We start from the raw sequence: 72,089 nt of genomic DNA, 5'->3' as shown, positions 1-72,089 counted from the left end.
AAGATAGAAAATGTGTGATTTGTACACCCTGGGTACATTTTTGGATGGACAATTCGCCCTCCTGCTCCCTCTTTATGTTTCAGTGAATACTCTTACTTGGCCTTATGCCCTGGACTACTAGCAGACTTCTTTCTGTGAGACCAGCCATATCTTCTCCTGTTTTCTCCAGCTTTCAGCACCAACTAAACTATTCCTAAGAAGCAGGGTTGCACATGTATCTGTGAAAAATAACTTTTGGTTCAGTGATTATAAGTTCTGCTTGGATTTAGCTATGATGAAAACTGTAAAATAGGTGAAGTTTATTTATTTTATCTTTTCTCTGGAGCAATAGTTCCCAAGCAAGCTGATTTTACCCCCTCCTCACAAGGGATATTTGGTAACGTCTGGAGACATTTTCTGTTGTTCCAACTGAGGGTGTGTTACTGACATCTAATTGGTAAAGGCAAAGAATGCTGCTAAATACCCTACAGTACACAGGACAGGCAACAAAAAAGTCAAAATATCGATGTATTAAGGCTGAAGAATCTGCCTTCGAGAATTATTCTCTCCCCCTCCCAGACCCCTGACATTACAAAGTTACTGGCCTACCATTCTTTGGGGACTTGGCTCTCAGCTATCAAAATAAGAAGTTATATCTTCCTCTCTAGACCTTTTTTATTAGAAGACTTAATAAGCCAACAGAGCAAAGAGCTCTGTACTAGGAGTGAGGTTTCCTGGCTTCATAAATTTCCAATTATACAATCATTTACAAAATTGGGATAATAATGTCTTCTTACTTCACTGGGTTGGTATAAAAATAACAAAATAAGAGAGTGCTTGCTAAAGTGCTTTGTTAACTCTAAAGTGCAACACAAATGTAAGCCATTGTCATGGTTAGTAGTAATTAACAATATAGGGATGGGTTTCTGATATTTTTTTAGATACCATGACAGCAGGTACTTATTTCTGGCTCAAAAGCTTGTCTATCATCTCTCTAACTTCGCAATAGAGGGGGCAAATTCTTTCCAATGTTCAACACCAGTTCTATCTATATTGTTTTTAAACCCTCTGTGGTACATGAAAAAGTGCTCCCAGTGTTAATCAGATGGTAGATACTTAATTAGCAATTGACATAAATTATACTACATAGCCGTAATTCCATACATAGCTACAAGGACAGAGTTTTTCACCTCTTCTAATTCATAAAAACTCTCCGTGATTTTATAGAGCTTCCTTTTCCTGTCATCACAACAGAAATTGGTTAATGAGCCCAGCAGAGTCCATTTACTGAAGTTAATTTGATTTAGCACTTACCATATATCAGACATTGTGTTAGGGACTGAAAGTGAGAATAACAACAAAGGTTCACAGGTATTACAGTCCAGCCCTGTGTCAGTCATTGTGGTAGGCAATTTGTCACCTCATCCCTAACATTCCAGAAGCCTGTGAAGTAGGCATTTGTTCCCATTTGATAAATGAGGCAACCAAGATTTAGACAGCATATATGATTTATCTAAACTGCTCAACTAATAAGTACTAGAACTGAGATTCAAACTCATGTCTATCTGCTGGAAGATACCATGTTCTGTCCCACTGATTCCAACAACCTCTTGTAGTTTTTTTTTTTTTTTTTTAAGATTTTATTTTTAAGTAATCTTCTCATGCAACTTGGGACTTGAACTCACAACCCAGAGATCAAGAGTCACATGCTCCACCCACTGAGCCAGCCAGGCACCCCCTGTAGTGCTGAGTGTGTGCTGGAAATACACTTCATAACACCTGCAACCCAGGTACTGTGATAATAGAAAACATCTATGCTACAGAATGGGGTGATAATGGCCACAATACTCAATAACAATGGAGGTGTTTGCATCTCTTAGGTCAATTCCAACCATTACATACTGTTAGTGTGAATGAATAACAAAAATGCCTGAAACTTTCTTTTTTATCAATCACTTAAATTTATTCACAAAATAAGAGTTCAGGGATACCTGGGTGGTTCAGTCAGTTAAGGGCCTACCTCTGGCTTGGGTCATGATCCCAGGGTCCTGGGATTGAGCCCTGGGTTAGGCTCCCTGCTCAGTAGGGAGCCGGCTTTTCCTTCTCCCTTTGCACTTGCTTGTGTACTCTCTCTCTCACTCACTCTGTCTCTCGAATAAATAAACAAATAAATAAAATCTTAAAAAGAAAAGAAGAGTTTGGTGGCTCATCTGTGGATTTTGGTAGTACAAATTGCCCCAAACACTAAGGTGATGTCTAAATTAGTGACTCTGAGGATTTGTGTTTCAATTCCAATGGAGTGAAGCCTGACTCAAACAAGTCTTTGTTACTTCCTACCTATTCAGTTCAATCCAATTACATTCAGTGAACACTTGCTGAACCACAACTATGTGCCTAGTGCTAAAGGAAAAAACAACAGAGTGACATGATGACTTTCCTCAAGTTTACTATGAGAGGGATAAGAGTCAATGAGAGTATAATAGAAGCCAGCTGATACCTCACATACTAAATTCCACACAATCTACTTTATTCATCAATGTATACATTCCTTCTCTGACAGATTCATGTATTCAATGAACATGGAGGTGCTGGGTGGTGCATTCACCACTCTCAAAACATCAATTCACTGTGACCAGTGTTCAATATGGAACAAGTAGCATAGAGGAAAAACTGGTGCTGGCAGGTGTTATCAGGGAGGCTTCAAGAAAGAGGCTGAGCTGATTTAGAACAGAAGCTGAAATATGGGGAATATTTATATTGTCTTCTAGGAATGCTTTTGGGATAGAACCTGGTAAGGTTCAATCAATAATCAGCTACTGTATTGCTATGGGCAACAGGTGTTTATAAAGACATTGTATGCCTTCTTTCAGATAATAATCTAAAAAATAGTAACTACAGTTTTAAAAACTGTAACTCATGTCACAGTCTCAATCAAAAGTAAGGGAAAACAAAATTGAAAAAGTAATCCTACATCCCTTTGATGCATAAAAATATCTCCCTTTGTAAAAGAAGCTACTTTATCATATCAAGGTAATATGTGGGAAAGCACAAGAGTTGGCAGAACCATGATGTCTCTTAAACCTTCTCCTTGGGTCTGCCATTCCATCATTTCTCATATGTCAGTGGTTCAGCAAATTATTTGACTGACAATGAGGTAGGGAAGTAACCTCTCCAAGAAGAAGATATTTTATAGCAATGAACAGGAATATTTAATGCTCTAATGGGTAAGAGATTTTAAAAAGTTGGAAAAATTGGGGTGCCTGGTGGCTCAGTTGGTTGAGCATCCGACTCTTGATTTCGGCTCAGGTCATGATCTTAGGGTTGTGAGATCGAGCTCCATGTCAGGCTCCATGCTGGGCATGGAGCTTGCTTGAGATTCTCTCTCTCCGTCTCCCTCTACCTGTTGCCTCTTAAAAAAAAAAAAAAAAAAAGTAAAAAAAATACAATCTACTGCAATAAATACATGTATTTGCTAATTTATTGATTTTTTTAAATTCCAAAACATATTTTTATTGATTTTTGTTACAGTTAATTGGAAAACTCGTAGATCATCTCCTAGGTAAGTAAATAGACTGTCTGTTTGATGTATGGCAGAGGCAATAAAAGAGAAGAATTAGAAGGAATATAAACTATATATAAAACCCTGTTGTAGACCTACAATGTGACTCAGCAAAGTTACGTTTATTTAATGAGAGGCTTGATAATTAGATTTCCTGACTTTAGTCACCACAAACAAGAGAAAAAACCATTCATAGTGGAGTCTAAGGCTTTCAAAACTAATACTCTAGTCACATGGTATTGAAAAGAAACATTCATTTAAGTATAGTCTTTAAATGTTTACTGAATGTTCAAGTTTATATTAAGAAATACATACAAAACTTTCCTCCATATTTCATGGGCTTTTTCCCTTATGGCTATTCACGGACAATTTAGATCTGCAAGTTTTAACCATTTAACTTCCTGAGAAAGGAAACAACAAAAGTAAATGGGTCCCCAACTCATGTATGGAAGTAGTTATTTCAGGTTAATTATTATCAAGAACTGTGCAAGACTAAAAACGTGATTAAACATTAGCCTGTAAAATAATTAACAGTGGGGTGCTACAATAAAAACAGAATATTGTTCTTTCTCATTTTTTTTCTAATGGTCCCAAACTACACATGCCAATGAAGCTAATGTCTAAATAATTAAATGATAATGTCATTATTATTCAGTGTAGGAATACACTTGAGAATCAAATTGAATCAGTTTTTTTTTCCCCTTGTGGCACAATAACAATTCATGTTCAACCTTACTTAATATATTCCTTGGTTAAAAGAAAAATCAGTCTGTATACTCACTGGCTTCTAGGAAAGAGAATTAGTCCTACGTAACTGAGGGACAGAGTAGTGGGCAGAAAAAAAGCAACAAACCAGGACTAAAATATCAATTCGGCTAAGAACAGCACCTCTGTACCTTTGTCCTAAACTCCTTTCTCATTCCCACTCCTTAGGCATCCAGTGCCCTCTATCCTTGTTGCACCTAACTTCCTAAAACTCGTCTGTACATAAGAACACATTCAACATTCTACCTCACCCAGAAGTGCTTATATCTTCATTCGTCCTCTACAGTGCATTGAAAAGCTCCATTCCCTTTGGACATTCATACAGCACTCACTAAGTGTCAGGCTTAGTTCAAAGCACATTCCATGTATGAACTCATTTAATATTCACAACTATGCAAAAGATACTCTTATTATTCATATTTTACAAATGACAGAAGTCACAGAATGGATGGCTAACTCTCTTAGGATGAACCCAGGCATTCTGATTTAGGAATCTGTGTTCTTATTACTAGAACTACATAGGAAGAAGATTCTCAAATGCCCAATCATTGCTTCCAGAGCCTCCCATTATTACTTGATTGAGCCATTTCTTTTTCTTTTTAAAGATTTTATTTGCTTATTTGAGACAGTGAGACAGCAAGCACTAGCCGGGAAAGGGAGAGGGAGAAGCCAACTCCCCACTGAGCATGGAGCATGATGCAGGGCTCGATCTCACAATCCTGAGATCATGACCTGAGCCAAAATCAAGACTCAGACACTTAACCAACTGAGCCACCCATGGGCCTCAAACCCTAGGACTTTAAAATAAGAAAGGCGCACAAAAAAATCTCCTAAAAAATTAGGGAATTTTTAAAAATCTGTTTAAAAATAAATGTAAGCCTATTAATAAATTAGGTAAGATGCACATAAATCTATACCTAGATATTTTATTATTTTTGATATAATTACAAATGACATTCTTTTCTTGTTTTAATATTTATTTTAGAGAGAGAGAGAAAGAAGGATGAAGGGCAGAGGGAGAGAATCCAAAGCAGACAGCTCACTGAATGAGAAGCCTGATGTGGGGCTAGATTCCAGGATCCTGAGATCATGACCTGAGCTGAAATCAAGAGTCAGACACTTAAACAACTGAACCAGCCAGGTGCTTCTAAATGGCATTATATTCTTAATTTCTTTTTCTAATAATTCATTTTTAGCATATAAAACACAATTGATTTTTGTATATTGATTTTATATCCTGCAACTTTACTGAATTTATTAGTTCTAACAGCCTTTTTGTGATGTTTTTAGGGTTTTATATATGAGATGTCCTCTACAAACAGGAAATATTTTAATTCTTTCTTTCTGATTTGGAAGTATTTCTTTTTCTTGCCTAATTGCTCTGCCTAGGACTTCCCTTGTCTTCTTCCTGATATTAGAGTAAAGGCTTTCAGCTTTCTACTGTTGAATATGAGGTTAGCTGTGGGCTTGTCATATATGGCCTTCATTATTTTGAGGCACATTCCCTCCATACTCAGTTTGTTGAGAGTTTTTAACATAAAAATATGTTGAATTTTGTCAAATGCTGTTTGTGCATAACAAAGCTAAGTAAAACTACCTTATCTGCATTTTAGAATAAAACATGTTATGTATGAATAAAATATAATGTAAAATCTCAATCAGAAGATAGAAGTTCCTAGAATGGTGAGTTAAGTTATTAAGGTTATCCCTTCATCCCCTCCTCCAAAGAAACAACTAAATATGATGGTAAAAAAGAATAATATATTCTTTATTCATCTTAAAACATCAAAGGATGGACAAGTTATAGAGAATTAGCAGGTCAAAATCTAAGTAAAACCTCCAACTCAGAGAGTTAAGTGAAGCTGCTCTTGACATGAGCCATTTGGTAAACTCTGTCTTTCTAGTCTGTCTGCCAACACAGGATAGTCAAAGCCAGGATCTGTCCATCGTGGGGAGGCTAATAAGAGATTGTCCCATTCAAACAGCTGGGACTTCACAGGGCTACACCCACAGCATAAAGATGAACAAGAAGCAGAGCTATCTTACTTCTTCACTCCTTGGTAAAATTGTCTTATCTCTATTTTGGAGAAGGTAGTAATAGTGTGAGTAGTCACAGGGCTGCTTCCGTAGGAGTTGCAATACAAAATCTCACCTGTACCTCCTTCAAAAAAAGAAAAAAAAAAGAAAAAAGGGAAACCTAATGCCATGAAATTAGTTTATTAGGTACCTGACAGAAGATAATGGAAACTCCCTGGGAGAATGTAACTCTTAAGTTTAATGCTGAAATAATTCTCATGAATAATATTATAAGAAAAATGAGATACACACAGTAAAAATAACAGAGCTTATCAATAAGGATGCATGAGCAAGAAATAGCAGTAATGAGAGAAAAGAGAAATGGGCCCCTCAAAACATTAGCTATTAGAATGATTGAAATGAAACACTGGGATTATCAGACGCGATTATAAATATAATTATGTTTACTGTGTTTAAAGAAAGAAAACATAACTTTAAAATATCTGATGGGAACCAAAAGTTATTATTAAAAAAATACAGCAGATGTGGAAAAGAATTAAATCAAGAAATAAAAAAATAAAGTAACTAAAATTTAAAACTCAAAATGAATTTAACCACAGGCCAGATATAACTGAAGAGAAAGTCAGGTAGCTGGAGGATAGGTTGAAAGTAATTATCCAGAATGTGGAAGAGAAATGAAAAGTAAAAAGTAAATTAAAGGACATGGAGAATGTATGGAATGGAAATATCTGGCATACATTTAATTAGAATCTAGAGGAGGATGACAGAGAATATGTGGCAGAGGTAGTATTTGAGGAAACAATACCAGAGAATTTCCCAGATATAATGATAGAGACTGATCCATAGATTCGGAGGCACAAGGTATCTGAAGCAAGGTTAATAAAATGAATCTACACCTATACACACTATCAAAGTGAAAAAGAAACAAAAAAGATAAAAGTAAGTATTAAATATCAATTGACAACAATCAAAAATAAATAAATTGTTTGAAAAGGGGTGAGAGACTGACAAGTCTTTAAAATAACAAGTGGTTACAGCAGCCAGTGGAATAGCATTCATAATGTGCTTAAAGAAATAACTGCCAGGGCACCTGGGTGGTTCAGTGGTTGAGTGTCTGCCTTTGGCTCAGGTCATGATCCCGGGATCCTGGAATCGAGTTCCATATCAGGCTCCCCACAGGGAGCCTGCTTCTCTCTCTGCCTATGTTTCTGCCTCTCTCTGTCTCTCATGAAGAAATAAATAAAATCTTAAAAAAAAAAAAAAAGAAAGAACTGCCAATTCCAAAACCTATACCTACCAAAAATATCTTTTAAAAATGAAAGAGACTTAAAGTTACTTTCAGATGCCTCCTCCTGCAAAAAATGACAGTTTAGACCTAGCAAACCACAAAAGGAAACTATGGACAAAAGAAAGTGGCAAAGGAAAAGTGATCATAAAAAGAATAGCATGTGATAATAAGTAGCAAAGATGGGAATAATTCTAAATAAATACTAAATAAAACAATAATAATGTCTTAGAGTTTAAAAATGCTGACAGAAAACTAAAATATGTAATAGTACTAACCTAAGTCAGGAGAGGCATAAATGCAGTTAAATGTTTTAAGGACCTTGTATTGTCAGGATAGAAGGTGAAGGCAATGATTAACTTTTGACTTTGACAAGTTAAAAATGCATGTTGTAATTTCCAGAATAACCACTAAAAGAAGTATAATCTATAAACCAGTAGAAGGAAAAAATGAAAGTTCCAACATGAAAGGAAAACAAAGGAAAGGAAAATATAGAATGTGCAGGAGAAATAACAAAAATGAATTGTAATTATAAGCCCAAATATATTAAAATGTATTAGTAATAATATTAAATAAAGGAGGCTAAATGCTTTAAAGACAAAAAACATATGGTTCAGTTAACACATAAATATATTTGTACATTTAACACGTACGCATCCAGAAAGTTTCAAAGGTGAACGATGCAACTAATAACCAAAAGAAAGCTGTTGTAGCTATATTAGTATCAAGCAAAATATACGTTGCATTCTTTTTTTTATTATTTTTTTAAGGATGTTATTTATTTATTCATGAGAGACACAGAGAGAGGCAGAGACACAGGCAGAGGGAGAAGCAGGCTCCATGCAGGGAGCCCAATGTGGGATTCGATCCCACGTCTTCAGGATCATGCCCTGGGCTGAAGGTGGTGCTAAACCGCTGAGCCACCCGGACTTTGCATTCTTAAAGGAGAAAAGATCAGTCACAACATAATAAAAACCAACATTCAATTCATTAGGAATCTACAAATTTAATTTGGTTACATATAAAAATACAACCACAATACACACAAAGTAAAAAGTATTAATACTACAAGTATAAGAAAAATTCAAATTTACAGTGAAAGATTTTTAAATGCTTATTATTTGGTAAACCAAGCCAACAAAAAAGTGGGTAAAGATCTAGAACATCCAAATGATCAAATGTGAACTACAGACAAACATGAATTGCTGTACCCCAAACTGGAGAAAACATGTTATTTTCTAACATATATGAAACATTTAAAAACACTGTACTTTTTGGGGCATTAAGTTAAACACAAAAAAAATTCAAAGCCTACAGTGCAATGATCTTCCACCACAGTGCAATTAAATTACAAGTTAATAATAGGTAATAACCAAAAAACCCTGCATGTTTGAAAATTAATAAACACACTTCTAAACAACCCATATATCAAAGGAGAAATCAAAATGTAAACTAGAATCTATTTTGAAATGGATAATGAAATTACTACATGAGACACAGCAAAGACGTTAAAGAAAAAAATTATACCGTTTAATGCACGTATAACAAAAGAAGAAAGTCTAAAAATTAATGAGCTAATAAATATCCTCAAGGTATAAGAAAAGGACGGGGGGGGAAAAGGTAGGATAAATAATGAAGATAAAAACAAAAATTAGGGAATTAAGAATGAAAAGCATTCAACAGAAATTATCAATAAAGCTAAAAACTGGTTTTTCAAAAGTCTAATAAAAATTCCCAAACCACTGGCATGACTATTTGGAAAAACAAGAAAGTCACAAATAATCAATATTGAGATTTAAAAGTGAGACACAGTTAAGAAACTTTGGACATTTAATAGTCAATACAGAATAGTATAATTACTTAATGCCAGTAATGTTGAAAATTTAAACTCAAGGACAAATTCCTAGAAAATATATTTAACAAATATTTCTATTTAAGAAGATATTTTAAAAACTTAAATAGCCCAATAATAATTAAAGTAATTAAAGCAGTACACATTTGTCATTTTTTAAATTTTTATTTTTATGGACTATTCACAACTCATTTTTAACCAAACCTTACTTATAATCACATAATGACATTATGTAAGGGCTACAGTGTCAGGAATACACTAAGATATGATCTCTACTTCGACATTGCACAATAGAATATATATATATATATATATGCTATAATATATATATGCTATAATATATATATGCTATAATATATATATATGCTATAGTATTCTGAAGTAGCTTCCTCCTGAATCAAAATTAATTGTCAACATGAAATATTTCCTACATTGTTTATTAAAATAGGGCTCTTGTCTCTGATTTACATCCTGGAAGACATCTTTGAAATAACTACCTCCTTCCACCCAGAAGTCAGTCTCATCTCCGAGAGTCACTCAAGGGAAAACAGCCCAATAACGGTAAGGTACTTCCTTCTCAAGAGTATTAATGAACCTCCTTTTATTGATTTCACACTCAGAAAAAATCTCCCACCTTTGAACTTTTACATGCTACTTTACAACTCTTATTATTTATAATAGGGCTTGGAAAACTTTTTCTTCATAATGTCAGATAGCAAATATTTTCAAGTTTCCAAATCTCTGCCAAAATTACTCAGCTCTGCAATTTTAGTCAATTGCAGCCATTGACAATATGTAAATGGATGTAGCTGAGTGTCAATAAAACTTTATTTCATGTCACTATTTGAAACCAAGCCTAATCTGGCCCAGTTACTTAAAGCAAAGAGGAGACTTGGAGATGAATTAGGATAATGACCTGGAAGGTGCATGGAAGGAAGCCTTCTCTGAATAGAGAAGGGTCCACCTATTCCAGAAAACACAGTACCCAATATTTCGAAGAGCCACAAGTACCTATCCAGGCCGGTGGTTAGAAAACGAGCTCTCAGATTAGGGGAGTCAGTCAAAGAAATGGAGAACAAATAGTAAGTAGTCATTTCCCAGTCACAGAAGGATTGGGATAAGGTACCCATTCCTTAAAAGCAGAACTAGAAAAGAGAAGTCAGCTTCTCTATTTGGGTCACACGATATAAAACCAATGTACAGAAATCTGTTGCATTTCTACACACCAACAATGAAGCAGTAAAAAAACAAATCAATGAATTGATCCCATTTGCAATTGCACCAAAAACAATAAGATAACTAGAAATAAACTTAACCAAAGTGGTAAAAGACCTGTACTCTGAAAACTATACAACATTTAAGAATGAAATTGAAGAGGGCACAAAGAAATGAAAAAGCCTTCCATGCTCATGGATTGGAAGAACAAACATTGTTAAAATGTTTATATGACCCAAAGCAATCTACACATTTAATGCAATTCCTATCAAAATACCACTAGCATTTTTTCACAGAGCAAGCACAAGCAATACAAAAATTTGTATGTAAACGACAAAAGACTCCGAATAACCAAAGCAATCCTGAAAAGGAAAATCAAAATTGGAGGGATCACAATTCTGGACTTCAATATACATTACAAAGCTGTTGTCATCAAGACAGTATGGTACTGGCACAAAAATAGACATATAGATCAATGAAACAGAGTAGAACACCCAGAAATGGACCAAAAACTACATGGTCAACTAATTTGTGACAAAGCAGGAAAGAATAGCCAACGGAAAAAAGACAGTCTCTTCAACAACTGGTGTTGGGAAACTGGACAGCAACATGCAGAAGAATGAAATTGGACCATCTTCTTACACCCTACACAAAAATAAGTTCAAATGGATGAAAGACCTAAGTGTGAGACAGGAAACCATCAAAATCCTAGAGGAAAACACAGACAGCAACCTCTTTGGCATCGGCTGCAGTAATTTCTTACTACACATATCTCCAGAGGCAAGAGAAACAAAAACAAAAAAGAGCTCTTGGTACTTCATGTAGATAAAAAGCTTCTGTACAGCAAAGGAAACAATCAGCACTAAAAGGCAATCCACACAATGGAAGAAGATATTTGCAAATGATATATCTGATAAAGGGTTAGGATCCAAAATCTATAAAGAATTTATCAAACTTAACACCCAAAAAACAACTAATCCAGTTAAGAAGTAAGAAGAAGACACCTATTTATACACTTTTCCAGAGAAGACACTTTTCCAAAGAAGACATGCAGCTGGCTAACAACACATGAATAGATGCTTAATGTCACCCATCATCAGGGAAATACAAATCAAAACCATGATGAGATATCACCTCACACCTGACAGAATGGCTGAAATTAACAATACAAGAAACAACAAGTGTCGGTAAGGATGTGGAGAAAGGGAAACCCTCTTACACTGCTGGTGGGAATGCAAACTGGTGCAGCCACTCTGGAGAACAGTATGAAGGTTCCTCAAAAAGTTAAAAATGGAACTACCCTAGGACACACCAACTGCTCTACTAAGTATTACCCAAAGGATAGAAAAAACAGATTCAAAGGGGTACATGCACCCCAAAGTTTACAGCAGCATTATCAACAATAGCCAAACTATGGAAAGAGTCCAAATGTCCATCAACTGTTAAAGGGGTAAAGGTGTGGAATATGTATGCAATGGAATATTGCTCTGCCATTAAAAAGAATGAAATCTTGCCATTTGCAATGACATGGAATAGAGCTAGAATATATAATGATATGCTAAGCCAACTAAGCCAGAGAAAGACAAATATCATATGATTTCATTCATATGTGGAATTTAAAAAAAGAAAACTGAACATATGGGACAAGGGAAAAGAGAAGAAAACAACCATAGGAAACTCTTAAAGACAGAACAAACTCAGGATTGATGGAGAGTAGAGAGTGGGAGACACGTCATGGATATTAAGGAGAGCACTTATGATGAGCACTAGGCAGGTGCTCTATGTTAAGTGATGAATTACAAATTCTCCTGAAACCCACATTGCACTGTATGCTAACTACTAGAATTTAAATAAAAATTGGAAAAAATAAAAAGATTCTCTTTTGGGGAGGAGTTTGGGATATTCTTCAGCTCCTTGAGTCAGGAATTTAAGAACAGAACTTAAGGCAGAAACCTATGTCTCAAAACTGGGGCATAAGGTGATGTCCAAGTCAGATGTTGAAATGTAGAAAGTGGAATAGGGATACTTAAAAATTTCCTCCCTAAAGAGATGGTAGTCTCATTGGACTAGATGAGCCCAACAGATATATGCAGAACATTCCATCCTAAAACAAAGAAATATACATTCTTTTCAAGGGCACGTGGAACATTCTCCAAAGTAGATCACATGTTAAGCCACAAAACAAGTCTCAACAAATTAAAAAAAAAAAAAAATCAAAGCCATACCGTGCATCTTTTCTCACCACAATGCTATGAAACTAGAAATTAACCACAGAAAAATTCTGGAAAGAACACAAATACACAGAGATTAAATAAATGCCACTAAACAAAGAATAGGTCAACTAAGAAAAAAAGATGAAATCAAAAAATAAATGGAGAAAAATGAAAATGAAAACAATGGTACAAAACCTTTGGGAAGCAGCAAAAGCTGTTCTAACAGGGAAGTGTGTAGCATACGGGCCCACCTCAAGAAGCAAAAAAACAAAAACAAAAACAAAAACAAAACAAAACAAAAACATCTCAAAGAAACAACCTGGCCTTACATCCAAGGGAACTAGAGGAAAAAAAAAAAAACCCAAAACCAGAAAGGAAGAAAATAATAAAGATTACAGAATAAATAAATGAAATAGAAACTCAAAAACGCAATAAAACAGAGTAATGAAAACATGAGCTGATTCTTTGAAAAGATCAACAAATTTGATAAAAGTTTAGTCACACTCATCAAAAAGGAGACAGGACTCAAATAAACAAACCCAGAAATGAAAGAGGAGAAATAACAACCAACAATGCAGAAAAAACAGAGAGTTATAAGAGAATATTATTTTAAAAACTATGTGCCAAAAATGTGGACAACCTAGAAGAAATAGATAAGTTCCTAGAAACACCTAAGCTCCCAAAACCGAATCAGGAAGAAACAGAAAATGTGCACAGACATAATACCAGCAATGGAATTGAATTGGTGACCAAACACCTTCCACCAAACTAAAGTCCAGAACCGGACAGCTTCAAAGGTGAATTCTATCAAACATTTAAAGAAGAGTTAATAGATATTCTTCTCAAACTATTCCACAAAATAGAAGAGGAAGAAAAGCTGCCACATTCATTGTGTGAGGCCAGAATTACCCTGATACCAAAACCAGATACAGACATGACAAAAAAAAAAAAGAAAGAGAGAGAGAGAGAATTACAGGCCAATATCTCTGATGAACATAGATGCAAAATTCCTCAACAAAACATTAGCAAACTAAATCCATTTTTTTAAATAATTCAACATAATCAAATGAGATTTATCCCTGGGACACAAGGGTGGTTCACTATTCCAAATAAATCAACTTGATACATCATATCAACAAGAGAAAAAATAAAAACCATATGATCATTTCAATAATGCAGAAAAGCAAAAATGATTCAGAAAAACTATTTGACAAAGTAAAACATGCATTCATGATAAACCCCCCAACAAAGACTGTTTAGAGGGTACCTCAACATAATAAAGGCAATATATGAAAAACCCACAGCTAACATTATACTCAGTAGGGAAAACCTCTTTGTTTCTTCCCCTAAGATTAAGAACAAGACAAGGATGTCCACTGTCATCACTTTTATTTAATATAGTACTGGAAGTCCTCACCACAGTAATCAGACAAGAAAAAGAAATCAAAGGCCACCAAATTATTAATGAAAAAGTAAAATTTTCAATATTTGCAGATGACATGATACTATATATAGAAAATCCTAAAGACTCCACTGAAAATCTAGAAGTGATCAGTGAATTCAGTAAGATCACAGAATAAAAAATCAGTTTAGAGAAATCCATTGCATTTCTGTACACTAATAATGAAGCAGCAGAAAGAGAAATTAAGAAAATAGTCTCATTTACATGTGTACCAAGAATAATAAAATACCTAGGAATAAACTTAACTAAGGAGGTATAAGAAGAAGTATATTAGGAGTTTCAGTATATTGTTCTATACTACCTAAAATTTCCACACTGCCCAAAGCAATCTACAGATTGAGTATAATCTCTATTAAAAAAAAAAAACAGCATTTTTCACAGAATTAGGACAATTCTAAAATTTGTATGGGGCCACAAAAGACTTCAAATAGCCAAAGAATTTTGAAAAAGAAGAACAAAACTAAAGGCACCACAATCCCAGATTTCAAGATACACTACAAAACTGTAGTAATCAAAACAGTACGGTACTGGTACAAAAAGAGACACACAGATCAATAGAACAGGATAGAGAGCCCAGAAATAAACTCATGCTTAGATGGTCAATTAATCTTTGACAAAAGAGGCAAGAATATGCAATGGGGAAAAGACAGTCTCTTCAACAAATGGTGCTGGGAAACCCAGACAGCTACATGCAAAAGAATTAAGCAGAAAAGATGCTCAGCATCATTCATCATCAGGGAAATGCAAATCAGAACTTAAATGAGATATCACCTCACACCTGTCAGAATGGCTAATCAAAAGCAGAAGAAACAAGAAGTATTGGCAAGGATGTGGAGAAAAGGGAACCTTGTGCACTGGTGGCGGGAACATAACTAGTGGAGCCACTATGGAAAACAGTGTAGAGGTTCCTCAAAAAATTAAAAATAAAATTATCATATGATCCACTAATTCTACTACTAGGTATTTATACAAAGAATACAAAAACAGTCATTCAAAAAGATATATGTATCACTATGTTTATCACAGCATTATTTAGGTAAATAAGCTATGGAAGCAACCCAAGTGTCCACTTACAGACGAATGAAGATGTGGTATATAGATACAACGAAATGTAACTCAGTCATAAATAAGAATGAAATCCTGCCATTTGCAACAACATGGATGGTTCTAGAGGGTATAATGTTAAGTGAAATAAATTCATTAGAGAAAGATAAATACCATATGATCTCACCCATATGTGGAATTTAAGAAACAAATGAATAAAGAAAAGAAGAAACAAATTTTAATAAACAGACTGTTAATTATAGAGAACAAACCAATGGTTACTAGAGGGGAAGTGGGAGAGGGAAGACAGGCAAAATAGCTGATGGTGTTTAAGAATACACTTACGGTGATGAGCACTGAGTAATGTATAAAAGTGTTGGATCACTATAGTGTACACTTAAGACTAACATAACACTATGTTAAATATACTGTAATTAAATTTTTTTAAAAAAAGAGAGTGTAGTCCAGGGAGTAGGCTAAAGAGGAGTATATGGATAAGGACACTGAGTAAAACCAGCTATAAAAAGAACAGTGATGCATGGGCTGAGATACTCAACAAAGTCTGACAGAAATATTAACTCCAGCCAGTTACAAGTTCACCAAGGTTAAAAAGAGATTACTTCCTTTGCATAGCAGTAATGTGCAGTAATGTCTATATGGCACAGTGCCATGCTCTAAATGCACACTCAAAAATATTTATTATGTGGCCTACTGAAAAGTCTCTAAGAAAATACAGAATGGCTAGTACCTGAATCTTCTATCTCTCATTTGTTTTCTTGTCCATCAATTCTCTATACTTAATTTTTTCTGAGTCTGTTTGACTTCAACAGCTAAAGTCACATTGCAGAAAGCTCTACCCTTCTGAATGCCCTGGGTATCTGGGCACAGTGGATATGGTAATCCTGACAACAAATGATTTTTATGTTGTATGACAGTACATTTCAGTGCCCAAGTGTTTCAATATGAAAAATCAGGGAAAGATTTGCTTGACTGAGGAGGAAGGTAAAATATGAATGCAACTTCACCAGCCTCGTTAGGAGACACAAGGTTTCATATTTGAACTGCATTTGGAATTTTGCAAAAATTCATGTTTGCATATGCCTGAATATGTATACTTCCCTTCATCGCTGTAAGCTTTAAAACTTTCTTATGTAACATCATCTGCCACTAAGTCAACTCACCACCAGTCACTAAATGCTATTTAATAAAGTGATACTGGGTACAGCCCCCTCTGTCAATTTTTGACCTTTTTAAGAAACACACGAATAGAGAAGTGTTTTGGGAGGTAGTATATGACGAAGTCATTCAAATGCATGAGATTCACATTTAGAAATATGTTTTAAAAAACTAAAATCCTGGGACGCCCAGGTAGCTCAGCAGTTGAGCACCTGCCTTCGGCCCAGGGCATGATCCTGAGGTCCCAGGATTGAGTCCCATGTTGGGCTCCTTGCATGGAGCCTCCTTCTCCCTCTGCCTGTGTGTCTCTCATGAATAAATAAATAAAATCTTAAAAAAAAACTAAAATTCTTGAAGAATGAAGACTGCTTTGGAAAATCAAAGTAGTTTGTTGAGGCTTTATTTTACCAAAATAATTCTGTCATCTCCAGCCTCAGGACAACTTCCTTCCTTTAAAGGACAATTCCTAAGGTCAAGTTAGGGATAACATGCAACAGAATTCACTCTTGTAAAAATAAATAAATAAATAACCTCATACAAGGCAAACTTAGAGCTTTGTGGGCAGAGCACCATTTAAAAGTACAGTGATATTTTCCAATTTCCTTTAGGTGTTTCGATATGACTGATAATGTCAGTGAAGACACCAGAGCTAGAGCAACTGAGAAAGAGCAATTTCTTTCCTTCTAATTGAAGCCACATCCTCTTTATTTCTTACTTTCCTCATATTCCTTAACCAAACATTCTTCTTGTTTAGATTCATCTCTTCTTCCAGAAGAAAACTTTATAAATCTGATTTGTGGAATTTAAGAAACAAATGAATAAAGAAAAAAAGAAACAAAACAAAAACCTAGACACTTAACCATAGAGAACAAACTGATGGTTACCAGAGGGGAGGTTGGTAGGGCTTGGATGGGGAGACAGGTAAAATAGGTGAAGGGGGTTAAGAGTGCACTTATTGTGATGAGCTCTAAAGTAATGTATAGAATTGTTGAATCACTATAGTGTACGCCTAATACTAGTATAGCATTGTATGTTAAATATACTGTAATTAAAATAACTATATTAATTATATTCTAAAAATTTCAGAAAGAAAAGTTATGTTTCACTCAGGGGGCATGGAGCTATTTAGTCCAAACACTGTGACACCAAAAACATATTCCTCCCAAAAAGCCAGAGTAGTAAGAAAGGGATTTGGTGGCAGTGCTGTTCATGTAGCTGTGGGAAACATGAAACTAGTGAATCAGGATTCAAAACTTCTAGACTGAGGAAAGACTGGAACACATATAGCTACACGAACATGCCAGCAGAATAATAATCCTTGATGCTTCATCCCATGGTTGTAGTAAAAATCAATCGTGATAATGTGTGAATCTGATTTTTTGAGTGTATAGCACTGTACAAATGTAGCCATGTCCCATATATCAACTACAATTACCTTTCAGCCACCTACCTTTTTCTGAATATCTTCAACATATATATTACAATAAAGGCAAATACCTTTCCAATTATGTAAATAGTGACTGCTTGGCATCCAGTGTTTCTTCCTTCCTAATAAAATCGTGGTATCTGTTAGAGAGAATATCTGGACTTCTTACTCAATTGGAGTTCTCATAGATACAGAGCCAATATCCCATTATGAGCTACAAGAGTTACTTCATAAGCCACTGACATAATGATTCTGGAATATCCCTGAAATCAGGAAGAACCAACTAATGGCCTAGGATTTTTAATGTGGAGATAGGATATAATGACCTGAAGAGTATAGAGTCAGAGCCACTGCTAGAATTGGAGAAAATCCGATCCATTGCCCTACAGTCAGATTTACACCGGAGGACTCATTCCCTCAACCCTTAAAATAAGCAAGACTCAAAATGACAAATGAGGGTCTCCATAGTACTCCCCAGCACACTTCTCTGGTGGAGAAACTTGGAGCTCGATATGTAATTTTTGGTTGTTCAAGAAGTTACTCACCTAGCCAAAGCCAAGGTGAGCCTGAAGATGTATGTGTTAAGTATATCTGGAGTGGATAAGTGTAAAGAGCAAAAGGGGAAATTAAGTTGGCTATTCAGAATTCTCATATAACAACCACCTTGACTATGTCTTCCATTTAAGAAAAAATATAAATCTAAAAGGAATTAGAAAAATAAAAATGATAAATCCCACAAGTACCTTACTGCTTGGAGTTATGCCCTGGTTCTATTTAACTCATCATACATACACACATAGTAAGCTCATTAATATACCAGTTCAAAAACTCAGTAGGAACAATACCATTGCTTTATATTCCCAAGAAAATTATAACCAATATTGAGGTATAGCTAAGGGGTGAATTGACAATGGATATGAGTGAATGTGTATAAGATCTTAGAATAGAAATACATCAAAGACCCTTGGAAGACCAATTAGAAAAGGGTTCCAGGAAGTTTGAAGGCCAAAAGTGAGAAAAGAAAACAAGAAGTAAAGAAAAGGAAGAATAAGACCAGAGTGAGGTTAGAAATATAACTAAATTAATATTCAGCTTAATAATAATAATAAGATTAATATCAACACTTCTACACAACTATGGCTTTGCATATTTCAGAGGACACTTTCATTTTATATCTAGGACTAATGGATCATACAACATGACACTTTGTGCCAAATACTCTTCTGAGCCCTTTAAAAATATCATCACAATTTCTATTTTATAATTTCCATTTTACAAATGAGATTATATCACTTGCCTGGCCAGGAATGGACCAGGACACTAAAGCAGGGCTGGATAGCTCTTAATCCATCTTCCTAAGAGACTAGAAGTGAAAGCACATAGGGTGGAGGGCATACTTTTCATGGATGGTAGGAGACTGTTCAGACTGTAACCTGATAATCTCCCAGGAGGCAGGCACATGGAATAATTTGGGAGTTCACAAGAGTCTCTCTCATCTTAAGCTATTTCTAGCAAGGTCCCAAAGAATATTTTGTGCACGTGAAGTAGTAACACCTGACAACTGGTTTAATGGAATAGATATTGCCAAATGTGACCAAAAAAAAATTAACCTAACGAGAGATTCATAAAATTCCTAATCCAAGTCTTTGGGGCCATTCTTAAGAAAAGCAAAAGTTCCATTAACCTAGTTTGGCTCTTCTGACAGTTGGCTATAGGGAGGCATGGATGGCAGTACAGGCTCAATGACTAAAAAGCCTCATCAATAAAAACAGACATACAGAAAGTTCCATTTCTAAAATGTATCCTTCAGAAGAACCACCAAATCCCCCAGCACTCCCTGAGAAGTCACAGGACCTGGTTTGGGTCTTTCATTTTCAGTCCTCACTAAAATAGGAAGCTTTGCAATTTTAATCCTAACTAAACCCTTTGCTAAGTAAATATAAGTAGGGATTCTAACTCTTACAAAATCTTCTATACAAGCAGTTTCGTATACTCTTTGAATTTATTTGTCTTCTGCCTATGGGCAGTGTTGCTAAATCTCCTCTAAACCCAGTAGAATGGAAATAGTTGAGAATTTGAATGCATTTAACTTATTTTTAATTTTTAATTCTTAGAATTAAATTTCCATTAGCTCTGTTTTAGAAAATAGGATTTCAATACAAACTTATCTGCATATAAGAGTCCAAATAACCTAAAATTTAGATCACCGCTGATAGGAGATTACTTACCAAATATCATGTTAAGTAATCAATGAGCTCTCTCGCTCATTGAAACACATCTTGAAACATGTGTTTAAGGAATGTACAGTTTGGTTGCCTCTTCATGACTCCAGGAAAAAAATAAAAACAAAAAAACACCTTTTCTAGGAGTGCAAAGAATAGCTTACCTACTATATAGTGGCTTCCTTTAGAAGGAAAAAAATCTCCCTTTTGATTCCTCTTTCCAGGGACCCCTTTACATCAATTTTCCTCATGATATACCAAAAAAGTATTATGTGAAGACAAATAGATCCATTTAGAGCAGTCCATGCTTTCTGCCACAGGTTAATGGCAATCAACAGACCAACATACAAAAGCATATGACTAGGGCTCTCATTTTATAAGACATGTGATTCTTGGGAGAACAAAGAGACCATTAATAATATTTTAGGTTATAAGAAACACACCCTCCAATTAAACATGGCGCTTGGTTTAGCATTCAAGAGCACAGACTTTGAAGCCAAGAGGGCTTCTTCTTGCAGGTAAACAATTACTGGTCCCACTTTATAGACAGGGTAAATGAGCTAACATTGCAATTTTGTTTTTTAAAGAAGATAGACGTTTACTGAATACACTGCAAGGGAGCAGTGGGCAGGACAGCAAACGTTGCTATCTGCTGCTAACATTGCAATTAAATGAGAAGTCCAAAGTCAGATATTTCATAAAAAGTAGCTTTACAGAGGTTATCACTGTTAATAAAACACATAATGGGCTCTATTATTTATGGATTTATAACTCAAAGTATTTGAGTTTGAATTTAAAACCAAGCCTAAGGGGATCCCTGGGTGGCACAGCAGTTTGGCACCTGCCTTTGGCCCAGGGCGCGATCCTGGAAACCCGGGATCGAATCCCACGTCGGGCTCTCGGTGCATGGAGCCTGCTTCTCCCTCTGCCTGTGTCTCTGCCTCTCTCTCTCTCTCTCTCTGTGTGACTATCATAAATAAAATAAAATTAAAAAAACAAGCATAAGATAAAACTCATTACAATACCAAAAAAAGAGGTAATCCAATATTCATGTACTTTTTTAAGATTTTATTTATTTATTTGGGAAAGAGAGAAAGAGAGCGAGAAGGGGGAGGAGCAGAGGGAGAGAGACAAGCAGACTCCATGCTGAGCATGAAATCTAATGTGGAGCTCAACCCCACAACCCTGAGATCATGACCCGAACCAAAATCAAGAGTCCGACATACAACTCACTGAGCCACCCAGGTGCCCCTATTCATATACTTTCCAAAATGAAAGGTATATGTTTTAAAAATAGGCACCATGTTTCTGAAAAAAAAAGGTCACAACACATACTTTGTCCAGAAGGCCCAAATGAAGTACTGAAACCAAAATTCCTAGGAGCTTTAAGTAGTTCATGGAAAGAAAAGAAAATCTGAAATCAAAATTATCTCAGAAAAAAAATTATCAAAAAAAAAGAAAAAGAAAAAAATTATCTCAGAACATTCAAGATAAATGGTAAAATAAGGCACTACATGAAAATTACATGCATATTTGACTAATACAGAGAGGTTGGCAAGCTTCTTCTTAGAAGGCCTGATAGTAAATATTTTAGGCTTTGCCCCCATTAGGTCCCTGGCACAACTCTTGAATTCTGTCCTTGGAGAGCTAAAGAAGGCACAGACAATAAATAAATGCGCACAGCTATGTTCCAATAAAACTTTATTTTTCAAAAAAGGTAACTGGCCAGGTTTGGTCCATGGATATAATTTGCTGATCCATGTCCTAATACACTTTTGCTACAGCTAGTCAGTATTATATTATTCCTATGATTGTTGAAATGATTGAAATGAGTTATTGCCCAGGACAACTTGGTTGTTCTAACTTTAAATGCACCGTAAGGATTAGAACTTAGCAGAGAATTTTCCACTCTTACCATATTAGTGCTACTTAGGCCCTTATGCTATTTAAAGTCACACTTTACATAGTTTCATTAGCATATAAAAAACCATCACGTGGAAAAAAATCCATTAAATGATTCAATGTGGAAAAATCAACTATCCTAGTTTATCTCTACAAAGATAATAATAAACCCCATCTATTTACGTTTAGCCAGGGACATATAATTTTATTGCTTACAGAACAAAGGCATACAGTCCAACTGACGATGAAGCTGTTTAAGTTTTCCTTTGGATGGGTTTATAGTCAGACTACATGAAGTTCACAGCAATAGAAAGACAACAATCCAGAAGAAAAGAGAAAAGATGCAGAAAAAAGTGGCAGCCGCTTTCTCTATAAATTAAGTCCTCCAATTGTGATAAAAGAAGACAGGCATTTGTAAGTAACATAAATACCAAGGGAAATGTAGCAAATACAATGCATCTGTATTATTCTTAGGAATCTGATGTGACCACTGTAACAGTATGGCCTTATGGCCAAGTGTATGTCAGTATAGACACACATTTTCTAGTGAGATAATAAATACATAGAAGGCCTATATCCTTTTGAATAGTTTCCAAATAATATTAGTTTATTGTTCTGTGAATATCCAAATAAAAACATGCATTGTATTTGTTATTATTTTGCAATGAGCTTTGATATGTTTAAGTTCCCAAATTTAACTGTCACATAATTATGTGTATATGCATTTGTGTGGGTTTCTTCTATTTCTCTGCACATAGACATATATATCACAAAGTTTTATTACTTTGTTTTTGTCAAAGAGCAAATTTTCAGATTTTTTAGCTCTTTTTTAAATTTCTATCCTGACACAGATTGAGCTATTTTCCTAAAATTTTACTAAAGCATGTACTTTTAATACTTTCCTAACAACTTTATCAACCCACAATTAAAGATGAGGGGGATATTATCTGACACCACTATGCTTATTGAAAAAAAATCTATAATATCCAGGAAAGTATAATCTCCTATGTTTATATCCATTTACCTTTCAATCCAATATTTGTTGGTCAGAGGTGCTAACAATGATTTTTCTACAGATTTACCGTCCTATTATTAATGATCTTTATATTATTCTAGTTACGGTAGTACTGGAATTTTTAAGTTTAGGTGAACTTGTATGACGAATGTGTAAGTAATTTACCCAACTACTTCAAATGAAGTAGAAATTCCCTGGTCTCTACTGGACTTTCCAATTCCTTGAGCTTTTTATTTTCTCCCTATTGGTCTCTGTACATCTCCACTTCTACCTTACTATGCTGAATATTTGGACTATCACTTAAAGGACCTCATTACAGCTATTCCCTTATTATATTGCCTCTTTCCCTTATGCTCATGTTTCTGTGAAAATCCCAACTCTTGAATCAAGTTTCTTATTGCTACAGTAACAAATTACCACAAACTCGGTGACTTAAAACAACAAATATATTCTCCTATAGCTCTGGAGACCAGAGGTTCAAAATGAGTTTCCCTAGACTAAAGTCAGATGTCAACAGAAAAAGTTCTTTCTGGAGATTCTGAGGACAGAATCTATTTCCTTGCTTCTTCAACTTTTGGTGGATGTGGACACTCCTTGGTTCATAGATTCTTTCCTCCCTCCTCAAAGTACATTGCCACAACCTCTTTATCCAGTGGTCACATCACCTTATGCTTTTTGTCAGATGTCCCTCAGTCTCCCTTTTATAAATACACTCTTAATTACACCCAGAGTTGGGTGCTTGGGTGGCTCAGACAGTTGAGTGTCTGCCTTCAACTCAGGTCACGATCCCAGGGTCCTAGGACTGAGCCCCACATCAGGCTCCCTGCTCAGCAAGGAGTCTGCTTCTCCTTCTCCCTCAGCTCCTCCTCCCATCTGTGCAATCTCTCTTTCAATCTCTCTCTCTCTCTCTCTCACTCTCTCTCTGTCTCTCAAATAAATAAAATCTTTTTAAAAGTTACATTTAAGGTTCATGATAATGATCCATAATCATCTCACATCCCAAGGTATTTAACTTTTAACCTTATCTATAAAATCCCTTTAGCCATGTAATGTAACATTCACATGTTCCAGGGATTAGGACCTGTTTATTCTATCTAGAGAGGCATTACTGTGTCTACTACACTATACCTGATCACTCTTAAAGATTCATACCCATCCCATATACCAAATGCAATACCCCATCACAACATCCACTAAAGTCGCAATCCATTACAAAGCCCAGTGGCCACTTTCTCTTCTCCTATATAAGAGTTGGCATCAAAAGTACACAAGAGTACAGAATGGAGCTACTAGAGATTCAACACTTTTCTTTTTTTTTTTTTTTTTAAGATTTTATTTATTTATTCATGATAGTCACACAGAGAGAGACAGAGAGGCAGAGACACAGGCAGAGGGAGAAGCAGGCTCCATGCACCGGGAGCCCGATGTGGGATTCGATCCCGGGTCTCCAGGATCACGCCCCGGGCCAAAGGCAGGCGCCAAACCGCTGCGCCACCCAGGGATCCCCGAGATTCAACACTTTTCAAGTGGATTTCACCCTGCCTAAGAGATCTGCATTTCACTGGTCAGCTATCCTTAGTTTTTATTATTATTATTATTATTATTATTATTATTATTATTATTATTGAGATGTTACTTTTTTAGGGCAGTTTTAGGTTCACAGCAAAATTGAGTGGAAGGTATATTTATTTCCCCTATATTTCTGGTCCCCAAACATGCCTAGCCTCACTTGTTATCAACATCTCTCACCAGAGTGGTACGTTTATTACAACTGATGAACTTACGCTGACACATCATAATCATCCAAAGTCCACAGTTTACAATAGGGTTTATTCTTGGTGTTATACATTCTGGACAAATGTATAATAACATATATCCATCATTATAATATCATACAGAATATTTTTACTATCCTACAAATTCTTTGTATTTTACCTATTCATCCGTTACCCCACTCCTTCCCTGCCAACTTGGTAACCACTGATCTTTTCATTGTCTCCATATTTTTGACATTTCTAAAATGTCAGACAGTTGGAATCATACAGTTTGAGGATGAACTCTTTAGAGTGGTTTCTTTCACTAGTAATATGCATTATAACTTCCCCCATGTCTTCTCATGGCTTCATGGCTCATTTCTTATTAGCACAAAATAATATTTCATTTTCTGAATATATACCACAGATTATCCATTTACCATGAAGAAAAACATCATGAAAAAATAATATTTTTTGTAAGTATTGGCCAAACTGTACCATTTTGTGTTCCCACTAGCAAAAATGGGAGTTTCTGTTGCTCTACATCTTCATCAGCATTTCATGGTGTCAGTGTTCCAGATTTTGGCCATTCAGACAGGTATGCAGCATTGTTATCTCATTTGATCTATAATTTGTATTTCCTTGATGACTAATAATATGGAGCATCTTTCAGTATGTTTGATTGCCGTTTGTATATCTTTGGTGAGGTATCTATTAAGTTCTTTAGTCAAATTGGGTGTCTTCTCATTATTGAGTTTTAAGAGCTAGGATTATAGTCCTTTGTCAGATGTACATTTTGCAAATAATCTTCTCCAGTCTGTGTCTTGTCTTCTAATTCTCTTGACATTGTCTTTCACAGAGCATAAACTTTTCATTTTAATAAACTCCAGCTTATGAATTGTTTCTTTTATGGATCATTCCTTTTATGTGGTATCTAAAATGTCATCATCAAACCCAAGCTCATCTAGATTTTCTTCTATATTATCTTCTAGGAGGTTAGTAGTTTTGTGTTTTACATTTGGGTCTGTGCCCCTTTTGCTTCAATTTTTTTGAGGGATGTTCAAGATCTGTGTCTAGATTTGGTTTCTGCATGTGGATATCAGTTGTTCTATCACCATTTGTAAAAATACTACCTTTGCTCCATTATATTGCCTTTGTGATTTTGTCAGCAAACTACATTTATGGAGGTCTATTTCTGGGTTCTCTATTCTCTTCAATTGATACTATTTGTCTATTCTCTCACCAATACCACACAGTTTTGATTATGGGTGGCTGCACAGTAAGTCAGGTTGTGTCAGTCCTCAAACTTTGTTCTTTTCCCTCAATATTGTGTTGGCTATTCTGACTCTTTTACCCTTCCATATAAACCTTCCAATCATTTTGTCTGTATCTATAAAATAACTATGTGGAATTTTGCTTGAGATTGCACTGAATGTATAGATCAAGTTGTTAAGAACTTCTATCTTGACAGTACTGTCTTCCTACTTATACACTTGGAATCTCTCCAATCATTTAATTCCTCTTTGATATCTTTCAGCAGAGTTTTGTAGTTTTCCTCATATAAATGTTGTACATCCTTTTGATATTTATGCCTAAGTATTTCGTCTTGGGGGTGCTGATGTAATCTTTAAAATTTTTCAATATTATTTCATTTTCATACCTTCTCTGTTTTCTTCAGACCATATGGAATTCTCACCTAAGAACTTTGATTCTGTCTATGAATTAAAGGTGACATTATCATCTAAGAGGCAGTTAAATCCTGAAGCACATGATAAAAATGTGGAACATTAATCGTTAGGAATGGAAAACTTGGGACATAGAAAAGAATCAGTGAGAAGAACTGAGGATACATTTGATTCTGGAAATATAAAATTGTAGCACTGGGTCACCAAATCCACAATGATGGTATTTTTCTCAGGGGTTTTGTTTATAGGGGTCAATGCAGGGCTGTGGATTCTCCCTCAGGTGAAGAAAAGGACAAAGGGGGAGAGAATTGAGGGAACAGATCTATCCCCCAAATAATAACTTTAAGTGACAAATCCAAGAAAATCTGGAGGACTGCCTTGATATATCATATATCTGAAGGTACTTCCCAATTTCCCCCCACTTTCTTTATAAAGTCTAAAATTTCACTTAATATGCACTTTATTCTGGTATTAGAAATTAAAAGCTTAAAACTAAAATACACAGTTAAGAAAACAATTGTCTGAAGATTGATTATTAAAACAATCACCAAGCACAAACCATGGATTCAGATCCTCTTCTTGAGTGGAAGATTCAGAGTTGGGTGTTCCACAAGCTCTAGGTTTGATCTCCAACTGTAACACTTAAGTGCTATAAGATATGATAAACATGTCTCAACCTCTCTAATTAATTAATTAATTAATTAATTCCTCCAACTGTATAACATAGATTATGGAGGAGGTTAAAAATATACCTTACTCGGGATCCCTGGGTGGCGCAGCGGTTTGGCGCCTGCCTTTGGCCCAGGGCGCGATCCTGGAGACCCGGGATCGAATCCCACATCGGGCTCCCGGTGCATGGAGCCTGCTTCTCCCTCTGCCTGTGTCTCTGCCTCTCTCTCTCTCACTGTGTGCCTATCATAAATTTAAAAAAAAATATATATATATATACCTTACTCAATTTACATGAACAATACAGGTAAGATAGATGATGGTGATAGATGATGATGATGTATAGACAGATAGTATTCATGAGGTATTGCTATCTCTTGTTTTGACAGGGGAAAACTTAAACAGCAAAGGGACATGATTTCAAAATGTAACTATCAAGAAAAGGAAATAATACAAGTGAAAGATAGACTTCACTCAAGCAACAATTTTAGTCTGGCACAAAACCTGTCTGCTATCTGCTGTTCAAGATGAAAGAAAAATATTCAATGTAGTATTAATGTGTATTGCAATGAACATAACAATCTAAAAGGCACTATTTTGCTGAGCCTTAAGACACACAGTGACACTGGTTCACCTGGTTTATGCATATTACTCATATTAGCACAATTTCATTAAAAAAGCATTTTCAGACATTTTTTCGGTGCATCAGTGATTTCTTAAAAAAAAAGAAAAAAGAAATAAAACTACGGAGCTCTCATGGCATCTTAATGTTGGCCAACACAATTTAATTTCTGCCACCTTTGAGAAAGCAGGAATGGTTCCCAAAATCACAAAATGTCTTCTTTCCCAAGTGTCCTTGAAAGATTCTGAAATTCATACCTCAATAAGAGTTTCCCATGGAGTGGAAGGGAGCTGTCTTTTTTTTTTTTAAGAGAACCAAAGTATAACCTTGAGACCACCCTCCCAAGTAAAAGATAGAAATGTCAAGGATTGTTGAGCACCCAGCAAATTTCCACAGTGGATCAGTAAGAAGTTATTTAGCACAGGTGTTTAATTATGATGCATTAGGGAAATGGATAGTGTTCAATGGCCCTCAAATATGAACCTCCACCTGTGCAGAGGTCTAGCATTGGTTCATGGAGTGATAATATCGAGGGAAGCATCATGCTCCAATCCTGCTCAAGGGCCTTTCTTTTCTTGGTTGGTGTAACCAAGTTCACTGCCAGGAAGCCATGGGTTTTCCCCACATGAGCAGATCTTTCATGCAAGTTTATAATCTGCATCTGAGTTATCTCTCCAGGAATTAGCACTTCTCCAAGCAAGTGAAAAATGAGAATAATTCAAGATATCCTGTAGAGAAAATATCTCCAGGTACCTTCCCAGAGCTCTGACTTTACGAATAAACAAAGGAAACCAATGTACTGGCCAAATGACCAGGCAAGGTCATTGTGCCTCATCCTTAAAGTATAGCCAGTTTTCTTAGCTACTCTGGATACCATTCCATAGGTAGGACTGCTATGAGGCACACTTACTGGCAGTACTATGTGTACACTACCTCAATTAAATCCTATGAGGCAGACTATTGTAATTCCTATTTAGAGATGAGACAACTGATGACTTGAGGATTATTACAATTATTATTACATTGTTAAGGCTATTTTTGCCAAAGTCAATGCTTATGCTTTTACTTGGGCAATCTGGCTTCCCAAGACCCTGTGGTACCATGCACAAGACTCTAGAGCCTAGGAAGTATATGAGTAAAACAGTAATGTAGGCAGTTTGTCTCCTGCATTCTCAAGCCTACCATCCACCTGTGGCACCTCAGCACTTCTTTCTTCATCATTTAGACAATCTCATTCTCCCTCTCCTTAATCTCCCTTCCCAAAACACAGTTCTCTGTGGCTGCTCTCACAAGAGCAGGAAAGCAGATCTATTAAGTGAATCTCAAGCACAGCTATTCATACTAGTGTGACATTAGTGTAGCATGGAGCTCTTGTTTAAGGACTGGCCAAAAAGAGAGAGTATGTATGATCTATTAAGATTAAATGAGCAGTAAATGATAGGGCAAAATACTGTCTTGACAGGAAACCTGAATGCTCCCATAGACTTTGAGTTGCTAGAGGATCAAGGTTAGGCACTTGTGCATCTAGCTCAGGGCCATATACATAGTAAAATCTCTATATATTTTTGCTAAATTGATTGGAAGAACTAATCTAGGCTTTCCCATTACTTTGATATAACCTTATACAAGCTACTCTGCAGCTCTCAGTTTCCTTACCTATATGATGGGAGAGTTGGACCAGATGAGTGGTCCAACTTCTTTTCCATAGAAACTCATGTACAAATTTTAAAAAGTAACAATGAGTGCTAAGGGCTGAAAATTTACATCCCCCCAAATTGATATGTTGAAACCTCATGCCCTAAGCAATGGTATTAGCAGATGGGGCTTTTGAGAGGTGCTTAGCTAAAGAGGGTGGAGCTCTCAAGGATGAGGTAAGTGCCTTTATAAAAGAGACCCCAGAGAGCTAGCTTGCTCCTTCTACCATGTAAGGTTACAGCAAAAAGATAGCTATCTATGAGGAAGTAGGCTCTTACCAAGCATTGAATCTGCTGGGACCATAATTTTGCCCTCTCAACCCCCAAAGCTGCGAGAAATAAATGTTGGTTGTTATAAAGACACCTAATTAATGGTATTTTGTTATAACAGCCTGAATGGACTAAGACAATAAGCATAAACAAACTGAATAGATAAAAATAGAACAGTTTTAGGTGAATTCATGAACTGTCCCCTTCTTATCCTCTAAGCAGGAAGACAGATGGAAAGCACTAGAATTGATTATACCTTATTTTTATGGTGCTAAATGTTTATTAACTATGTGTTTTAAACACCCCGAAGGAAACTGTGTTTTAATATTGTTGTGGGCTTTTTTTTTCTGAATTAATTTGATTTTGATTTACTAGACAATAGTATTAACAAACACAACTTAAGAGCTTCACTACTTAACAGCTGGGTGCCATAGGAAGTTTCTTAATTTTTTTTTTTTTTGAGTCTCAGACAGCTTATCCTTAAAATAGACATAGTATAATAAAGAAAATAAAAGGATATAAGGGAGGTAGTGTTCCTATCCAATACCTGCTACAAGGTAGATACATATTTAATGTTCCCATTAGAGTGAAGAGGCTTTGGACTAGGGTGTAGGATTCCAGCCCTGCACACCAAGACAGGTCAGCAATTTGGCCCTATAACAGATTTGAGGGTGGATCCACAGGGCAGGCACAGTCAGTGCTGGGGCGGTGGCAGGGGGGGGTGGGGGGGGGGTTGGGTTCCTTTGCACGGATACTAGAGGCCATGAGAGCAGTTAGTTTCTTTCTGGAGGTCACAGTACTCTTATACATGGTAGCTGTGAAAATAATCAAACAAAAATTTACTATTTTCTTTGGAGTTCAGTTTTTCTACAGCCATAATAAAATTTAATATCTGTGATATGAATTACTTCGGTCAGGACTCTCAGCTTTGGTCATTAAGATTCTTAGAGCCTATATAAAAACTAAACATTACAAGTCAACTAGTTAGATTTCTTCCTCCCAAGGAAATGTATCAAATTGAACTTTAAAAAAGTTCTTTCTCATACACTATTTCAAGTATGGTCATCAACTATTCAGATCAGTACTTGGAACAAAAACCATTACTGATTTCATATCATGCTTAATTAGCATTGAGCTACTTGAAAATATTTGATAGTTTTGACTTAATTAAAGAATACCATAAATATTTTTGGATGGCAGTCACACTGTCAAAATTCATCAAACTGAATAGTTACCTATGCGTTTTATCACAATAAATCATATCTCAATTTTAAAAGAAATATCACAAATACTCAAAATCATTACACGCTAAAAGTTCCTAAGACTTTTCATGTAGGACAATGCTCCATATAATTAATATGTGAGAGATGAATACCTCCTAGTAGATCTTAATGGAGGGACCTAACCATCTTATTTATCTGTAGGGATTCAAAGAATGTAAGATTAGGTACTGGGGTCAGTGACATGCTGAAACATTTGAGTTCTCCCATTTGATGAAGCATCAGTTCTTTTCCCCCCTTAAATTCTTTTATGTGACTGACAGTTTCATCCATTTTTTCCTGAGGCTACGACTGAAATTCCTTTGTACTTGTGGAAGCAAGTTTGCTGGTTCAAGAATTTTGTTTTACCTCTGCCTGTAAGACTTGTCAACGGCAAATTAGGACAAGGAATTCTAATTTATGTTTCAAAGGCCTCAACAGCAGTGAGAAGTATTTTTATTTACACCCCCCCTAAAAAAGTGTCAAGTCAAGATGATGATCCACAACACACTACTGTACAATTATTAGAAAATTCCAGGAGGAGTTGTGAAATGTGAGAAGCAAGGCAAGTGGGGATAATGTGAGCTATTCCTAATAAGGCCCCTGAAGAGTTCAGGGAAGCAGCTGGAATTGTTCTGGAGGGAGGCAGAGTATGCATCTGCCCCTCACTTCTTTACATTTATACTCATAAATACATACATATATACACATATATACCTATTCATAAAATTTCCATGTACATATATAGGCAAGAGTTAAAACTATGACTAATATTTCTGCCAATACATAATAAACCTAATTCAAATAGGTTGGGTTTTCTATTCTGTTCCATTGATTTATGTGTCTGTTTTTGTGCCAGTACTTACTGTCTTTATGACTACAATTTTGTAACTGAAGTTCAGAATTGTGATGCCTCTTATGGGTTTCAGTGCAATTGTAAATGGGATTGATTCTTTGATTTCTCTTTCTGCTTCTTCATTATAGGCATGTAGAAATGCAACAGATTTCTGTATACTGATTTTGTATCCTGCAACTTTGTCGAATTTATGTATTAGTTCTAGCAATTTTTTGGTAGAGTTCTATAGGTTTTCTACATGGAGTATTATGTCATCTACAAATAGTGAATGTTTTCTTTCTTTCTTGATGATCTAGATGCCTTTTATTTATTTTTGTTGTCATATTGCTGAGGCTAAGACTTCTAGTACTGTGTTAAGTAAAAGTGGTAGGAGTGGACATTCCTTTCTTGTTCCTGAGTGTAGAGGACAAGGTCTCAATTAATCCCCACTGAGAATGATGTTAGCTGTAAGGTCTTTCATATATAACCTTTATGATGCTGAGGTATGTTCCTCTCCCCCTGTTCTGTTGATAGTTTTTATCAGAATGGATGCTTTGTCAAATGCTTTTTCTGCATCTATTGAGAGGATCATATAGTTCTTGTCTTTTCTTTTATTAATGTGATGTATCATGTTGACTGATTTGCAGATATTAAACAGAATTGAACACCCAGAAATGGACCAATATCTACATGGTCAACTAATCTGTGACAAAGCAGGAAAGACAGTCTCTTCAACAACTGGTGTTGGGAAACTGGACAGCAACATGCAGAAGAATGAAATTGGACCATCTTCTTACACCCTACACAAAAATAAGTTCAAATGGATGAAAGACCTAAGTGTGAGACAGGAAACCATCAAAATCCTAGAGGAAAACACAGACAGCAACCTCTTTGGCATCGGCTGCAGTAATTTCTTACTACACATATCTCCAGAGGCAAGAGAAACAAAAGCAAAAAAGAGCTCTTGGGACTTCATATAGATAAAAAGCTTCTGCACAACAAAGGAAACAACCAACACTAAAAGGCAATCCACACAATGGAAGAAGATATTTGCAAATGATATATCTGATAAAGGGTTAGGATCCAAAATCTATAAGGAATTTATCAAACTCAACACCCAAAAAACAACTAATCCAGTTAAGAAGTAAGAAGAAGACACCTATTTATACACTTTTCCAGAGAAGACACTTTTCCAAGGAAGACATGCAGCTGGCTAACAACACATGAATAGATGCTCGACGTCACCCATCATCAGGGAAATACAAAGCAAAACCATGATGAGATATCACCTCACACCTGACAGAATGGCTAAAATTAACAATACAAGAAACAACAAGTGTCGGTAAGGATGTGGAGAAAGGGAAACCCTCTTACACTGCTGGTGGGAATGCAAACTGGTGCAGCCACTCTGGAGAACAGTATGAAGGTTCCTCAAAAAGTTAAAAATGGAACTACCCTAGGACACACCAATTGCTCTGCTAAGTATTACCCAAAGGATAGAAAAAACAGATTCAAAGGGGTACATGCACCCCAAAGTTTACAGCAGCATTATCAACAATAGCCAAACTATGGAAAGAGTCCAAATGTCCATCAACTGTTAAAGGGGTAAAGGTGTGGAATATGTATGCAATGGAATATTGCTCTGTCATTAAAAAGAATGAAATCTTGCCATTTGCAATGACATGGATGGAGCTAGAATATATTATGCTAAGCCAAATAAGTCAGAGAAAGACAAATACCATATAATTTCATTCATATGTGGAATTTAAGAAACAAAACAGGTGAACATACAGCAGGAGGAGAAAAGACAGAGGGACAAACCATAAGAGACTCTTAAAAATAGAGAACAAACTGAGGATTGATGGAGAGAAGTCAATGTGGATATTAAGAAATGGGTGATGGGTATTAAAGAGAGTGCTTGCCATTTTGAGCACTAAGTTTTATGTCTGTGATAAATCACTAATTTCTACTCCTGAAACCAATGTTGCACTATACGCTAACTAACTAGAATTTAAATAAAAACTTGAGACAAATAGGGTAGCCTGGGTGGCTCAGTGGTTTTGCACCACCTTCAGCCCAGGGCCTAACCCTGAAGACCTGGGATCGAGTCCCACATCAGGCTCCCCGTGTGGAGCCTGCTTCTCCTTCTGCCTATGTCTCTGCCTCTCTCTCTCTCTGTGTCTCTGATGAATAAATAAATAAAATCTTTAACAACAACAACAAAAAACTTGAAACAAACAAAAAGATAAATACTATTTGAAGTATCAGCAAAAACAATGGCTTGATCCCTATTGTTCTGCTGATGTATTATAATGAATATGCAGAAAAGTTCAAAAACTTTATAGTTAATGCCTAAATAGAATCTATAATTAATATTATCTATAATTAATATTTTGCCATATTTGTTTCATCACATATCTATTTATCCATCCTGCTATCCTTCCATCCATTTTTTTGAAGCATTTAAAAGTAAGCTACATACCTCAGTACCTCTAAATCTCACAGTGGTTTTTATTTCTCTTTCATCTTGTTGCTATTCTAGTTGCTAAATGATTACATTGGTACTTCTAACCCTAATCTAAAGACATTATTTTTTTCAGTATTGAATCTTAAAGGAGTCTTGAATGAAGCTGTTGTATTTATAGGATGGTTCTATTGGCAATATTCTAAGGAATATGTAATGTGGGGATGAAGAATAGATTTCTATTTCCAGCTCCATTCAGCAAAGGCAGAAAACGTAATCTCGTAACTTTAACGTAAGTTTGGCTGCTTTCAAGATCATGATTTTCCTTAGACATTTCAGTTTTAAACTCAGTGGAATTCAAAACTGACCCATCACTCTTATCCTCCTCTGTAGGACTGACACTAAGAGACTGAGGCATTCGTGGAGAGAGCTGGATTGCTATACTCCTCAACCTTGATCAGCATGTTTCCTGTCACAGAATCATCTCAGATTCATTATGTTCCATCTGGTCGTCAGACATATCCTCTTCCATGTCCCCAACTAGTTGAGATGTAACTGGAGGATTATCCAGTTTCTAGAAGGTTGTTCTGCTCCACAACCTCCAATGGACATACTTGGCGAGACAAAACCCCTGCACTCTCATTGACATCATTCTTAACAAATGTCCCTTCACATGTAACAACATGGCAAGGATCAGAGAAGAAAGCATATCAGTTTTTGCATATTCCCTCATCCCTGTCTACACTTCCCTGTCAGGAAAATTGACAGTTTTTTCTGCTCCTCTCACACATACACAGACCACACTGTCATTTCTATTCTCTGGCATCTAGTCCATGGAGGTACAGGGGTATTCTTTGTTTGTTTTGGCTTTAACCACAGAGAGAGATAAAATTCGCTTTAATCTCAGATCCTCAAATTTAAAGAAAGTCCTATACTTCCCCATCACCTTACATACAGAACTTTCATACTTCACCTAATGCTCTTGCTTCCTTTCCAAAATTTCTAGCCTGTCTATTCCAGTCCAGCAAGTTTTATATTCATTCCCTGTGCCAGGTAAAACAGGATAGCTAAGGATTCTTCCAAATTCATTGCTTAATCTAAGATCTAGTCCTTGGGAGATCAGGAGCTTAGCATTACCTTATTATGTTTCTGTTTGCATTTCAACTGTGCCCTCCATTTCCCTAGTGCATGGAGGCCAATGCCTAGTTTGAACAAAGGAAAAGTGGTGGGATTTCATGTTGGAAAAATAACCAACAACAACAAAATACAAATAAAAACTATCACTTAATACTCCTTAACCTGTCTCTTCACATCTGCACCGTGTGAGTTCCATCTGTTTACTGGACTACTGGTTCTTCACTGGAGTGATTTTGTCCCACAGGGGATATTCAGCAATATCTGAAGGCATTTTTGGTTTTTACAGTTGGAAGAAGTGGATGCTTTTGGTTTCTGGTAGGTAGAGATATGAGATGCTGCTAGATGCCTACAAATGCATAGGACAGTCCCCACAACAAAGAAGTTTCTAGCATAAAATATCAAGTTGTACCAAGGTTGAGAAAACCCAGTCTAAACCACTGCATTTAAAAACAAAGGGTACAAACTTTCAGCTATGAGATAAGCGAGGTCTGAGAATCTAATATAAAACATGATGATTAGACAGGGTAACACTCTACAGTAGTTCCCCTTATCCAGGGGATTCATTCCAAGACTTCAGTGGATCATTAACTGGATAGTACTGAACCTTATATATTGTTTTCTGTTACATATACATACCCATGATAAAGTTTAATTTATAATTAGGCACAGTAAGAGATTTACAATAACTAATAATACTATAAAACAATTGTAACAATATACGATAACAAATTTATCCACAATTTAAAGTTTCTATGTTAACTTCTAGAATTATCCATTTAACATTTTTATATCATATGGACCACATATAACTGGAATGGGAAAGCAAAGTCATGGATACTACTGTATTGTGTAATTGAATTTAGCTAAGAGATTAGAATTTCAATGTTCTCACATGCAAAAAAAATAACTATGAGATGTGATAATATGTTAAATAACTAGATGAGAGGGAATCCTTTCACAATAAATGCATATATCAAAATCACGATGAATGCTTTAAATATCTTACCATTTTTCATGGAATGGGTAAAAACCAAAAACTATGTGCTGCCTACAACACACCTATTTCAGACCAAAAGACATACGCAAATTGAAAGTGAGATTTAGAGAAACATTTATCATGCAAATGTATGTCAAAAGAAAGCTGGGGTACCAATACTTATATTGGGCACAAAAGACTTTAAAACAAAGACTGTAATAAGAGAAGAAAATTATGTAACAGTACAGGGGACACTACAACAAGAAGATATAATAATTGTAGATATTTATGCACCCAACATGGAAGCACCCAAATACATAAAACCTTTTATAACAAGCATAAAGGAACTAACTGATAACACAATAATAGTAGGGTACTTTAACACCCCATTTACATCAATGGACAAATTATCCAAACAGAAAATCAACAAAGAAACAGTGACTCTGAATGACACAATAGACAGATTTATTGGATTTAACAGATATATTCAGAATATTCAATCCTAAAAGAGCAGAATACACATTATTTTCTAGTGCACATGGAACATGCTCCAGAATAGATCACTTCAGGCCACAAGTCTCAACAAATTCAAAAAAGATCAAAGTCATACACCATACATCTTTTCTGACCACAACATTATAAAATTAGAAATGAACCACAAGAAAAAAATCTGGAAAGAGCACAAACACGAAGAAGTTAAATAGCATACTACTCAACAATGAATGGTACAACTAAGAAATCAAAGAACCAAAAACCAAATGAAACCAAGATCTCTGAGATGCAGCAAAAGCAGTTCTAAGAAGCAGTTTATAGCACTACAGGTCTACCTCAAGAAGTAAGAAAAATCTCAAATATACAACCTAACCTTACACCTAAAGGAGCTAAAAAATAGAGAGAGAGGAACCTCCGTACCATTCCACAGTGACTGAACTGGTTTTCATTCCCACCAACAGTGCACAAGGGTTCCTTTCCCCACATCCTTGCCAACACCTGTTGTTCCTTGAATTTTTTATCTTAGCCATTATGACTGATGTGAGGTGCTATCTCATTGTAGTTTTGATTTGCATTTCCCTGATGATGAGTGATGTTAAACATCTTCTCATATGTCTTTTGGCCATCTGGATGTCTTCTCTGGAGAAATGGCTGTTCATGTCTTCTGCTCATTTTTTCATTGGATTATTCCTTTTGGGGTGTTGGGTTATATCAGTTTATGTTTTGGATACTTATCCTTTATGGGATATGTCATTTACAAATATCTTCCCCCATCCACTTGGTTATCATTTAGTTTTGTTGATTATTTCCTTTGCTGCACAGAATCTTCTTATTTTGAAGAAGTCCCAATAAATTATTTTTGCTTTTATTTCCCTTGTCTCAGGAGACATATCTAGAAAAAGGTTGCTATGGCTGATGTCAGAGAAATTACTGCCTATGCTCTCTGCTAGGATTTTTATGGTTTCAAGTGTTATATTTAAATCATTAATTCCATTAGAGTTTATTTTTGTATATAGAGTAAGAAAATGATCCAGTTTCATTCTTTTGCATGTAGCTGTCCAGTTTTCCCAGGACCATTTGTTGAAGAGACTGTCTTTTTCCTATTGCATATTCTTGCCTCTTTTGTCAAAGATTAATTGACCATAAAATCATAGGTTTGTTTCCAAGCTTTCTATTCTGTTCTATTGATGTGCTTATTTTTGTGTTAGTACTATACTGTTTTGATTACTACAGCTTTGTAGAATATCTTGACATCTGGGATTGTGATATGTTTAGTTTTATTCTTCCTTTTCAAGATTACTTTGGCTACTCCGGTTTGGTTTTTTGTTGTTGTTGTTGTTGTTTTGTTTTGTTTTGTTTTGTTTTGTGGTTCCATACAAATTCTAGGATTGTTTGTTTTAGTTCTGTGACAAATGCTGTTGGTATTTTGATAGAGATTGCATGAAATCTAGATTTCCTGGGTAGTATAGACATTTTAACAGCATGTGTTCTTCCAATCCATGAGCATACAGTGTCTTTCCATTTGTTTCTATCATCTTCAATTTCTTGGATCAGTGTTTAGAGTTTTCAGAGTACAGGTTTTTCACACCTTGGTTAAGTTTATTCCTAGGTATTTTATTTCTTGTGCGATTGTAAATGGTGTTGCTCTTAATGTCTCTTTCTTCTGCTTCATTATTTGTGCATAGAAATGCTACAGATTTCTGTACAGTGATTTTGTATCCTGTGACATTGATCAGCTCTAGTATTTTTTAATGGAGTCTTGAGGGTTTTCTATCCATAGTATCAAGTCATCTACATATAGTAAAAGTTTTATTTCTTCCTTACTAAATTTGGATGCTTTTTATTCCTTTTTCTTGTTTGATTACTGTCACTAGGATTTCTAGTACCATATTGAATAAAAGTGGTGAGAGTGGACATCCTTGTCTTGTTACTGATCTTAGGGGAAAGCTCTCAATTTTACTTCATTAAGGGTGATGTGAGCTGTGGGCTTTTCATATATAGCTAAAGATAAACTTTTATTTCCTAGAGGTCTTAGATCTACGAACATTTCACTATAATCATGAATAACATAACCAGGTCTTATTTAGCCAGTGGAATACACAGGGTAAATCACACATATGCACACACACACAGATTTCCAATTCTTTATTGGACTTTAATACTAATATTATTACTTCATTTCACCTTGTTTTGTTTTGCATAGGGGTAATAATAGAGAAAAGGTGACAAATGAAAGTGAAGCCAAAAAAGGAAAGAAAAAGAAATATATCAAATCTATAATCTGGATCATACATAACACTTGACTTTTTTTCATTTTTATTATAGTTCTCCAATAGCCTCTTGAAGTACAAAATTATTTTTGCTTATTTCTGTCATTCTACATGTGATGAAATTAAGGTTGAGAGAGAGCAGGAAAATGCCCTTTGCAAGTCCATAGCTTTAAACCTAAGTCTAACTCCAAGGTCCCTAATCTTACTACTGTATCATCCTAAAGAAAGGTTGTGTTCAAAAGGGTTTTACAGGGCAGCCGGGGTGGCTCAGCAGTTTAGCGCCGCCTTCAGCCCAGGGCCTGATCCTGGAGACCCGGGATCGAGTCCCACATCAGGCTCCCTGCGGGGAGCCTGCTTCTCCCTCTGCCTGTGTCTCTGCCTCTCTGTGTGTGTGTGTGTGTGTCTCTCATGAATAAATAAAATCTTTAAAAAAAAAAAAAAAGGAAATGTCCTTTTAAAAAAAGGGTTTTACAATGTGCCTATCATATATCAGATGCTAAATCATGATCATGGAATAGCAAGGAACTTGGAACATGAAGAACTTTTTTTTTAATTTCCTTCAATCCACATATATTTATTGGATACTTACTGTGTACCAAACAGAGAAGTTCTTACATAGATATGTTGACATGGAATAAATGACAAATATTAGTCATCTACTGATAACTACTGAATCTCACCCATTCCTGTTGGTCGGTTTCCCAGAAAGGCCCTTTTGCACTAGGGCTAGTAACATTACATTGTTGGGAGCTTACAGTCCCCTAGGGATATATCTGTTTATCCTTAGAACCATAGATTCTGGGTTCATTCTGGCTTCGGTGACTTTTTTTCTATCACAGTTTATTTATGATCTGAAAATCACTACTTTTCAAAAATTCAAATTTGGGACACCTGAGTGGCTCAGTGGTTGAGCGGCTGCCTTTGGCCCAGGGCATGATCCTGGAGCCCCGAGATCGAGTCCCACATTGGGGTCCCTACATGGAGCCTGCTTCATGCCTATATCTCTGCCTATGTCTCTGCCTCTCTCTCTGTGTGTCTCTCATGAATAAATAAATAAAATATTTTTTAAAAATTCAAATAATTTAAAATTGTCTTTCTTTTAAAAACTTAAAGGAATGCTTCTATCTTTTGCATATGTTATACAGTACCTAGTCTACAGCAGATAGTCACAGAAGTGTTTTTTTTTTCCCCCCTGGAAAGAAACTTAGAGAATATGAACCCAACTCTCATTTTACTGATAAGGACATTAAGGCACAGAGAGATGGTTTTATTTTCTGTACTCATATGCCTAGTTAGTAGCAGAACTAAAACAAAAACTAAAGTCTCCTAACTCCTGGGCTAATACTACTTCTAATTCTGTGTCCCTGGCTCATTTGAATTGAGTTAATTCTTCAAATAAGGAAGTCTTTTCAATTATAACTCTAATTATAGGTATGAGAGTCACAAAATTCTCTGCTTATTCCCATGCCCATTCTCTAATTAAACAAGTGATAAAAGATGTGACTGACGTAATGAACATCAAAAAAGGGAAAATAATGAAATAAACATTATGAGGTTATGAGTTGGCTTGAGATCAATTCACTGGTCTTCATTATACTTATTCATACAAGCTTGGATTTTATCCAAATGAGCTCCAACTCTACATTTTAATTCAACAGAATGGTAGCTTCACAACTTTTATGCACCAAAAAAAAAGTAAGACATCAAACTCAATCAAGAATTTGGTTAAGTTCCTATATGCATAAGACATTATAATAGGCAGTACAGGGAATAAAATGTTTCTAAGACATAGTTCTTGATCTTAAAAATGACAACTTACAGTCTCTTCATAAAAAACAGCAGAATTGCTTTTAGAAGCAGAATTATGCCATCTATTCATTCACTGGCCAAATTATTTATTGAGCATCTGTTACACACAAGCACTATGTTAAGGAAACTATCAGCAAAAACAAGCAAACAAAAGCACAGGTATACGTGTATTTATTATATATTGTTACATAACAGCTCTAAAATGTAGGGACTTAAAACCACAAACCTGTATCATCCCACACTTTCTGTGGGTTTGGAGTTCAGGCATGACTCAACTGAATGTCTGTGGCTCAAAATCTCTCATGAGTTCACGTTAAGCTGTCAGCTGGAGCTGCTGTCTCATCTGAAAGCTCAACAGTGAAGCAGGGTGGCAGGAAATGATGTGTTTCCAAGCCCACTCATAGTGTTATTGAACATGCCTCAGTCCTTTGCTATGTGGTCTTCTCTCTGCACAGGGCTGCCTTATGACATGGAAGCTGGCTTCCTACAGGGAGAGCAATCTAAGACACAACACCCCAAACAGAAGCCATTGTGTTTTTATATCCTAATCTCAGAAGTGACACTCCACCACATCATCATATCTGCATTATCCTATTGATGAGAATTGAGTCAATATGTCTAGCCCACATCCAAGGGAATGAAATCACAAAGTGATGGGGCGGGGACAGTAAAGGGAAGAGTTCATTTTAAGGCCATCTTCCTAAAAGACTTCCCTTAATAAAGACAACAGATCTTGCCAGTGAGAAGCTTACAGCCTTTTTATGTTGACTTTTTACTATGTTGTCCCATGGCTTTAAAATGTGACTGGACTATGGCAGATTCTCAAAAAATATTCGCAAAATAAGTAATAAATCAAAGGGGTGGATTTGGGCTATTGAGAAGGCCTTAGAATGCCTGGCTGAGTACTTTATACTTAATCTAATAGGCAAAATGGAAGCATTCATACTTGGAACATTAAAGAGCAAAATCGCGGTAGGGCACTTGGGTGGGTTAGTCAAGTCAAGCATCCAACTCTTGGCTTTGACTCAGGTCATAAACTCATCAGTTGTGTGATCAAGCCCCATGTCCAGCTCCACACTCAGTGGGGAGTCTGCTGGAGATTTTCTCCCTCTGCCCCTCCCCCCACTAACACGAACTCTGTCTCTGTCTCTGTCTCTCTCTCTCAAATAAATAAATAAATCTTTTTTTTTTAAATCAAGAGCAAAAAAAATTTAAAAATAAATAAATAAAAGCAAAAGAGCAGAGAACTTTCCTTCACTCTAATGTTCTTTCCCATCAATTCTTCTGTTCTCTGACGAGTGCTGAAGAGAAATTTTCCTTCCTTGTTTCTCCTTTAGGGTGACCAACTGTCCCAGTTTGCCTAGGCTAAGGGAATCTGGAAATCTGGGACTTTCAGTGCTAAAATGGGAAAGATTTGGGCAATCTGGACAGAACCAGCTGTCATCCTACGCCACTCCCATATTCATTTCTCCCTGAAAGAATAACCAATCTGATTTGTCCACATTTCCAGAGTGTGCCACAGAAACAAAGAGGCTTTCTCTCACCATCCTGGGCCACCTGTGCTTAGACATAGGTGTTCATCTCTCACTCCTACTGTCTAGTAAGAAACAGGCTTCTGCTCTCCCAGCTCCAATCTATTCACCTGTGCCTGGGGGATAAGTTCAAAGAGGGTTGGGAGTTGGGAGGCTTGGCCAAGTTCTCTTATCTGGTTTTGGCGACAATGAAACAGATGGTTTCATTGTTGTACACTGCTTCACTGTATCTACTTTGTAAATGAATAGAACTCAGAAGTAAAAGCAACAATTAGGATCTGCCAACATCCAAAAATGTTTGAAGCAGATTATTTAGCAAATGTTCATAAAATGCCTATTATGAGTCATATGAAATATTAGACAAACAAAAATGAGTAAGGCAGTCCTTACCCTGATGGTACTCACAGTGGCATGTGAGAACAGACTTATAAACTAATATTTAAATACACCATATCAAATTATATCATAATCATTTATCTACAATGCCATGAAAGCATGAGAAAGTGGGCTTGTTCCTTAAAATTGTAATTATTGGTATGGTTGCAAACTTTCCCCCCAAAAAAAGTAAAAAAAAAAAAATTGTTTAGAGAAGTGGTGCTTGAATCTTGAAAAGTGAACAGAAGTTTGTGAGGTAAATATGTTAGAAAAAGCATTCCAATCAAAGCATTTGCAAAGATGTGGATGTAAGCCTGAGAAACCCAAGTTACAGACTGGAATATGACTGGGAGGTGGGACCAACAGCTGTCAATTCTGAAAATGGCTGAGGGGAAGGTGAGAAGTAGAACTAAAGTGGTTGCTGTAGTATGAAATGGGGAGAGCAAGTTGAGCAGACATAGGCAGGGAACAGAATCTGCAGGACTTCCCCAATGGAAAAGTTTGAGATGCTGGTAAACACCAAACTAAGAATGTAGAATGACCAATTGGAAATGTGAATGTGGATCATGAAAAGGATCGACACACACAGGTGGTTCTAGAGCTGATGGATGATAGATGATGCCCAAAGAGAGGGAAAAAAAAAATGTTGAGTGAAAAGAGACAGAGACTGAATATTTAGAAAAACCAACATTCATGGAGGTGAAGGAACAGAGTCCTTTGAAAGAAGCATTGAGAAGCAGTTCAGAGGTGTAACTTGGAAGAGGAAGGAGAGATTCTCCATGAAGAGATGGTCAGTTGGGTTGGAGTGAATGGCGGTATCAGGAATTTAATGGTGGCTATTCAAGAACTCTTGCCTTAGCAGAGTTGAACAAAGTTAACACAGGTGTGATGGATGGAGAGAACTTGGGAGTTTCAGAATAAGTGACACAACAAGTATATATTTTTGGGACACCTGGGTGGCTCAGCGGTTGAGCGTCTGCCTTTGGCCTAGGGCATGATCCCAGGGTTTCAGAATCGCATCCCACATTGGGTTCCCTGCGATGAGCCTGTTTCTCCCTCTGCTATGTCTCTGCTTCTCTCTGTGTGTCTCATGAATAAATAAATAAAATCTTTTTTAAAAAAAAGCAAACAAGTATAGATTTTTAGCATCTTAAGAGCTATAGAAACACCCCTTCAGATTATTCAGCTATCTACCTAAAACCATCATTTATGAACAACATCAACATCAAATATCAGACCTCAACTTCCCATTCATTCATTCATTAATTCATCAATTCATTCATCCTTCCATCCACTCAAACAAGCACAATGCCATGGGTAATGGAATTTTAAAACAAGAGTGATTTGTGATCTCTATCTTCAAGAAGCCATCAGCCTGTCAGTCTGAGTCAGAAATACAAATGAAGAGCCCCAAAGTGTGCAGTTGCTCCAGCACAACCACAGGGGACCAAGGAAGCTCAAAGGACAAACTAGAATTTCCTCCAGTTCTAGGCTTAGGGCTGGCTAACAATGCCAGTAAAGATTGCAAAATGTTGCCTTTTCCACAGTACGGTGAAGATCAGAATAGGTTCCACCAAGAAAAGGTTGTTAGTCCTCTGCGCAGATGGCAAATAGCAATTGACAAACTCAGACAAATACAGGATAAAGAAATTGGATAAAAGAAGATGAGCCAACAAATAACTCAAAGAACTGAGGAACCAAACAAGTATTGTTTTTTCTTTTCATCAAAAACATTCTCCTTGCCTTAATTGCAACTGGTGACTACATGGAAAATGTAGAGCTATACAGTTTCAAAGTGTTGTGTTACTGCAGATAAAGCACAATCTTTCTTTGTATAAGACTTACAAAGAAAGTGATGTCAAATAGATACAACCCAATACAGCTCAAGCATGAAAACCATATGACTTATCCTTATGGCCACAGCACAAGCTGAGGATAGAAGCTGTGATTACTCCTTCTGCAAAGCAGAAACAAGGCAAGATTGCTAATGTCATCCCGATTCACCAAGTGCAGCCAAGACTGTGCTCCTTTCAGCAAAATTGCTGAACTGTGTGGTTGAGGCTGGATGATTTCCACACAAAAGGACTCTTCATCACACACAGATCTGAAACAGCAGAAGAATCTGTGAGGCTACAACAGATATGCCATGTTGAAGACTCCCCTCCACATGGGCAGGTGCCAGAGGAACAAGTGGAAGAACAGATCAGCCCAGCATGGGCCACTTGTAGTGAAAGAAATTGGCAAATCCACTTATAGGCCTTGCTTCGAATCTGCCAGACCTGGTGTTCACAAGGCTGTGAAACAGAAAGGAGCAATATTCAATTATCCATTATTATATAGAAATCACACATTTCTCGGCACTCCTCAGGCTTCAAGTCATATGCAATTATCACCGTCATGGCCAATTAGCATTGACCAAAAGCCACAACATACTAGTGCTATACCACCCATCAGGACTTACGGGCAGCTAACTTCTGCTAGGCAGTAGCCACCATTGTTTCAAGACACTGAGAGCGCCCATGCACTTTTCTCTTCCTGAGGTGAAGGGTGGCTCTGGGAGAAGTGCCTTAGGTGTAATTCACTTCAGGCAGAAGTGAATTACACCTGAGGGCATCTTCCTCCTTAAGTGAGGGTCTAGCCTCCCACACTATCAGCTGAAGAGGAGATTAGCCTGGAAAATTACCCTTTGTCACCATGACCATCAAACATGGAATGTGAATGGATACACTTATGCAACTAAACTTCATTTTGTGGGACTTGAGGTAAAGAATTGTAAATTGATATAGACATCCAAGAGAGAAGAGCTATTTCAGACAACATGAAGAGGTTATAATTCCCCACTACTCTTTGGAACCCATAATTTTATGGTTAAAAGGGCTTTTTAAGGTTTATATGCTTGAACTTCTGCATTATAGGGGTTAAGAAACTAAGACTCAAGACATGACATATTTAATAGGACACAAAAATGATTCAAATAGCTAACAAGATGATGTTTACCTGGCCTGACACTGACACTGATATTACCACACTTATGGAGTCAGGTGGAGGATTTGTGGAAAATGAGTGGCCCCATACTTTTCAATAGATATCAAGTTCCTAACTATATTTACCATATGTAAGAACCATATTTGCCATACGTAATGAGTTCTAAGACAGTTTTATAGTGCCTGGAAGAGGTGATGCCTGGGACCTGGACTGGGATGTCCACTAGCTACCAGGTCTTCAGTACATTTTTCTGGTAAAAAAAGTCACCTTTGTTTTAGTCTTCAGAATGGTATTCTATGACTATCATCAAAAGACAAGATATAAAAGTGCTAGAAAGTATATGGATAAAAGGAAACCCTTGGGCCTGCTTGTGGTACAGCTACTATGGAAAGCAATATGAAGGTTCCTCAACGAATTAAAAACAGAACTATCCTATGATCTAGTCACTCCATTTCTAGGTATTTATCCAAAGGAAATGAAAACACTATTTCAGAGGTATCTGCACCTCATGTTCATAGCAGCATTATTTACAATAGCCAAGACATGTTAACAATGTAAGTGTCCCTCAATGGAGGAATGGAAAAAGAAGCTGTGATTGATATACAGATATAGATATATAGAATCACACACACAATGAAATACCACTCAGTCGGAGTGACTGGGTGGCTCAGTGGTTGAATGTCTGCCTTTGGTTCAGGTCATGATCCCAGGGTGCTGGGATTGGGTCCCACACTGGGCTCCCCACAGAGAGCTTGCTTCTCCCTCTGCCTATATCTCTGCCTCTCCCTCTGTGTCTCTTATGAATAAATAAATAAATAAAATATTTTTAAAAAAGAAAAATAAATATTAGTCACAAAAATATGGGAATCCTGCCATTTGCAACAACTTGGATGGTCCTTGAAGGCATTATGCTAAATGAAATAGGACAGACACAGAAAAACAAATACTATATGATCTTATTTATATGTGGAATCTAAGCAAGCAAGCAAAGGGAATGGGAAGACTCATAGAAAAAGAGATCAGATCAGTTCCTGAGATCAGACTTGAGACAGGGAATGGAGGGAAGGGGAACTGGATTAAGGTGGTAAAAAGGTATAAACCTCCAGTTATAAGATAAATAAGTATCAGTGATGGAATGTACAACATAATGACCCCAGCTGGCACTGCTGCATAACATACAGGAAAGTTGTTAGGAGAGTAGATCTTATGAATTCTCATCACAAGAAAAAAATCCATTTTTTCTTTTCTTCGTAGCTATACAAAATAATGGAAGGTTAATTAAACTTATTGCAGTAATTATTTCACAGTAAATGTAAGTCAAATCACTTTACTTATACGGTGTTCTATGTCAATTATATCTCAATAAAACTAGAATGAAGGGAATGGCATTTTCACCTGAACATGAAGGACTGAGTTTTCTTTAAGGACTGAAGCTTCTCTGAAAGCTGAGGTCTTCTGATGCTATGGTATGGGAAGGCCCTTCTGAGAGGCAGAGAAGAGCATCAGTGGTATAGTGGGCTGGGGGCTGGCTCCAGAGCCGGATCGCCTAGGTCCAAATCCCAGCTCTGTCCCCTGCTAATTGAGGAGCCTGGACAACTCAGTGAACCTCTTATTCTTTTCTATCAAAATGGGGTAATAATGGCAACCTTATAGAGATGTTGGGAAGACCAAATGAAATAAGAAGGAAAACAAAGTTTTAGAGTTTGAGGCCTCGAAATTGGTGATTTCAAAATAAATGGCTATTTTGTCTTAAGATGGAAAATGTTGCCCTTGTGTGTACCTTGCCATGAAATTTCCTATATCAACACCTCCGGCACTACTACCTAATTATAAGATGCTTAATATAATGGATGTAGCAGATGATTTCTGGCAGAAAGGAGGAAAGAACCTACGGTACTTTCCTTTAATCTGGGTGTCTTTAGAATGTTGTCTATCATTCACTCATGGTTTTGTAAGATGTCCGGTATTTTCTTGCCAGTGAGTGCAAATTTACATCCAGTCACAATCCCAGATTTATCTTTCCTCTCACCCCTCAGTATACAAGGCAGAGCCGAAATTGTCATTTTCTGGTTTTCTATGTCTTGATGGGAAAGGCCTAGATGCCATTTCTATTTTGAGGTCAAGTGCCACTTAACTATGCCACAGATCTGTTATTCTGATATTCCTGTAAATGGGTCCATACTTTTAAGCAATAGGTATGTTTTAAGCTTTTTTAAAGGTACAGAGAGACAAATAAACTGAATATTAACTATATAATTTAAAAGCAGTGATGAGCAAGTGGTTATGAAATGAACTCAGCATGTCTGTTCTTGTATCTAGGGAATAGTACCTTCTGCTTTATTTTGCACTAAACTTTTGATTAAAGAGGACTGTCAAGTAAGTCAGGATACCATGATCACATGGTGCCTGTCACCTGCAATGGGACACATTCAAGTCAAAAACTGCCTTCAAGGAAGAATGTCCAGTTTCTAGCCATTCATTCCAGTGCTTTTATTCTATAAAATTCTTTGTCATTTATACCATATAAGAAGACAGGAAGAAATATATATTCTCAAGAATCTTACCTAAATTTGCATTTACTGAGTGGTTTATATGATATACTTCAGGCATACCACCAACTTGAACACCAAATAATAGGCTGTCAAATACATTTACTTCATATATTTGACAATTATTGGAGGACATTCACTTAATTGCATTTTTTAAAAAGATTTATTTATTTATTCATGAGAGACACACACACACAGAGAGGTAGAGACACAGGCAGAGGGAGAAGCAGCCTCCACGCAGGGAGCCGGATGTACGACTCAATCCCGGGTCTCCAGGATCACTTCCTGGGCTGAAGGCGGCGCTAAACCGCTGAGCCACCAAGGCTACCCCACTTAATTGCATTTTTTCACAAAAGAAACAAACCTAATTATTTCAACACTTGACTTTAACAAAAAAACTCAAATGATTCAAAACCAGCTTTCCTCTTTCATTATAAGCTAATATTTTAATGTGCTATTATTTTACTTCATTCCCAGTTTCAAAAATGCATAAAATCATTTTTTATATATTTTTTAAAGATTTTATTTATTTTCTTCATGAGTGTCACAGAGAGAGAGGCAGAGACATAGGCAGAAGAAGAAGCAATTTCCCTGCAGGGAGCTCGATGTGGGTGGGACTCGATCCCAGGACTCCAAGATCACTCCCTGAGCCAAAGACAGATGCTCAACCACCGAGCCACTCAGGTGTCTCTCATCTTTTATATTTTAACATCCAAAATTTTATATTCCAATACTAAATAAATTTTGGGGGAAATGTGCGTGAATATTAATCTATTATCCCACGCTCAGTTATATTAATAGTTCCAGATATGCAAATTAAATGTATGTAACTATTGCCTTTCAATTACACAAGGAGAATGTTAACATATACCACAGTAGTTTTTGCAGAATAGTTACTATATGACAGATTCGCCATCTTGGAAAGTTTTGTCACTGGAGATATAAGAGGGTTTTTTTTTTTTTTTTTTTTTCCTTTCCTTTTTCTGGATCTAAGAATATTCATTTCTAAATTCCATTGGTTCTGCCTCCCATTATCTGGTCACATTCTCTTGTCAGTTCAGAACTTCCTGGCACCCACCTCCTCATCTGAAAAAGAGTAGTAGGAGCTAGACATGACTCCAGAGTGATTTCAGAAAGATGAAGTTGGTCTCAGCAGTGGTACAGATAGTAGATCAGTGAGTCAAGCATCTGTATTAGTGGTATATGCTCCAGCTTAGATGAGGTAATCTTACAATTAATAAAATCTTAGTCCTCCTCTTTTCCCTCTCCTCTTTTCTCTCTCCTCTCCTCTCCATTTTTTCGTATCAAATCAGATAAGAAAATAAGAAACTTTCAATTCAATCGAAAACACTTGAAAGGAAACATTTTCAGGCTATATGTGATGACAGATCTTAACAGCCCCACTGCTTAGTGATCAGTCACTTTGATGTTAGCAAAGAAAAAAAAACAGGAAAAGAGAAAAGAATCTACAATTGTGACCTGAAACATGAAAATAAGTCTGCTTCCTTTTTACCATTTTCCCTCCTCTTTAATACCGCCACCATTTTGTGTTAAAGTATTCTTAACACAAAATTTACCCTTTTAACTACTGTTAAGTGCACGGGTCTAAGGCATGAAGTATGTCGGTGTTGTTACACAACCATCACCATTATGCATCTCCAGAACTTTTTCATCTTGCAAAACTGAAACTCTGTAACTGTTAAACAATAAAGCAACCTTTTGATTTTAATTTTCTTAATGGCCAACATATGTCAGCCCATCTTTTTAGCATTTGCTATCTACTTATCTGGTAATAGGGAAGTTGAAGACGATGTGTCTGCCCCCAGGGAGTTGACACGTTAAGACAGAAGACAGACAAAGAAGCGGCTTCACAAGCCACTCACCAAGCACACACCTGACACTTAGACAGGTGCTGCATTTAAGTTAATTTCAAAGTAGAATGACTGATAGTTTCATTTCAAAGTTCTCACTAGTAACACACGATACATAGCACTCATAGAGGGGAAGAAGCTATTCTTAAAAATGATAAATTATTTTAAAGGGGAGAAATGGTGTTGCTATTTTAATGGTACTTCCCAGTGTTATTTTTGAGTGTTTACCAGTCTTATTTTACAATAAATAATTTTTTATTTCATATTTTTTAATATTTTCATTTAAATTTAAAGATTTTAATATTAGTTTTAGTATTTAATGCTTTTATTTGGTAATTTTAAAGCCAACTCAGATAGGCGCTGTCAATTACTAAAAAGCCCATGGCATTCTTACATGGTCCTTGGCTCCTTGGTTACCGTTGGCTCCCCAGAGGAAAGGCAGGGTTGGAAATGAGGGCCTGGACCCCTGTGTCCTTGGGGCTGTGTGTGGGCCCCAAGGCACCCCCGTTTCCAAATCCATCACAGCAGGATGTGACTAATGGCACTTCAAAACTTCCAAATCCAGCCTACGAACAGGTTAAAATACAATTTGCCCTTATTAACAAACATTGCATTTCTCTGAAAATTGGTTGCATCACTCACAAACAAACACCTCTTATTCACCTTACTGTCTCAGGGGGTCAGCACTGCAAATATTCAGTCCAATTTTTCTTTTTTAAATGGGAACCAGGTGTTGTTTTTGTTGTTTTAATTGTTGTTCTTGTTCTATGGCACCAAAGAGAAAGAGACATGCTGATATATTCTAAATTGACTATTCGTGTTCTCTTTCCTAGTGATTATTCATTTCAGTTGGACAGTTATTCATGTAAGCAATTTGCCACCATGATGACTGAGAAAAAAATATTGAAGTGCTAGGCTTTTAAAATGGTAATATGTGGAAAGAGATATAATTCTCTTGCAAAACATATTCCTCAAGTTTTATATTGGGTCTCTAGTGATATCAACCATAAAATCGTGCTAGCTAGTCCAAACTGTTTTTATTGAAATTTTGGTTTGGGATAACAAGGATTGAATCTTTTAAAAGCTCATTTGGAATACAAATATTTGGGCTCTAGCTACAATATATCTATGAAGATATCTAGAATTTAGGATGATAACTCCAATGGAAAAGTGCATTTCTTCAGTTCAATTTTCTCCGGGAAAATGACATACATGCTGCTTTAAACAGCTGCTGCTGCTGCTTCACAAAATTCAAGAAATGATCTCTGTGAAAGGATTTTGTTCAGTGCACTGTTTCTGCTGATGCTTTGAGCCTGTTATTGAATTTATATGGAAATGAAAGATGAAGACCGCCAAGCAAAACCAGGGTTTTACAAACTTGCCTTTGCTTGGCCTCTCAGAAAGCCATGCAATTGACTTCATTAGATCTGTCACTAACTGGCTTATTTCTGGGCCTCTCTCTTTAGCCTAAAATAACATCAGAACTCACCAGGTCTGAGTCCCTCAACACCATCTTCATAGAATATATATCAATGACGCAGGAATATGTGGACCCAATGGCATGAAGCGATACTGTGGAGGAGTTACGGAGACTCAAGAGAACCAAAGGGACACCTTCTGATGAGGTTGGACTGCCTCAGATATTGTTGTCTCTTGGCTTCATCTTGACTAGTTCTGAGGATGCTTGTTAACAGCAGTTAATTTGGGCTTTTGAAGTAATCATTTGTCTATGTGGGACAAATACACAGTATAGAATCTTAATGTCAAGAAACAGCTTGGAGAAAAGATCCAGTCCAACATCTCCTGAGAAACTGAGACTTAATATATTTAGTCACAGACATGAGGCAAAACTAAGCTTCGTGTGTTGATTCTCCAACTACTGACTTTTCCTATAAGTCACTTATAGAATTATGCTATGTATCTGGTACTTCTCTATGCAAGGCAAATTCTTTTAAAATATAATAGGGATTAGGAAATCTTTCTGTACATAAAGGTATGAACTGCATCCTCAAAGGGTTTGGTTTTTTCTAATCCTTTTAAACCATCTTTTATCATTTCTGTATTAGCTTTTCCCCAACAAGCAAACCTATAAAATGAAATTCTTCTATCTCATTCTGTCAAATTGAACCACACATTAATTGAAAGCTTAAAGAATTATTGTAATGACTTACTATTTTACTTAAATGATTTTCAAATTTTGAGATGAAGCCAAATTCCTCTCTGGGTACAAAAATAGAGCAATTTACAGAAGTGATAGATATTTGGCAAGATTTGCAGGTAAAACGGATTTTTGTAAATGTACATGTTTGAGGAGGTTCTTGTAGAGAATATTCTTAAAGACATCATGCTTAAAAGAAAGCTTGAAGCAATATTATGTTCATAAAAATTAACTGCTCTCTTAGCGAACATACCAGACCTAGATTCATGTTTGAAAATGCTTCTTTGATAGCTGATGTTGTCAGAGTTGGCTAAAATTCTACAATCAAGTTTTATAATGATACAATCATAAGATTAAAAGGTACATCAAAAGGTCCAATTTTCACTTCTATACATCATTTCTCTACTCCAAAGGTGGTTCCTCAGTCAAGAGATAGCATCATGTTGAGTTGGTATGATCTCTATGCCCCCTCAAAATCAAAAGACTGTTACCATAAAAAAAAAAAAAAAAAAAAAAAAACTTTTCTGGAATGGATTATAGTGTTTGATATTTCCGGCACTAGCCTAAATTTGTAAGACATTTTCCCAGATTCCCTGCGTAGATACATTACATTACTAAGAAGTCTTTCTATGTCTCACCCATCACCTGGTATGATTACAGGAACACTGTATTTTAGTTCTCACATAATGCTATGTTCTAGGCACTGTACTAGGCACTCAGCACGCAATAGCCCTAATGTTAATCCACATGGCAATAAGTCATTATCCATTGCCATTGCCTGGTTTAGGAGACTGAGACTTGAGGAGTTTACATGATTTACCCAAGGTCTCACCACTATTACCACTGTTAGAATTTGAATCTGCTTCTATCCAAACCATACCTTCTTTACCCTTTTCCACAGCCTCTCAAGCAGATACATAGCCTGGAGTAGCCAAGATACAGATACATCTTGATGATACGAAGGATGTCAGGACCAAGGGAGCCAGGGGAGTCTGAGTGTGTGGCCTCAGGGATGCCTGATGATTTCTGACACATTCTGCCTACAGCAATCCTTAGCCAGTGCCTGATTATTTTGGAGGATCTTTGTTTCTTGTAACATCTAAATCTATCGATCAAGAAACATTTATCAAGTCCCTACTATGTAAAAGCCCCTATAGGCACAATTGCCAGATAAAATGCAGTATAAATGTGTCCACATCCAAATATTTCAATAAAGCCTACTTAAAAAGTCTTCATTGTCCACCTGGAATTCATATTCAACTGGGAATCCTGTCTTGTTTTTTTGTTTTTTGTTTTTTGTTTGTTTGTTTGTTTGTTTTTTGCTAAATCTGGCACCCATGCCAGTAGGTGATATATACAGTTGCTTTGTTTCATTTGTTTTTAATTATCCCTCTCCCTCTTGGTGAGACAATCCACAAACAAATGAATAGGAAGCCAACAATTCAATGCAGGATCTGGAGCATGCCATGTAGCCATGTAGCCATGTATATAATAGGTCTATCTTGTAAAAGTTCGAAACTCCTCTCAGAAATGACTCTAAAAAGACACAGTGCTCTTTGCCCAGATGTCTCTCTAGGCTAGAGAAGCTCCTGTAGTTGGTATCCTGTTTTGCAGTTATTCATTCTTTTCATTTATGTAGTCAGTTTAGAAACAGGAACCCAGCAGGAAGGGGATGACCCACTCAGAAGGGGTAATTAAGGAGAATGTAATAAGGGTGCCAGCAAAGTTAAAAGAAACTAGCAAGGAAGGTGAAGTCCATGAAGGCTAGCAACCTTGGGAAACCCTGCCAGGCAAGAGGGGGGAGCCATTACTGGAACTCAGTTGAGAGTATAGCTGTAGAAAAGAGCTAAAAGTTAAACGCTGGTAAAAAAAAAAAAAAAAAAAAAAAAATGCAGCCTATAGCAAACTGTGGCCCAGCAGGGCAGGAGCCAAGGGAATAAATCTCTTGACCTCCCTCACCTTGCACCAGGCTGATGCCTCCCACTGGGCAAACTCAAGGAGAAATAAGAGGCCCAGAAAAGTCTACTGTGACACCCATGAAAGTCAGCTGTCACTTCTAAGTGCACAGAGCAAGGGGAGAAGAATGATGAGTAGATTTGAGGAGGGCAAAAACAGGATACCCAGCACATTCTCTCATGTTGAATCATTACCTTTTGTGTGCACTTCCTTAGCATTTGAACAGGTCTGCAAGCATTTGTCACATTTTACAATATTTTGTTGTTTATTCATCATTTTTTTTTCTCCGTGATCTGTGTGCAGATCACACACAGATGAGATCTGAAACTGATGAGAAGTTATACACGATTCTGATCACTTCAAGTATGCTATGGGGCAAAGAAGGTAGAACACAGCCTCCCAAATCCTGATTGCCAGCGTCGAAGGAGAAAACCAGGGAGGAAAATGGGAATGCTCTTCTTCTGGGATCAGAGGGTGGTTTGCTTGGTGGGAAGCCTGCCGTAAAGAAAGTAAGGTAAAAGGGGACAAGGCAACTAGCAAGTTCACCCCCTCATGGCACAGCCTAGAGAACAGTTTCCTGGGAGGCAACACCTCCTAGAGGGACTGTGGGTTCACAACCACAGTACAAGTCCACTCTCTTGTTTTTGTTGGCTTATGACTATGTCAAACATAAACAGATTGCTCAGGCAGCCCGGGTGGCTCAGTGGTTTAGCGCTGCCTTCAGCCATGATCCTGGAGACCTAAGATCGAGTCCCGCATCGGGCTCCCTGCATGGAGCCTGCTTCTCCCTCTGCCTCTCTCTCTGTGTCTCTCATGAATAAATAAAATCTTAAAAAAAAAAAAATAAACAGATTGCTCTGCACTTCACAACCTTATTCACAGCTTTATTCCATAAAACTTCCTTTATCCACAGAGCCCCTTAAGAGTGTTGATGTACTCATAGAGTAAGAGAAACACCTAGAAATAAAGAAGTATGAATACTTATCCTGTCCTGAAAACTTGAAACTATTTTAAAATCATTTGAGGGTTCTTAACTGCTACATATATGCAAAGATCTGTTACATGTTGGAGAAATTAGAGACTGCCTCCTTACTTCACCTTGAAAAGGCATCATCTGCCTTGTACGGAAGAGCTCTGGGGACACAGTGATGGGTATCTATCCAGGTCCTACCAACTAAATTGTATCACATGAGCTTCTTGTCATGGGAGCTGATCAAAGTTTCTACCTGAACATAATCAAATTGTTGAATAGTAAGCAAAACTTTCTCTTTTTAAAAAGTATTTATTTAAATTCAATTTGCCAACATATAGTATAATACTCAGTGCACATCCCATCAAGTGCCCTCCTTAGGGCCCGTCACTCAGTCACTCCATCAGTAAGCAAGACTTTCTAAAGGAATTAAATTTAATTTTGACAGACATATGCTACTTGCTATTACATTACATGTTGCTAAAAGTTTTTTATTTTTTTAAGATTTTATTTATTTATTCACGAGAGACACACAGAGAGAGGCAGAGACACAGGCAGAGGAAGAAGCAGGCTCCCTGTGGGGAGCCTGATGTGGGATTCAATCCCGGGTCTCCAGGATCACGCCCTGAGCCAAAGGCAGACAGACGCTTAACTGCTGAGCCACCCAGGTATCTTGCTAAAAGTTTTTTTAAAAGCAGACATTCAGGTTCATTAATTTGCACTTTTTCCTCCTCCCTCTTATACATATTATTCAACTAGGATTTTACAGTTTAAGGTAGAATAGTGGCATCTATCTGCCTTAGATCTTGTCTTTGCCTCTTTGGGGTATTTTCATGGATTCATACTCTTCCTCTCATTATGCTTAGAATCCTAAAGTGAATCAATAGGAATAAATGGCTTGGTGTTTTTTGTTCTGTTTTAAAACTATAGCAATATCACATTTATCTAGAATTCTAACATCTGAAATTCTACTCAGATATAAGCTAAACTAAATAAAAAGAACAACAAAACTATCTGAAAGTCTCTGTAATAACCTGACATAAAACAAACAAGAAAAATCTTTCTGAACTTCTTTACAGTAACCTGACATACTTAGCTCCATAAGAGAAATATTCAAGAGGACCTATTATTAACATTTTTTGTATTTCTTTAGCAAGTAGGTTACTGGTTTCCCAGTGCACAACATAGTTATGGCACCAGTATACCATAGCTGCCAAGAGCCAGGACTAGAGTCAGACACACTCATTATATGATTTAGCCACAAGTTACTTCCCTCTCTGGGCTTCAGTTTTCTCCTTGTAGTAGGAAGCCCCTAAGATAACCCCCAGAGATGCCTGCCTCATTGGTATTCATGCCTCTGTAGAATCCCATCCTCTTGGATGTGGGCCAGAGTCAGTTATTCACTTTTAAGAAGTGGCATACGTCAGAAGCAACGGGATGTCACCCTGAAATTGGGTTATAATTGCCATTTTGTAGGTTCTCTACCACATCTTTCTCTATCATATCCCTCATTTTGGGGGGAAACAGCAGCCTTATGGGGAAGCCAATGTAGCAAGGTACTCATGTCTCCCACCAACAGGCAGCAGGGACAGGAAACCTATCAACGACTAAGTGAGCTTAGAAGTGGATCTTCTTCCTACCAATAGCTATACAAGTGTGCTTGGAAGTGGCTTTTCCTCACTTGAACCCCAGGATGATTATATCCTTGGCCAACATTTTGCAGTTTGTGGGGGATTCTGACACAGAACCACTCAGCTAAGCCACTCTGTGATTCCTGATTCTCAGAAACTGTGAGAAAAATGTGTTGTTTTCCAACCACTAAGGCATGGGGTAATTTGTTATACAGCAATATGTAACCAACACATATTTGATAATGAAAGTGTTCTGCTGTTATAAAAAAAATCTAAAATATAGAGGTGGCTTCAGAACCAGGCAGTGAGTAGGCTTTGAGTAAGGTGCAACCTAAAGCTTAAAGTGATATGAGCCCACTAGAATTTTGGACTCTGAGGTCAAAGCAGGTGACAGCTTATAGAAAAGTGAGAAAAGTCTTACTGGAAATGAGTGCAAAGCAAGAGATGTCTACACTCATCTACCATATAGGATATTTCTGAAGATTAAACAAGTTAATGCATGAAAACATTTTATATAGTGCCTGGTACATAGTAATATAATCAATAAATAATATAAAAACAGATTCATTAATAGAAGCTGACAATAGAAATAATAAAGAACACTGAACTGTTGCAGTAAAATCATAAAACTAGACATGAAAACAAAAAGCAAACATTCTAGAAACATTTACTTAGAAAAAACATCTCAGTAGCCTTTACATGAATCACTGTACTTCTACCCTGTGTAAAAATGGCTCCTCTCATAATTACTCTTGTCATCAAACATGTAAAACAGTATTTCGTCAATGTTTTCCCAAAACCAATTATCTTCTATTTTTTTCTATTTCTCTTGACATACCACTACTCTTCTAGTTACCCTATCAAGAAATTCTTCTTTGCTTTCCAACCTCTAACCTAATTAATTATCCAATCCTGTTGGTTCTCTAAATGTCTTCTTCACCCACCATTTCCTTTTCTTTATATTTCAAGTTCCTTCATCCAGCCCTGTTCACACCATACCTAGTCTAAGCTAATTTTTGTACAACCCCACACCTCTTCTGTTTGTGACTGATAGTACTGACCCCCATTCATGCAAGCAACCAGGACTGGAACTCAACATCCCTTCTTGATTTCTTTTCTTTACTTCTCACATTTAATCAGTAATTGAGTCCTACTGAGGAATGCAAGTAGGGTGAGAAAAGACAAGAGTCAAAGATACACTTCATGAGTCCAGCAAAATCATTAAAGATGTTTTGAAGAAGACGTGCTGCCCCAAAAATCAAGAAAACAATTTTAATAAGACAATGCTAAACAAAGGTGAAAGCAAAAATAAAGAGGTTTCTTTTTTTTTTAATTGAGGTATACTTGACATACAATATTAGTTTGAGGTATACAACATAACAATTCAATAAAAAGAAAGAGTTTGAGGGACCCCTGGGTGGTGTAGTCAGTTCAGTGTCTTACTCTTGATTTTGGCTTAGGTTGTGATCTCAGGGTCATGAGATCAAGCCCCACATGGGCTCCATGTTCAACAGAGTCTGCTTAAGATTCTCTCTCCCTCTTCCTCTATCCCTCCCCCCACCACAGGCACATTCTGTCTCACTTTCCCTAAAATTAATAAATAAATCTTTAAAAAATTAAATAAAGATGTCTGAGGGAAAAAATAGCATAAATTGAGCATTTTCTCTATACCAGATGCAATGTGTGTTCAACCTTTCATTTATCCAACTAATATATACTGAGGACCAACTATGTCCCCAACACTATGTGAAAGTATGAGCTACACCTCTGGGCACATAGTGCTGAAAAATACAGACACCATACCACTCACGAGATTTTACAATCTAAGATTCATTATTTTATTTGATTTTCATAAAAGCCACAAGGTTGGTATTATATCTTTATTTTTTGGATGAAGAAACCTGAGGCTCTACTAGTTATGCATTTTATGAAAGATGACATAACTATAAAGTTATGGGATGAGCATTAAAGCCCAGGTTAGACTAATTATAAGGTCTTGTTCTTTCTACTACATGACCCTGTCTTATGAGGATAAGCATTAAAATTTGGCATTGGAATACGCGCCCTTACATAAATAAGTTCAATTTCTATATGGTGGTAGAAGCATTATACTTTATTCCCCCTATAAATACTGTGATGATTTGAACATTCCAAAAAATCCCGAACACAAAGTTTTCCCACACACTTGGTCACTTATTTTCTACAAATCAGGAGCAGCAGCAGCAGCCCGTAAACACCATATTCTGTTGTATTAAAGACTAAATAAAGACTCTGGAGTTAGATCTGATTTGAATCCTAGCTCTGCCACTAAATGACAGTGCATCCCAGGCAAACTTCTTAACCTCCTCAAGTCTCCATTTCCTCATCAGTAAAATAGAGATAGTAATAGTACCTATTTCATTGTGTTGTTGTAAGGATTAAATGGTATAAACTGCTTCTCCTGCCATATGGGATGCATCTTCTGAATATTAGTTTATTATAAGTTTCATGCAATAAAACAATAACCAAGACATAGCTACTGAGAGCTTTTATTCTATTAAGAAGAGTTAGGCACATAAAAATATAACTATAAATACAATGAGATAGTATGAAATAATAAAAGTATATGCAAAATACTTTCACAGAACAGTGGAAGGTGCCATAACTTCTGTCCTAGGGAAACATTTCAGTGATTATATAATTTTCTCAATTTTCTCAATGATTGTATGCTTTTGGAAAGACATATTTCATATGTCAGTTGCTTAATTAATACATTGGATAGTTTGGGAAAATTTATTTTAGAAACAATGACAGCAATGGGACATGTTCCTTTAAAAAAAAAAAATTCCAGGAAGATCCCAGGTAGACTTTTCCAGAAGGACAGTCCAAAACTGTCCCATCCCTAATTCTCCTCCAGTGCTTTTCCAGTCTCAACAAAAAAAAGTAGAAATGACCTTCCAGGTCCCCAAACAAATGAACTAACAGCTCTGTGGAAGAAGGCATTACGTGTTGGAGAGAAATGAGTCTCAAATGCCTACAGGGAATTTTATCTTGCCTTCAGGGGGGGCGGGTCTGCACACATGTTCTTGTTTGGTCCTGGAAATGCGAATATACACGAGAAAGGATGAAATTCCATTACATAACCTCTAAGTGGTTTTCTGATTTCTGTTATTATTTACCTGGGGTAAAAGCTGATAAACAAATGATACCAAATAAAGTTATCTACAATGTTCATGTGTTCTATCTGTTGGTATAAAATGTGGCTATCAGGATGCCTGAGTGGCTCAGTGGCTGAGCATTTGCCTTTGGTTCAGGGCGTGATCCTGGGATCTGGGATCTGGGATCGAGTCCCACATTGGGCTTCCTGTGAGGAGCCTGCTTCTCCCTCTGCCTGTGTCACTGCCTCTCTCTCTGTGTCTCTCATGAATAAATAAAAAAGTATTTTTAAAAATAAAAATAAGAAAAAATAAAATGTGGTTTTGTCTTGATGTGATAGAAATAAAAAGGAATAGCTGCTTGACACTCAAGGGAAGAAACATTCCTTCAAAAGCACAAAGCAACTATTCCTATAATGAAAAGACAAAAAGTTCTTATCCTTGCTTAAATAACAACTAATCCAATACACCAACATTCAAATATACTGTAAATTCTTTTGTCTTAATTAAATGTAATTTTTCCTTTTTAATTTGGAATTATGTCAGTTGAAAATGTTTATCTTCACTAATAAATAAGGGCAAATTAAAGAAGGTTTACAGCATTTTTTGTTATTGTTATTTAACAGATGAGACAAACACTATGTAATGCTCAGTACTTGGTGCTGATGAGGTGAAACTGAATTTGGAACTCTCATTTACCGTTGATATGGTGCCATGCTGTTGGAAAAGCATAATGGCAAATATAGCAAGTGACATAAACATTATCATCTCCTTTTGCCCTATAAAGCCTATCTGGGGAATTTATGCTCAGGAACTATTTCAACATAACCAAAATATTTTAAGAGAGATCACAGCAGAATATTAATAACAGAAAAAGAAGGTAGAAACAAGTAAAAAGGTTCACTGTAAGAGAATATGACAAAGTTGGAACTTGTAACTAGTGTGATACCATGCATGGATACACAGAAAATGTTTAGTAAATAAAAAAGCAGACAATACAGTCATATGCATATACAAACAATTACATTTTATAGATAGATAGATGATAGATAGATAGATAGATGATAGATAGATAGATAGATAAATGATAGATAGAAGGGCCTTTCGAAAATAGGCAAATGTCTATTATCTCATAACCATATAATCTGCCTTTTCTCAAAATATTTTCATAATTATATATCTATTTTCCCCAAAATAATGAGATCCATATGCAAACTAAGAAAAATTCTAAAATTTCACCCTAAAATATCTTTTAATATATTCTTGCATGACCTTCATTCTACTCTATCAATTTCTTATATAGATTTTACGTTTATTTTATCTTATTTCCCCCATTTTAGTTGTTTGAGAAAATGAATAGTTTTAATATGCCTCTGTTAGTCGGTGTCCTTTGAAAAGCAGACTCCACAACAAGATTAAATATGCAAGGATTTGATTAGAGAAAATATTCCTGAGAAAGGAGATAGGGAGAGAGTCAGAGAAGGTCAAGATAGGCATCAGCCTGTGACGGAAGGAGAGGCAAGAGAGACTCATGGGTGGAAGCAGCCTAGACTGTCCTGCATCTCAGAAACTCAGGGCAAAAGCATGGGCAAGTCCTTCAGGCAAAGCCCACTGACAAGGTAAGTCTGAGGTTTCCCAGGAACCTATTTCCGCAGCATTCAGTCTTTGGCCAGGGGCAGCCTCTGAGAGGTGTGGCCTTGGGGCAAACAGAGCTCTAGGTTTCAAAGCTCGGAGTCTGAGGCTCAAGGTCAATTGCCTCCTCTACCTCCTCTACCACGAGGCCTGCCAGGCACATACTCAGGGGTGCCATGGTGCCCATCATTATTTAAAGAAAGCAACCTGTACAACAATAATTCCATATAAATCTGCCTGTCTTGAACATTCTATATGAACTAGAAAGTAATAATGAAGAATTAAAGGAAAAAATACAGAGGTTTTTAAAGTCAAGAGATAGGAGTCGAAATGAAAAAAAAAAGAGTCGAAATGAAACATTATCTGGAACTAAAGTACAACACTCCTTTCCTTGTTCTATGACTACTCAGCCATCACTACATTAAAACTGGCAAATAGATACTAAAGTGGCCCTTACTAGATGACGTGTGAAATCAAATATCTGCCTGATATGTTCTACTGGCATGTTTATAAATTAGTGAACCATAATATTTAAATGATGAGTCACAAATCTCTCCAGAAGGTCTCCCCAAAGACCCTGGACACTGATGTCAAGTAATCTAAGATTCAGCTTCTGGTTCTATAATTTGCTTTTGCTGAACAGCTTTAGAGAAGGAATGTTTTCTCTTGGTCTCAGCATTGATAGAAAAACTGCAATGATTTTACCTAGTTCAGATAATTATACCACTTCATCCTCATCGTTATGAAGTTTAATGAGATAATATGCTTAAAACACTCAGAACTATAGTTAGCACTTATTAGCACTAAATAAATATTAATTCCCTTCCTACACACACACACACACACACACACACACACACACTCTTTCATCAGGCACCATCTGAGGGACCTTTGGTTCACTATAGTTTCCAGGATAAATCCAGCCTCCTGGGCACCTCCTCTCCCAGTCATATTTTTTCAAAGCCCCTTTTAACAAGTGTGTCTCCCATTTTTCCCAGCCCAGGATTCCAACTCTGATCAAGCTGATCTCCTCAGTGTCTTTCAAACACGGAATTCAGCTTCACAGACAGTGTATCTGCTGCACCTCCCTTCTCCCTTCTTCTCTGCTTTTCCGAGTTACACTCAACATCTTACCTTTTTATGGAGCCATCAATCTTTCATTTCTCCCCACTTCCACAGTATTTATTAACATATTGTTTAATTTGGCAGTAAATAATATATACTTATCTTACCACCATCTACCATCTTTTAGCCTCCTGGCACTTAGTAAGAGATATTAAACCCACAGTGGATTCTGAATTAGTTCTTACTTAATGATAGGTGTTCCCTACATTCCCATGACCCTATTTGCATCCCACAGAGCTATGGGCTCTGACATATGTATACATGTGACAATGACTTAAATGCATTGATTTGTGCTTGAAATAATCAGCTTACCTGGCTCAGAGGCAATGTGTATGAACAGGGGCAATCAGAAGTGGTCTCCAAAGTAATATTCTACAATATTACTGCAATGTTATTGTAAATATAGAAGAAATTAATAAAATACTTGTAAATGGGCAAGTGAATAAATGTGTGGTTTCAGTGGGACATAAAAAATGGAAATCTGACAACCACTGATCTGATACAACTACCTCGTACTAGTTTTATTCCAGAACCCAGTAAGAATCCATTCAACCTTCAGACACTCTAAAAAATAAATTAATATCTAAAAATCACCAAACATTAGTTAGCACACATTCATGTCCAATTAGGATCCAATCAAAACTCCCCATAAAACAAAGTATCTAGACCCAGCAACAAATTACATGTTTCTTTTTTTTTTTTTTTTTGGTTTTTTAAAAATTTATTTTTTAAAAGTTAATATGTGCATAAAAGGAAACTGAAAAACACAAGAAGCAAAGAACAAAGTCATCCATAATCACAAGCAGTTTGCAGTTTGACTTCTAGGTCCCGTGTGTGTATCTATCTACACAAGTAAGCATCTTAAGTAAGATCGTACAGTTATGTATCATGCTTTTACACACCATGAATATTTATCAAACTTACATGTTTCTGAGATCAAATGGACACTATCTAAAGGTCCTATACACTTAGAAGAACACTGCAGTCCCCAAGTAGAACTGTATTAATGTGTAGGGGAGAAATGTATAGGAAAAAAAATAAGATAGCAGGAGAGAAGTCCACTGGCAAAATTTTTAACTAAGACATAAAGGTCTATTGAAGTAGGGCATGGCTGACACGATGTGGCACATGATGTGACATTTTGTTACAGGTGTCCATTGCCAGGCTCTTAAGGCTGAATGAGTACATAGAACAAGAGGCAAACAAACATTAGAGGGAAGAAGCTTTACCTTTTTAATTTGGGATTTACTTGATGGGCCCCACATTACTAGATAGAATAAAGAAAATACTCCTTCCCATCCATTAGAGAAGGCAGCCCTAAAGAAGAACAATGTGGTGGCTCTTTGGTAAACTGGACGCAAGAATGGCAATGGTAGGCTATGAAGTCAGGAACAGAGTACATTTCCCTACCACCAGACCCCTTGAGGAGAAAGGAGGAGGATGGGAGGTCTGAGAAAAAGCCCGACAAGAGAGGTGTGGCGCTTCATATTGGAAACTCTTCCAACTGCTGGTAAAAAGAATACCACGTTCACAGATGGGGCTTCATAAACCTGACCCACAGGGATCCCTGGGTGGCGCAGCGGTTTAGCGCCTGCCCTTGGCCCAGGGCGCGATCCTGGAGACCCGGGATCGAATCCCACGTCGGGCTCCCGGTGCATGGGGCCTGCTTCTCCCTCTGCCTAGGTCTCTGCTTCTCTCTCTGTGTGACTATCATAAATAAATAAAAATTAAAAAAAAAATTAAAAAAAATAAATAAATAAACCTGACCCACAGTGTTCGTGTAGTGCTTTAAATTCCTTGGTGAAAGGTGTTACAAAGACACGAAGAGGCAAACTACAAAATCCAAATCCAGCATTTCAGGGGCGCGGTCTTCCCTAAGCAGCAACACTCTCCCTGCCCTGCCAGTTTTCCTTCAGAATCAGCTTCACTTGCTCTAAAATTTCAAAAAAGAGAGCAGCCCGCGATCTTGAATGCCCCTGCAGGTCAGTTGTATTTTCTCCAGCATTTTAGGATCCGGCAACCAGAAGGAGAAGTCGCAAATGCAAGTGTTCTTTCCCAAGGATAGGTGCTTGGGAGTGGGGCCTGGAGGGGCCCTACAGAAAAGTCTTCCCTTTGGCCATGCTGTGTCACTTTCCGCAGGGGGGACTTCTCTCTTCATCATTTATCCCAACTGACAAGTACAAGCACTTTGGGCCCTAACTGAATGTGAACATTGTCAAAAGGAATTGGGCTAACGGGAGGCATGTGCCGCCCCGGTCCCCTGGCTCCCCGGTGGGGGCGACGGCGGCCGAGGTGGCAGGGTGGCTGGTGGGCAGACACCCCCGCAGCTGGAGCCTCGCGTGCTGTGTGCATCACGGCTGACCAGAAAGCCAGTCACAATGGATCAGCGGTGCGGCCGAGGGCCTCCTTGGAACCTTCACATTCGATTTCCATCCGGCTGACACCCGCAGGTTGCAGTCAGCAGCTCGATTAAGCAGAGATTGGGAGCTAACCCACGACCCCCGGTCACCCAGGTCTCACTCACTGGTCTGAGCCACTGGTTTGAAAGGTTTTACTGGTCCGAGAGAGCTCTTGGCGCCCGGTCTGCGTCTGCAAATGGGTAAGGGCTTCACCTCCAAAGGAACGTGTGTGTGTGCATGTGTGTGCATGTGTGTGCATGTGTGTGTATGTGTGTGTGTGTGGCGGTGAGCGCGTCTGACCCCCTGAATAAGCCCTCCAGAGGAGGGGTCGGAGGGCTCGGAGAGGAGAAACATCCATTCGGCCAGGAATTCCAACACCAGCACCAATTTAGAGACCGAGCTAATCCACCTTGACAACATGTTGTCACTGCAGAGTTGCAAAAAGGAATTAAACATAAATACAACTTTAAAAAATTAGAGGCCCCGCAGTTTAACAGCTTAAGTTTGCTTCAAAGGGACAGCCGGGGAGCAGCAGGGCGTTTCAGGTGACAGCTTGGAATTCGCTGGTTCTCCACTCTGTTCGGGTACAGGTCTGATGGTAACACGAGCTCTCCAACTCGTTTCAAACTGAAGTATTATGAAAAGGTAAATTATGTTTTGTATTCATGACTGAAAGCATTTTACTTTAAAGGCAGCGGGGCTGACGCTGTCAAGGTAGAGATTCGAGTTTTATGTACAATGCCTCCAGCCCAGCCCATGTGAGTGAGGCAACATGACAGCTTGTAATAAGTAATTTTTATACAGTTACATTTATCACTCAAGTAGGCTTGGCAATATTAAACACAGACCTTAAAACACTGCTGAAGAGGAGGACAGGGGCTAGAGGCCACGGGGGCTTTTCTCCCCTCTTAGCCCAAGTGTGGGTGCAGACTGGGTTCTTTTAAATTTCTCTCCAACATGTATTCCTGTTAATGTGGCACTTTTTAAGATATGCGTCCAAATGCTTTCCTACTGTTAATATATCACTAAGAGGTTAAGAATGGAATGACCCCATTTGGCCCAAAGGATGTTATTTCAGGCTTTAATGAATTAGATATTGCAACCATTTTCAGGTGGAAATCAATTGCCTCAATTAACAAATTTCCACCAATCCAAATATTTACAAAATGGAAGGCCCCCAAGTCTGCAATTTCTGCTACTTTATACCCTTGTTTCCCCTAAAGCCGTTCCCTTTGCGTTCTTCATTAGCATCTCATTTTTGCTAAAGCCATGAGGCCGGCTATGTCTCTGCAATGGCATGAGGCTTTCATAACCTTCCAAAGCTGACAATTTGGATATTCTTGTTCTCTAAGACTTTCCACAGAGTGGGGTTTTATTTTTTATCAATTATTCAGTTATGTTTAAAGTTGAGGAAACATAGGAATTCATCTAATTCCCCTACCTGGAAAATACACGCACAAGATCTATATATTACAGATAAGGATATAGAGCTATATATATATATCTGTGTTTGATGGTACTTTTTTTTTTTTCTGATCCAGATAGATTTGTGCATGTGTGGGAGTGTGTGGGAGTGTGTGTGTGTGTGCGTATACAGTCTTTAAGAGTTTCAAGCACACTTAATCAGTTTTACTCGTTTAATCTTCTTATTATCTTTCTGAGGTGGGTAGTATTTTTAAACTCTTATATCTATTAGATAAAAAAATTACAGTAGAGTAAGGCTCAATCATTTTTGAAAGGTCACACATCTAGTAAATAGTGTAGCCAGGATATGAACTTAGGCAGTCTGACTGTAGCATCTGCACTCCTAACCACCATGCTAAACAGCCTTTAAAAACACATTGCAGGCAGAAAGAGACTCTAATAAAACAAAACAGTGTTCATTCCTTTCAGCTGAATTAGATGGAGGAAACTCTATTCATCAGGATAAAGCTCTGTTCGTACCAATTTGCACTTATCCGTCAGAAGATGTCAGGTGCTTTTGTAAGCACTTAATGAGGCTTCCCACATCTTTCTTTTGGGTTGCCTATAAAGAAAGCAAATTCTAAAAGATGCAAAGTACTTTTCTTCTAAAATCTAGCTAAAACAAGTTACACTGAGCTAGTATGGATTCATTTGAATGGTGAAGCCAAAATTCCTTTGACCTGTGCAACCAGAATTCAACCCCAGTTTTCCAAGGGTGCTCCCAAGCATGCATTTGTCCCACAAACATACACTGAATGCCCACTATGTGCCAGGCACTGTGCTCAGCTCCAGAGAAAAACAGTTGTAGGGACGCCTGGGTGGCTCAGCGGTTGAGCATCTGCCTTCAGCTCAGGGCGTGATCCCAGAATCTCAGGATCAAGTCCCACATTGGGCTCTCCTCAGGGAGCCTGCTTCTCCCTCTTCCTATGTCTCTGACTCTCTCTGTGTGTGTCTCTCATGAATAAATAAATAAAATCTTTAAAAAAAAAAAAACAATTGCAAACAAAATTAAATGTAACTCTTCTCTAGTGGAATTTATAGTTGGCCCAGGATGTTCAAGTGACTATGTCATATAATAGGACACACAGATAAAGTGGGACATGGTTCCCTCCATATGGAAGCCAACATCTACAAGTGAGAGGCAAATATATAAATAAATAAGCACTATCAGTATAAAAATTGCCTGTCAAGTATATGTATACTGGACCACATGATTAAAGAAACTTACAGATAGAGAGTATCATGGCCCAGTTGTCTCTTATCCCCCAACTATAAAACAATCTACCATTCAAAACAGCAAATACATGTATGAGAAATTTAAATATAGTTTTTTAAGACATTCAAAAATGAGAAAAACTAGAGAATATATTAAATTCTAATTCTTACCCATCCCAAATATAAGTTTCACCGCCATCTCTCGAAATCATACCTACCATCTTTAGACCACCAACTGCATGTGCTAAAAAGAAAAAAAATCCCCTCACTCTGGAAACTTTTGAATGAAAGCTAGAACTACCATTATTCTACATGCAGGGAAATTGGATCAGTGAAGTCTCTGTTCTGATTCCACCTAACCCACAGAGAAAATTGGGTGGGGGTGGGGGGAGTCTAATGTAAAAACTTATTTTTCTCTGACATTTGTAGAGAAACAGAGAAGAAATTCATCCAAAAGACTGTGTCATAACATTGCCAGTAAACTCATTCTCATTTGGATATTTAACGTGATTGCAACTGCTCTGGAGCAGTGGTTCTCAACCAGGGGTTATTTTGCCCCACAGGGACCTTCAGTGGTATCTGGTTGTCATACCCAGGGAGGCAGGGAGGTTGCTATGGCCTCCAGTGGGCAGAGGCCAAGGCTACTGCTAAACGTGCTAAAATGCACAAGACAGCCCCCACAACAACAAGAATTCTGACCCAAAATATCAATAGTACCAAGGTTGAGAAACCCTGCTCTACAAAACAGTACAGATCTGGAAATAATTTGGATTCCTACTATCTCCAAACCCAGCATATAGACAAGTCCTACTGACCACCAAGGGCTTCAGCTCAAATGCTGTCACATGGCATCTCTTGGATCTCAGGGGAGTGCTGCTAGAAAGTGGTCAGAGAGCAGGAAATGGCTTCTAATTAGTGTCCTCACAGGATACAACTGCAAAAGACAATTTCCTGTCCCCTTATTTGATGGGAAGATTAATCTCTTACCGAATTCCAGATGAGGAAGATTTTCAAAAGTTTCAAATAGCAAGAGTGTAGCCGTAGAGAAGGCAATTATGTGCAATTTGTACAGTGTTCGACAATCAAAATGTAAATCCGATGAGTTTATTGCAGTAAATGCATACGGCGTGTTTACCTTAAAGAGCATCAGGCTGTAGAAATTCTAATGGGTTCTGACAGTTGGGAAGAATTATCTTTTCATATTGCAATTTTTATCTGTGAGATGAAAAGGGAAAATAAGACAAGGAATTTACTCTTAGGGAACTATTATCTGTAAGGTTTTCTTTCTGATAAGGAGCAATATAGGTATAGAGGTTTGAAGAGATGGAAAATTGATAACTTCAGTGTTCTAGGGCAGATTTATCTTCACAGAGACAATTAATTTTGTTGGATCCACAGTGTTCTGTACAACATCTAAAACACAATCAGTGCCTTAATAAACGTTGTCTCCCTGTCATATAATGTATACACCTAATGCAGTGTTTGGTTTTTGTCTTTATTTCGTGGGTTGGAAAGGCTACCCAGAATTTTGAAAGCAAAAGCTTTCCCTAATTTCCATGAGGAAACACAAACCTAGCTTCCGTCTTTGCTTACATATAAGGCAGCCAGGTCAGTTTGGCTGAGAGTAGGCATCCAACAATTAGTATGTTCTCTCATCTTTTGCCCCCTTTCTCCTGAGCCACCAAAGATTCTCCTTCTTCCTTCTTGCTGAAACTTCCAGAACCAGGATAAAAAGACTGGGATACTTATTCAACAGGATAGCTTATGATAAATCTATTCTGATTCAAATACCAACCTCCTAGGAATATGGTAGATGGCTCTCATTTTGCAGTAAGAGGGCAAAATAGAAAATTCAGAGTATCAAGCAATACCGACCTTCTTACTTTCTAAAATTTTAGTGCCAACCTACCCTGACTCAAACGAGAAGACATAACAGAATTCAACTTAGTCTTGATATGATCAACCTTCCATGGGCAAAGGTATCAACCTGATGCCTTTTAGCATCCTTACTGGAGAGCCCACCACAATGCATGTATGCAGGACAGAAGGGCTCTTCATGGCTGGCTGACAATGCCTGCCTGTTGACAGTGTGCTAGCAGCACATGATACAGATCACTTCTCTGTCACATAACTATTCACCTGATGGAGCTGAGTCCAGATGCTACCCATGCCAGACAACTTCCAGCTCATACTGCAGCTGCAGTGAAATGTGACGCTGGTAAGCCAGTCAAACCACCTGGTAGCTGAGTCCTACTCTAGGGAACACCTAAATTTCACATTATTTTTCATTTAAGTGACTAATAGTAGTTATTTTCTTAGGAAACTTGCTCTGGGTGAAATAGAGGTCACGAGGTTTTGCTCTGCTTTTGGATATCAGAAAAGATCACAGAATTAGGCTAATGTCAAACATGGAATACATCCATGGTGTTGGTAATGATGGGAAATATAAAATCTTATTCTAGAAAGTTGCTGTACACGGGAAACTTGTAACCATTATATGGATAAAGGAAGTGAGACCCACAGTAGGATAGCAACCTAGCACAAGTTCCCTGGTTTGAAGTCTTTTGCACTTTCCAACACACCATCTAATTTCTTATAATATGGTCAACACTATTTATAAACAGAAAACTAGGGATTGTCCATAGAATTAATTATGTTAACAAAACTCCAGTGAGGGACAATTTGGCAAAATCTATCAAAAGTACAAATGAATTACCCTTTATCACAACACCCTAATTTTTTGTCACACATCCTACAGATATACTTCATTTACATACAAAATGACATTTGTACCAGGTCATTTGTTTGCAGACTGGGAAACAATCCAAGTATCCACCAACAGTGAACCAATTAAATAAACTATGGCACACTGCACAATGGAATGGAATCCTAGGTAGCTATAAAGAAGAAAAAGAGAGCTCTTTGTATTGATATGGAAAGATCTACAGTTCTCTAGAATATGTTATTAGGAGGAAAAAAAGCAAAGTATAGATAACATATAGTTGGGCTGTGTTTCTGATCCACTCTGACAATCTGTCTTTTTTGTTTTTTGGGAATTCAGACCACTGACATTCAAAATGATTACTGATATAGCTGAATTAATATCTACTATATTTGTTACTGTTTTTTATTTGGTGCTCTTGTTCTTTGGTTCTATTTTTGTCTTCCATTCTTTTTCTGCCTTTTCTGTGTTACATATAAATTCAGCTTACACATAAAGCCATTTATAGATTAAAAGTGAAAGGATGGAGAAAGATTCACCATGCCAACACTAAAGAAAGGAAAGCAGGAGTAGCTATATTATTCCCAGAGCAGAGGTCAGAACCAGAAAAGTCATCAGAGGTAAAGAAGGGGCATTATATAAATGATAAAGTGGTCACTTGTTCAAGATGATATAACAACTCTTAATGTATATGTTTCTAATAATAGAGTATCAAGATATGTGAGGCAAAAAATGATATAACTGCAAAGAGAAATAGATGAATCTACTATTATAGTTGAAGACTGTGATACCTCTTTATCAGAAATGGACAGATGTAGCCAGCAGGAAATCAGTAAGGACATAGTTGAACTCAATAACACCATAACCAACTAGATATAATGGACATCTTTAGAACAGTTTATTCAACAACAGAAAAATATATATTCTTCTTAAGCTTACATGGAATATTCACCAAGATAAGTCACGTTCTAGGCCATAAAATACACCTTAGCAAATTTTTTAAAAAATCATAAAATGACTACTTCCACAGCAAAAGTAAATTATATTAAAAATCAGTGATAGAAAGAATTTTTCAGCTGAAAATTTCCAAAACATTTGAGGATTAAATAACACATTTCTAAATAACACATGGATCAGTAAAGAAATCTCTAGAGAAATCAAAAAATATTCCAAAATAAATGAAAAAAATGTGTGAAATACACTAAAAGCAGTGTTTAGAGGAAAATTTATAGCATTGAATACATATGTCAGAAAAGAAGAAAGATCTCAAATCAATCACCTAA

Source organism: Canis lupus, chromosome 12 (genome assembly GCF_011100685.1).
Source record: "Canis lupus familiaris isolate Mischka breed German Shepherd chromosome 12, alternate assembly UU_Cfam_GSD_1.0, whole genome shotgun sequence".
Classification (NCBI taxonomy): domain Eukaryota; kingdom Metazoa; phylum Chordata; class Mammalia; order Carnivora; family Canidae; genus Canis; species Canis lupus.
This window is presented reverse-complemented; position numbering follows the sequence as displayed.